We start from the raw sequence: 72,089 nt of genomic DNA, 5'->3' as shown, positions 1-72,089 counted from the left end.
CACTGCTTCTTCTACGCACTGAATCTTTGCTTCCAGAGCAGAGCACTACATTGGGCCCATTCGCACAAGATTTTTCAGAAGGTTTATCGCGATTCAGAACCGCAATGCATTTTGGGAAGGAATATGGGGCGGTTTCTACCAGTTTCTACGCCTCGCGCTCGCAATGCCTATACCTTTATGTGGGTTCAACAGCGCCCTCTCTTGAAATTTTGCGATTCGCGATAAAACCTTAATAAGCAAGTTCCCATCATGATAGGCCTGGGTGACTAGTGAAATTTACTAACTGGACTAGTCGCACCTCAAACCCAACTACGACACTTGTCGAGATAAATTACGGATTCTCAAGACTTGTGCCGCAAAGTGTTGCAAGCGCACGTTATATTATATGTTGCGAATAGTATGAAGCAGCACAACTAAGTGTTTCACCAGACAGGTAGTCGGGTCAACGTTTGAGCACGATTATAACAGAGTAGAGAAAAATAGTAGTCGCGACTCAAATAATAATTTGTAGTCGTGACTCAAACAATAATTTGTAGTCGCGACTATAACACTAAAGCACACTAGTCGCCCCGGCCTACTTTTGCACATAAGTAAACCACGGGTATTATCCTGCGAACGCAAATCTAATTTTCAAGTCACTGTTGTTTTCGCAGCGAAAGTTTTGCAGGAGTTGAGCACAATTAGTCAACTGTAGCATTTTTTTATTGGGAACTGTGACGCTCAAGAACGCATTCCTTGCTAAGCTGTTAAATACGCTTAGCGTAAGCACAGTTCCATGATTACGTAAGGGCTGCGATGAACTACACTAAAGCTTTTTAAACACAAAAAGCAGCTAGACACAGCAAATACAAGTACAAGTTGTGATTCAAGGTATTCTGCGCATCTGCAATTTTTTTAAAGCAAAATAATTTGCCTATTGATTATAATAAGTAGCTCTATAACATTTAGCCACTATTCTGCTCAATTTCTGCATTTTTATAAAGCAAAATGTTTTGCCTATTTATTATAAGCAGCTCTATACAAGTGACCCACTCAACTACAAGAGAAACGTCAGAATAATAAAATCGCTGCTTTTGTATTCCTGCCAAAGAGTTTTTGTATGTCATGGTATAATTTCCGAAAAGAAAGCGAAATACTTGAATTAGTTTAGGGTTATGGTCCCCGACTTCACTCGTAAAAGATTCCAAATCCCAGGCGCTCTATTTTTATCGTCCACGCTCGTCGCCTGAAACGAAGCCGGTCAACTCGGTCCCAAACTAACTCAGTCCCAGTCATACGTTGACAGTTTTTTTCCACTAATTTCTCAAAAACTACAACACCACACCAAGTAATATTTTAAGGGAAGCTTTCAACTATCATTATCTTCAAACTGTTTAAGTTTAGTGTAATTCTGTGGACACCATGGTATGTCGTCGTCGTCAAAAACGTACCCCTATTTATATACGCACGTTCGTTAAACGAAAACCCTATGCCTTTGTGTACGTCCAGAGCTCGGTTAGGAAACGAAGAAACAGACACTGCGCTGTGGTCCAGAACGTATGTAGAAAAACAAGAAAAAGAGACTTGAGTAGACTCCTCTCCAGAAGTCACAACTCATGATAGGTACATACTGAATTGCATTTACCATAGAGAATGTTTAACAATAACATGAAAGTGACTGCATCCAGTTATGGTCAAACGCGTAGACTCATCTCAAGAAGTCACAACTCATGATAGGTACATACTGTACGGCATTTACCAAAGAGAATATTTTGCAATAACATGAAAGTGACTGCATCAAGTTTACAAATTAAAAATTCAAATGAAGACCACGTGGTTAATTAATGAAGAACTTTTACAATTTTGTATTAGAATAAAGCTTAGGCTCTAAGCTTCAATTTGATATATGATTTAACTATTTTATCCTAATGCTTTAGGAGTAGGGGCCTAAACAAAAACGCCGTACAAACGCTATGGGGTTTTAGGCGGAAACAAAGAATAATAATAATAATAATAATAATAATAATAATAATAATAACTAGAGATTGTGAACAATCACAAAGCTGTTCCAGAATGTTTTGTTAATAAAAGTATTCTATGCTTTAACAAAACCCATACATAACAGCTTTATGAAATGTGATTACCTTGTCTTTTATCTCATACTGAATCGAAATGAGCTTTAAAATTAGAATTTAAGGTCAACATGGCTTCGTGGTCATTATTTAAAATAAATTTAATTAATGTTAAAAAATCGGTTGTGTAGTTCTTGAGATATGATCCAACTTCCGGGAAGTAAAGGTCAATACACCTGTACTGGGTCACGGTAAATCAAGCTCGATTTTGAATGCCTAAAGAGTCTAAAACTTAAAAAGATTGAAAATCGGTTGTGTAGTTCTTAAGATATGGTCCCACTTCCGGTTGACCCGGAAGAAAGATCAACATGGGGGTCATGGTTTTCAAAGTTAATATTTAATGCCTAAGGAGTCTATAACTGAAAAAGTTTGAAAATCGGTTGTATAGTTCTTGAGAAATAATCCCACTTCCGGTTGACCCGGAAATAAAGGTCAACACAAGGTCACAGTTTTCAAAGTTAATACTTAATGTCTAAGTAGTCTACAACTGAAAAAAGTTTGAAAATAGGTTGTGTAGTTCTTGAGATATGGTCCCACTTCCGGTTAACCGGAAGAAGAGGTCAAAATGGGGTCACGAATTTTCCTCAACAAAATTTAATGCCTAAGCAGTCTTTAACTGAAGAAAAAAGTAAATCGGTTGTGTAACTCTTGAGATATGGTCCCACTTCCGGTTGACCCGGAAGTAGAGGTCAAATCGGGGTCACGGTTACCCAATGCAAATCTATCATGCCTGAGGAGTATATTACTGAAAAAAACTTTGAATTCGGCCGTTCACTTCTTGAGATATAGTGCTGCAAAGAAAAACTCATTAAAGCTTCTAATTATCATAAATTATCACGTGATGACGTCACAGTTTTAAAATTGTGTTTTTCGTACTAACAAATTTCATAAGGTACACGATGGTGTGTAACTTACCCCAATCCAATGCCTTTCACAAAAAAACCTATTAGAACGTACATTCGTTTTAACGAATACCCTGAACCATCGTAGGATTCCAATGTATGCCTATTGGTTGTGTACAAATCCAATGGAGTATGTCCAGAACACGGTTAGAAAAAAAAGAATACAATGGTCTAACATCAGGACAGCGTCGTAGACTCCCCTCAAGTAAGTCCTCAATGCAAACAGGTCCACACTGTATTGCACCCACCCATAGAGAAAGTGTACAGCCACATGAAAGCGACTGCACCCAGTTTAGTGACTATATCCAGCAGTACTACGTTGTACCCATGACGGCAAGATTTTAATTTATTCGTTAATGATAGACGTCCCTTGATTGGTTTTAATGGACGGAAACCATTATTTTTAGAATCAGTATATTTTTTGACACAAAATATCAAATTTAGAACACAAACAGATAAATGTTTCTGAAGTTATTTAGTTTTTGACCATTTAAATGTTGACATTTGAAGAGCCATTGTGTTTGTGCACAGACACAAAACGTGCAATACATGACGTCATGGTGACGTCGTCCGGATTCTAAGGCCATGGAGTAGTTATACAGTACCCAAAAAGTACAAAATTGAAAAAAAAATTGCGATCGGACGAATAGTTTGTGAGATATGGCAGTCTAAAGATTGGCTAATTAAATATTCATGTCGTTATAACTTAGTTAATTAATTATTTAATTTATGCAAATTACATTTAACTGAAACTTCAAGACCTAAGCTTTAATATGATATATGGTCTGACTCTTTTATACTAAGCCAAGTATGATTTATGGCTATAACAAAATGCCCTGGTTAAACCTATGGGCTTTTGACGGAAACAAATAATAATAATAATAATAACAAACTAGACATTAGGTGTTTGTGAACAAACACAAAGCTGTTCCGTGTTCTTTTGCCTGGATTATGTGCTAAAATGACCAAGGAGTCTGTAACTGAAAAAAAAGTTTGAAAATGTTGAATACTGTCTTGAGTTATGGTGCCACTTCCGGTTGACCCGGAAGTAGAGGTCAACTTTATATCACGGTTTTTCAAAGTTTATTTTTAATGCCTAAGGGTTCTAAAACTAAAAAAGGTTTGAAAATCGGTTGTATAGTACTTCATATATGGTCCCACTCCCGGTTGACCCGGAAGTAGAGGTCAACTTGAGGTCACGGTTTTTCCAAATTAATCTCCAATCCCCAAGGAGTCTTTAGATACAAACAGGGTAAGAATCGGCCCTGTACTTCTTGAGATATTGTGCTACAAAGATTTTCCAATTAAATATGCAAATGAGGGTCACGTGGTTAACTAATTAAGAATTAAAAAAAAAAAATTAAGTAAAGCTTTTGTTCTAAGCTTCAATTTGGTATAATAAACGCACTCTTTCGTATTATGGTTTGGGAGATAACCTAAACAAAAAACGTTTACAAACTAATGCTTTGGTTTTCTTATATTAAATTATTTTACTGGTCAATAGAGGGCGGTTTGTAAGATGAAAGGTCTTACTATCAACATCTCCTTTTTACTAGTCAAATGTTCAGTTTAAAAACAGGTTAAAAATCGGCCCGGTACTTCTTGAGATATGGTGTTACAAAGATTTCCCAATTAAATATGCAAATGAGGGTCACGTGGTTAGTTAATCAAGAATCTAAAAACAAAATTACATGAGGAATTAAGCTTAGGTCCTAGTCTTTAATTTGATATATGATATAACTCTTTTCAAGTTATGGTTTAGGAGAATAGGCTGAAACAAAAAGTGTTTACAAAATTGCTATTGTTGTCTTCCATTAAATATTGTTTACTGTCACTAGAGGGCGGTATGTAATATGAGTGGTCTGTTTACTAGAGGAGATGTTATTACTAGTCAAATGTTCAGTTGAAATGTTTATCTCAAAAAGTTCAATTAAAAAGTTTAATAAATGTAAATAAAAATAATATTTGACTCAGGATTGTTTGATTTGTTGGTTTCTTGAGTTTAATGCAGTAATTTAGGAGTCCAATGTCATGTCACAAAAAAATACATTTAGGATAAAATCCTTGTATTTGGTCAGTGGTTTGATGGTTGATTTAGCACGAGTGGATTTCGCTTAACTCTTAACGGCCACCAAACTCTGCGCTTACGATCACCATTTTCTGCTTACTGTGCAAGCACGGAATACAAAGTGCGAGCTTGGAAGCACACAAACAAAATAAATCCCTGCTTAGTAGTCTATTTCGCTTGACGTAAGCGCAGAAAACACTGCTTCTGCTTAGCAATGAATAATATTTGTTTCCAGAGCAGAGCATATTGGGCCCATTCGCACGGGATTTTTCAGTATGCAAGTTCCCATCATGATAGGCCTAGGTGACTAGTGAAATTTACTACTCGACTAGTCGCACCTCAAACCCAACTACGACACTTGTCGAGATAAATTACGGATTCTCAAGATTTGTGCCGCAATGTGCTGCAAGCGCAACATTAATTATGTTGCAATTAGTAGTAAGCAACATAACTGTTTCACCAAACAGGTAGTCGGGACTAATTTTGTAGTCAACGTGTGGGCATGATTATAATGGAGTAGAGAAAAACAGTAGTCGCGACTCAAATAATACAGAGGTTTCGCAAGTGTACAGATAAAAATACAGATACCGATACGTCGACACTGTGTGTGTTCAAGTGACGCGTATCCGCGACTATCGTATTTTGCATATACGTTCGTACATGATACGGGAGCTTATATTTCCAAAAATATTTCCCACGGAATAGCTTTCACATCGTGCTTGATATAGATAGAATTTGTTTAGTCATTTGCAAGCAAAAAGATGAGAAAATGTAGTGTATAAAACATGGGGTCTCTAACGGTCATACATATGTCAGAAAAACACTCATGATGAATGCGAGCGCACTCAAGTGAAACATACCTATAGTTTGCGAAACAAAATTCAACACATGGCTGATGTGAACGGTTATGGTTATTATATCCGTATCTGTATCTGTATCCGCACGCTTGCGAAACCTCTCTAATAATTTGAAGTCACGACTTTAATACTTAAGCACACTAGTCGCCCCGGCCTACTTTTGCACAACTAATTATAAAGCACGGTTGTCCTGTGAATGCAAATCAAAATTTTTAAGTCACTGTTTTTGTAGCGACAGTTTCACAGGAATTGAGCACAATAATATTAGTCAACTGTAGCAATTTTGTTGTTGCGAATTGTGACGCTCAAGAACACATTCCCTGCTAAGCTGTTAATTATGCTTAGCGTAAGCACAATTCCCTGATTACGTAAGCGCTGCGTTTCTTCCTTTAAAAAGTCATTGGCACAGGACCAGACCAAACAACATATAGCTTTTAAAACACAAAAAGCATTTAAACACAGCAAATACCATTCCTCATTTTGTACAAGTCGTGAATCCAGGTATTCTGCTCAATTTCTGCATTTTTATAAAGCAAAATGTTTTGCCTATTTATTATAAGCAGCTCTATATAAATGACCCACTCATCAACCACAAGAGAAACGTCAGCATAATAAAATCGCTGCTTTTGCATTCCTGCCAAAGAGTTGTTGTATGTCATGGTATAATTTCCGAAAAGAAAGCGAAATACTTGAATTAGTTTAGGCAAATGGTCCCCGGCGCAAACAAGGTGACTTCACCCGTAAATGAGTCCAAATCCCAGGCGTTCTATTTTCGTCGTCCACGCTCGTCGCCTGAAACGAACCCGGTCAACTCGGTCCCAAACCAACTCGGTCCCAGTCATACGTTGACAGTTTTTTCACTCATTTCTCAAAAACGAACCCGGTCAACTCGGTCCCAAACCAACTCGGTCCCAGTCATACGTTGACAGTTTTTTCACTAATTTCTCAAAAACTACAACACCACAGCAAGTAATATTTTAAGGGAAGCTTTCAACTGTCATTATCTTCAAACTGTTTAAGTTAAGTGTAATTCTGTGGACACCATGGTATGTCGTCGTCGTCAAAAACGTACCCCTATTTATATACGCACGTTCGTTAAACGAAAACCCTATGCCTTCGTGTACGTCCAGAACTCGGTTAGGAAACGAAGAAACAGACACTGCGCTGTGGTCCAGAACGTATGTAGAAAAACAAGAAAAAGAGACTTGAGTAGATTCCTCTCAAGAAGTCACAACTCATGATAGGTACATACTGAAATGCATTTACCATAGAGAATGTTTAACAATAACATGGAAGTGACTGCATCCAGTTATAGTCAAACGCGTAGACCCATCTCAAGAAGTCACAACTCATGATAGGTACATACTGTACGGCATTTACCAAAGAGAATATTTAACAATAACATGGAAGCGACTGCATCCAGTTATATTCAAATGAAGATTACGTGGTTAATTAATTAAGATTTTTATTTTGTTTTACAAATAGAGTAAAGCTTATGTTCTAAGCTACAATTTGGTATAATAAACTCACTCTTTCGTATTATGGTTTGGGAGATTAGGCTTAAAGAAAAAACGTGTACAAATGCTATGGGTTTTAGGCAGAAACAAAGAATAATAATAACTAGACATTAGGTGTTTGTGAACAAACACAAAGCTGTTCCGTGTTCTTTTGCTTGGATTATGTGCTAAAATGACCAAGGAGCCTATAACTGAAAAAAAAGTTTGAAAATGTTGAATAGTGTCTTGAGTTATGGTGCCACTTCCGGTTGACCCCAAAGTAGAGGTCGACATGGGGTCACGGTAACCTAAGGCTAATCTCCAATGCCCAAGGGGTCTAAAACTGAAAAAAAGTTTAAAATCGGTTGACTAGTACTTGAAGTTTGAACATTAGCTTTGTACTTTTTTAGATATGGGCTCACTTCCGGTTGACCCGGAAGTAAAGGTCAACATGGGGTCAAAGTTGTTTCAAACTAATCTTGAATGCCCAAGGAGTCTATAACTGAACAAAAATTGATAATCTGTTGTATAGTTCTTGAGATATGGTCCCACTTCCGGTTGACCAGGAAGTATGGGTCAACTTGAGGTCACGGTTTTTTAAAGTTAATATTTTATGCCTAAGGAGTTTATAACTGAAAATATTTTGAAAATCTGCTGTATAGTTCTTGAGATATGGTGACACTTCCGGTTGACGCGGAAGTAGAGGTCAACTTGAGGTCACAGTTTTTTCAAATTAATATCCAACCCCCAAGGAGTTGAAAAGAACAAACAGTTGAAAAGTCGGCCGTGAAGTTCTTGAGATAGGATGCTGCAAAGATTTCCTAATTAATATGCAAATGAGGGTCACTGGTGGTTAATTAATAAATAATCTTAATATGTTTTATGATAGGAATTAAGCTAAACATCCTAATGTTTCCATTTGATATTATTTTACGTGTTTAAAAACACATATTAATTTGTAAGATACTCCTTTATTTTCCTACTCCTGCCGATAGGGGGCGCCCTTATGAGACATTTCAATTGCACGATTTCTGCACCGTAATGTCTGTATCTGACTCTGTATTTGTATGTGTACGTCGCAGAGACCAAAACTGTCATAAAATGTCAAGCTGAAATATCTGTGCAACTAGTTCAAAGCAAAGATTACATATGATAAGTTTCACCGCGTACAAGCAAAAATATCCCTGCTAAGCTGTGAAATATGCTTTATGTAAGCGATAATATCCGCGCTTCTGATGTGTGTCAATTCTTTGCTTACGCAGCGAAGCAGAGTCAAATTGGACCAGTTTCACAAGATTTCCCCTCATGTACTAACAATCTTTTTTGACTTTACATGTTTGAAGTATAGGCCTTACCAAACCTACTCACAGGGCAAAATTACATGGTTCTTATGACCACCAAAGTCTGCGCTTACGATCACCATTTTCCGCTTACTGTGATGTGCAAGCTTGGAAAATAATGTGCGAGCTTGGAAGCACACAAACAAAAGAAATCCCTGCTATAAGCAGTCTATTTCGCTTGACGTAAGCGCTGAAATCAATGCTTCAGCAGATTACTGAATCTTTTTTCATTAAGCAAGTTCCCATCATGACTCGACTAGTCGAAATAAAATACAGATTCTCAAGATTTGTGCCGCTATGTGCCGCAAAGGCAATATTAATTATGTTGCGAATGGGTGACTAGTGAATTTTACTACTCGACTAGTCGCACCTCAAACCTGACTACGACACTTGTCGAGATAAAATACGGATTCTCAAGATTTGTACCGCTATGTGCCGCAAGGGCAATATTAATTATGTTGCGAATGGGTGTGACTAGTGAAATTTACTACTCGACTAGTCGCACCTCAAATTTAACTACGACACTTGTCGAGATAAAGTACGGATTCTCAAGATTTGTGCCGCTATGCCGCAAGGGCAATATAAATTATGTTGCGAATAGTAGTAAGCAACACAACTGGTTCACCAATATAGTCGGGACAAATTTTTAATTATGTTGCGAATGGATGTGACTAGTGAAATTTACTACTCGACTAGTCGCACTTCAAAACTAACTATGACACTTGTCGAGATAAAGTACGGATTCTCAAGATTTGTGCCGCTATGCAGCAAGGGCAATATTAATTATGTTGCGAATAGTAGTAACCAACACAACTGGTTCACCAAACAGGTAGTCGGGACAAATTTTGTAGTCGATGTGTGGACACGATTATAACGGAGTAGAGAAAAACAATAGTCGCGACTCAAATAATAATTTGTAGTCGCGAGTTTAACACTAAAGCACACTAGTCGCCCCTGCGTACTTTTGTCTCAAGTAAAGCACGGTTTTTCCTGCGAACGCAAATCAAATTTTTAAGTCACTGTTTTCGCAGTGAAAGTTTCGCAGGAGTTGAGCACAATTAGTCAACTGTACAAATTTTTTGATGCGAATTGTGACGTGAAGAACACATTCCATTCTAAGCTGTAAAATACGCTTAGCGTAAGCACAGTTCCCTGATTACGTAAGCGCTGCGATTCTTTCCTTTAAAAGCCATTGGCCCAGGACCAAACTACATAATAGCTTTTTACACAAAAAGCAGCTTAACTCATGCCCCATGTTCAAGTTGTGAATCCAGGTGTTCTGCTCAATTTCTGCAATTTTGTAAAGCAAAATGTTTTGCCTGTTTATTATAAGCAGCTCTATAAAACTGAGCCACTCAACCACCAGAGAAACGATCAGCATAATAAAATCTCTGCTTTTGTATTCCTGTCCAAGAGTTTTTGTTTGTCGATCATGGTCTAATTTCCGAAAGTAACGCGAAACACTGGAATTAGTTTAGGCAATTGGTCCTCGGCGCAAACAAGGTGACTTTACCCGTAAATCATTCCAAATCCCGGGCGGTCTATTTTCGTCGTCTACGCTCGTCGCCTGAAACGAGCCCGGTGTCATGACAAAAACTGTCCGCTGGCAATAAGTGTCCGCTCATTAGCTTATTGTGTTCTGATTGGTCAAGCGTCCACGACGTCACATTGCTTACGGAAGCTTGCTAAATAGTGTCCGCGGTTAGCGTGCATCATCATAGCGTGCCTTTTTAACCTTTTAGTTTTAGTTTTATTTATTATTTTTTTGTAACGCTTTCCTGCTTGTGTTTGAATATAATATTCGTATTATTTATGATCATTTGGCACTTTCACAATTCGTACTTTTAACCTGCACTTTTTAATTACTTATTAAGTAAAATAGTAAATACTAACCATGACATACTTTTGACGGTCTTGTCTTTACTTGAACGCTTTCTTCGTTGTATTTTATTGTAAATAATTCGTAAGAACATTTTACCACTTTCACAATTCGTACTTTTTAAACCTGCACTGTTTTCATGATAAGATACTAATCTTGACATACTTTTGAGTGTTCTGTTCGTCTATATGTTTGGCTTGTATTTACTTTTAATATAAATCAGCACTGTGCAGCACGGCGCCCGGACCAGTGTCCAGGGTCTACTGCGCATGCTCAGCGGACACTTATTGCAAAGATTATTTTTCTAAAGACGGCTGAGAAGCTTCCATGTCAGTCAGCCACTTCTGTTGAAGTTCTACCGAGCGGTGATTGAGAGTGTCTTGACACAATCAATGATCGTTTGGTGGGGCAATGCAACAGCCGATGACCGGAAGCGTATCAGCCGGATCGTTCGCACCGCTAGTAAAATCATAGGTTGCCAACTTCCATCACTTGATGAACTGTATGTATCTCTCTCGAGTTAAAAAACGAGCCCTCTCTATAGTAGATGACCAGTTTCACCCAGCACATTCCCTCTTTCAGCCCATGCGGTCTAAGAATCGTTTCCGTTCAATTAAATCTGGATCCAACCGTACTTTGCAGAGTTTTTATCCAACAGCTGTTCATGTTCTAAATGACAGGTTTATCATGAATGTCTATTTCTGATTTTAATTATATCGTACTATTTTTATCTTTCGTATTTCGCCTGTATATTGTAATACTTTTCAGAGTTGTTTATATTATATTTCCATGTATTTTTGTAAATGGTTAATTTTTAGTGTAATTTGTATATAACAATATTTTTAGACACGCAAAACCTAGCTTGTCTTTACTTGAACGCTTTCTTCGTTGTAATTTATTATACATGTCTTGTATTTACTTGAACGCTTTCTTCGTTGTATTTTATTGTAAATAATTCGTAAGAACATTTTAGCACTTTCTCAATTCGTACTTTTTAAATCTGCACTGTTTTCATGATAAGATACTAATCTTGACATACTTTTGCGTGTTCTGTTTGTTATTTTTTGGGCTTGTATTTACTTTTAATATAAATCAGCACTGTGCAGCACGGCGCCCGGACACTTTTTGTTGGGCGGACACTATTTGTCACGTAATACATGCCAAATAGTGTCCAGGGTCTACTGCGCATGCTCAGCGGACACTTATTGCAAAGATTATTTTTCTTGAGACGGCTGAGAAGCTTCCATGTCAGTCAGCCACTTCTGTTGAAGTTCTACCGAGCGGTGATTGAGAGTGTCTTGACACAATTAATGATCGTTTGGTGGGGCAATGCAACAGCCGATGACCGGAAGCGTATCAGCCGGATCGTTCGCACCGCTAGTAAAATCATAGGTTGGCAACTTCCATTACTTGATGAACTGTATCTCTCTCGAGTTAAAAAACGAGCGCTCTCTATAGTAATAATAATAATAATAATAATAATAATAATAATAATAATAATAATAATAATAATAATAATAATAATAATAATAATAATAATAATAATAATAATAATAATAATAATAATAATAATAATAATAATAATAATAATAATAATAATAATAATAATAATAATAATAATAATAATAATAATAATAATAATAATAATAATAATAATAATAATAATAATAATAATAATAATAATAATAATAATAATAATAATAATAAGACTTGTAATGCGCGGTTGTTCAAGGCGCAGTAAACCAAAACAAAACAAAACAAAAACACAACACAAAGAAAAACAGACACAACAAAATTAGTCATTGAAAACCTGTGACATAAGATAAGTTTTGAGAAGAGACTTGAATTTTGCGGTACAAAGACAAGATCGAAGATTAAGTGGTAGAGAGTTCCAGATGCGTGGCGCGGCTACAGAAAAAGACCTGTCACCCCATGAGTGTCGAGACTTGGGTTCAATGAGGAGAAGCATGGAACTTGATCGAAGATTCCTTGATGGAGTGTAAACTTGAAGCAGTTCAGAAATATAGTGGGGAGCCTTGCCATTTAGAGCTTTGTGGACAATGAGCATCAGCTTGAAGATGATTCGTTGAGAGATAGGGAGCCAGTGTAGTTGTTTCAGAATGGGGTGATAGAACAGGATTTTCTAGACAGTGTCACAATGCGGGCAGCAGTATTTTGGAGCCGTTGAAGTCGGGAAATCTGGTTGTTAGGAAGACTGTAGAGAAGAGCATTGCCGTTGTCAAGACGAGAAGTAACAAATGCGTGAATGACCTTTTCAGTGGCACTTTTGTCCAAGTACTTGCGAATCTTACCTATATTCCTGATGTGATATGATGATAAACGAACAATATTGTTGATGTGTGGCTGAAGTGTCATCGATGAATCAAAAATAACCCCTAAGTTCCGAGCTTTCAGCGAGGGAGCTATCCGAGCATCACCGATGGAGATGTATGGCACTGAAACCTTAGTTAACTGTTGACGTGACCCAAATAAAAGGAACTCTGTCTTATCATCATTTAACTTCAGGAAGTTTTGTTGTGTCCAACGTCGAATCTCTTGGATGCATTTCTCAAGTCTTGCAATAGATGCATTGGCGTTTTCTTGAGAAGATTTAAACGTGATGTATAGCTGAGTGTCGTCTGCGTACACATGGTAATTCAGATTAAATTTGAGGATGATGTCACGAATCGGTAAAGTGTACAGCGTAAACCACTGCGGGCCGAGTACCGACCCCTGTGGCACAGAGTAGTTCAAAACAACAGGGTCGGATATTGCAGTGCCAATACATACATGCTGAGTTCTGTTGTGGAGATACGATTTGCACCATGCTAGGGCTGTGTCCTCTATGCCAAGGTGATTCTGGAGCCGAGAGAGAAGGATGTTATGATCAACAGTGTCAAAAGCAGCACTCAAGTCTAGCAGGACTAGTGCTGTAAGGTTACCATTGTCCATAGAAGAGAGAATATCGTTGCTCACACGGACTAGTGCAGCCTCGGTCCCATGGAAAGGCTTGTATGCTGACTGGAATACGTCGGACAGGTTGAAAGTATGAATGTGATCAGAAATACGTGATGACACTACTCGTTCGATGACTTTTCCAAGATATTTTAAGTTTGCAACCGGTCTGTAGTTTTTGAATATCTCCTTGTCCAGGTTTGGTTTCTTGATGAGCGGCCTGATGTAGGAAACTTTGAGGCTATCGGGGAAACAACCGGAACTGAGAGATTCGTTTACAAGCTTAGTGATGTAGGGTACAAATATGTCAATGTTTTGCTTTATCATGGATGTTGATACTGGATCCAGCTCACAGGATTTTGAAGGAGATTTCATAATAACCCTTTGAATCTCAGCAACAGTGGCAGGCTCAAACACAGATAATCTACACTCTGGTTGAAGATGTGGCAATGTCTGCGGCACGTTGTAAGGGACTGATGAAAATGATGAGCGGATGTCTGAAATCTTGGTGACAAAGAATTTCTGGAACTCATTTGCTAAGTCCTGGTCATTGTAGGTGGATGGAAGGACAGGGGTTTTGGGTTTGAGCAACAACTTACCAATTATCTTGAAGAGCTTCTTTTGATCTCCTGAGGATTCTTGTACTTGAGATGAATAATGGATGATCTTTGCCTGGTTGATCAAATTCCTAACTACTTTACATTGGTTGCGATATTCTTGTCGTTGTATTGCCAATTTGCCATTTTTCCGCCACTTCCGCTCCAGTTGACGACAGATCTTTCTCGCTGTACGAATATCATCATTGAACCAGGAGACTTCAGTTCGGACCTTGACTGATCTCGTTATCCAAGGTGCGTATTTATCCAAGATGTCACTGACTGTACTCTCATATTGGCTGACATAGGAATCCAAGCAGTCATGATCAACTTCTAGATTTGCTAAATGAGTGCCTATGTCGCGGAACACTTCGGGAGGATTCACATGTTTCCATTGTCGGCTCTTTATAGTGACGGTTGGGACTTTGGGCTTGCACAGACTCAAGTTACACATGACTGCATAATGGTCAGATAATCCAGGTAGAATAACAAAGTTTGAGACAATTGGTGGGGAGATTTCACGAGTTATGACAAGGTCCAGGCAATGACCGAGACGATGAGTCGGCTCCTGGATATGCTGGGTGAGACCAAAAGCTTGAAGCAGATGCTTAAACTGGTTTGCATTGGTGTTATGGATGTCATCAACATGAATGTTAAAGTCGCCGGTGATGATGATTTCCGATGGATGAAGCAGATATTCCAAAATCAAATTCTCAAACTCCCTTAGAAAACTTGAGAAAGTCACATGTTGGCCGTTTGAATCCCTCTCAGGTCTGTATACAATGACAAGGCGAACAGATTTAGAGTTTCCGGAAACTTCAGCATGAAGAGATTCAAAAGTTGTGTACTGGACGTCATTATTTTTCACAGAGACAGATAAAGTAGATCTGTACAGTATTGCAACTCCTCCACCAGTCTTGTGAGGTCTTGGGATGTGATGAAAGTAGTAGCCAGCAGGGGTACACTGACGACATGTTAAGTTGTCGTCTGGTCTCAGCCATGTTTCTGAAACGGCAACAAGGTCCAGATCTTTTTGCAGAAAAAAATCAGCAAAATCGTCATACTTGTTACAGATGGACTGTGTGTTTAGAACACAAAGGCTGAGTTGAGATTTGGCAGTAGTCACTGGTACTGGAACAGAAGGGAGTGTAACTTCGGGTACAGGGGGATTATGAACAGTTCTACGGCGACCAGCTTTTTTACCACGATGTGTAGGTCGATAAACAGTGCTGGGATTTACAAAAAGGCCAAGGTTCTGTAATGATAATATACAGGAAGGCAGCAGAGTTGTAGCACGTGTGGATGGGGCATAGCGGAGACTGAGAAGCTTGTTCCGTGAGTAGGAATTTGCAGAGTTTGGACTAGCTTCTGCTGAATTTGAGTTATTTACACCTTCAGGGCCGGGATTTACAGCAATGTCACCAAAAATCACAATTTCCAAATGAAAAGTGGCTGGGGAGTTGTCATAGTAAGAAACAGGGCATTTCAGATATCTTCGATGGTGGATGAGGCCTAGATGTGTCTTTGGCAGAATGCAAGCACCAGACACAATTGATGCTGATGGAACAAAGCTGACCACAGATGAGTCAGTACAGTACAATGGTCTAGCAAGCAGGGAGAGAATGAAAAGGATACTTACCTCCATTGTCCCCAGATGGGAGAACAATGTCCATGGACTAGGTGGGTGACTGCACAGGATGCAGCCACGTAAGTGTGTGTAAGCTTTATACACCAGAATTCTCAGCTGAGACAGTGAAAATTTCTAACAGAAAAACACTATTTTCACAATTCAGATGACTCCAGGATACACAGAAAAAGTCCTGTAGATTCCAGGTGTAGTAACAAATCCAGTTGTATAAGAATAAGAACACAAATTGAGCAATATACTAAGAAATTAGCAAACAAACACAGAGCTGATTTGAGTGGCCGCTGTCAGGCGCTCAGTCAAACATGAAACAAGTAGATGACCAGTTTCACCCAGCACATTCCCTCTTTCAGCCCATGCGGTCTAAGATCCGTTTCCGTTCAATTAAACCTAGATCCAACCGTACTTTGCAGAGTTTTTACCCCACAGCTGTTCGTGTTCTAAATGACAGGTTTTTAATCATGAATGTCTATTTCTGATTTTAATTATATCGTACTATTTTTATCTTTCGTATTTCGCCTGTATATTGTAATACTTTTCAGAGTTGTTTATATTATATTTCCATGTATTTTTGTAAATGGTTAATTTTTAGTGTAATTTGTATATAACATAATATTTTTAGACACGCAAAACCTAGCTTGTCTTTACTTGAACGCTTTCTTCGTTGTATTTTATTGTAAATAATTCGTAAGAACATTTTAGCACTTTCACAATTCGTACTTTTTAAACCTGCACTGTTTTCATGATAAGATACTAATCTTGACATACTTTTGAGTGTTCTGTTCGTCTATTTTATTTTTTTGGCTTGTATTTACTTTTAATATAAATCAGCACTGTGCAGCACGGCGCCCGGACACTTTTAGTTGGGCGGACACTATTTGTCACGTAATACATGCCAAATAGTGTCCAGGGTCTACTGCGCATGCTCAGCGGACATTTATTGCCAGCGGACAGTTTTTGTCATGACACCGGTCAACTCGGTCCCAAACCAACTCGGTCCCAGTCATACGTTGACAGTTTTTTCACTAATTTCTCAAAAACTACAACACCACAGCAAGTAATATTTTAAGGGAAGCTTTCAACTATCATTATCTTCAAACTGTTTAAGTTTAGTGTAAATCTGTGGACACGATGGTGTGTCGTCGTCGTCAAAAACCCCTATTCAATTACGCACGTTCGTTTGAACGAAATCCCTAAACCTTCGTACTTTGTCGCGTGCAAAGTATATGGGCCCGGAACTCGGTTAGATTGTTATGGGTCCTGAACGATGGTAGGGAAACAGAATGAGTAGACTTCCTCTCAAGAAGTCACAACTCATGATAGTTACATACTGTATGGCATTTACCATAGAGAATGTTTAACAATAACATGGAAGTGACTGCATCCAGTTATATTCAAACGCGTCGACTCATCTCAAGAAGTCACAACTCATGATAGGTACATACTGTATGGGATTTACCAAAGATAATATTTAACAATAACATGGAAGCGACTACATCCAGTTATATTCAAATGAAGATTACGTGGTTAATTAATTAAGATTCTTATTTTTGTTTACATTTAGAGTAAAGCTTATGTTCTAAGATACAATTTGGTATAATAAACTCACTCTTTCGTATTATGGTTTGGGAGATTAGGCTTAAAGAAAAAAACGTGTACAAATGCTATGGGTTTTAGGCAGAAACAAAGAATAAGAAAAAAAATAAAAATTTCGACGAAAACAACAGCTGTTCCGACTGGATCGGAACAGCTAATAAATATGTAATATGGAGTGATGAGGCAGATGTGGTTGAATTACGTAGAATGACTTTTGCATTTTGGCTTGTTTGTTTACTTTCTAATTTTAAGTGTAGTCGTTTATTAATTATGTAAAGATCTGATACAAACACCCAATTATTAATTAAAAACTGATGGGGAAAGCCAGTATAAGGTATTCCAGCGTCAAATTTAAAACTTACATTATAAATCTTTTAAAAATATATTGCTTAAAGGCAGTGGACACTTTTGGTAATTACTCAAAATAACTATCATCATAAAACCTTTCTTGATTACGAGTAATGGGGAGAGGTTGATAGTATAACACATTGTGAGAAACAGCTCCCTCTGAAGTGACGTAGTTTTCGAGAAAGAAGTAATTTTCCACGAATTTTCCTCAAGTTTAGAATTTGAGGTCTCGAAATCAAACATCAGAAAGCACACAACTTCGTGTGACAAGGGTGTTTTTTTCTTTCATTATTATCTTGCAACTTCGACGACCGATTGAGCTCAAATTTTCACAGGTTAGTTGTTTTATGCATATGTTGAGGTACACCAACTGTGAAGGCTAGTCTGTGACAATTACCAAAAGTGTCCACTGCCTTTAAAGTAAAGATGATTTTATTTGTTTAAATTAGCACGCAGCTAAATGAGAAAGTTATGAATTGATACCGTCTGTGTATATTATCCTTTTAACTTGTCAACTCTAGTTGCCAGAAGCAGGTGCAACTTGTCCAGTTCTATAAGGATGGACTACAAATTCACATCGTATCATGTCGCTTAGGGCAATTGAGGGCTGTTAAAAGTATAAATGAACCAATGTGAGAAACGGCTCCCTCTGAAGTAATCTAGTTTCTTAGAAATATGTAAATTCACACTCAAGAAGGCTTCAGCTGAAACATTTTATTATTCATATTCTGAAAGCTTATAAAGTTGTGCAATTGAGAACACTGGTCTTTTACAATTACCAAACGTATAAAGTGCCTTTAAAGAGGTAGTGTTAGCAGTTTTGTTTGGGTTATTCTGTTTTCTGTGCTTGTATGCTGCATATTATTTAGTAGAAAATTAACCGTTGTCTTAGTTGCTTTTTAGAACTTTTAGTAACAAATAAATAATTGTGTCAACAATAACAAAACACGAACATCTGTCTGCCAGGACACGTGTATAAAACAATAGAAAGGTCGCCCAACCTTCAAGATGATGACCTTGTATAAGTAGGACGCGTTGAAGGTTGTTTTTAAAAGTTGGTATTGTCTTTTTTTCTCTGACTGTTAATTTTGTAAATTAATGTTTAATCATAATTTTAATTGTTAAGTCATAGGAACTTAAAGGCACTGTACACGTTATGTAATTGTCAAAGACCAATGTTCTCATTTGGTGTATCCCATCATATAGAGCATAAAATAACTCGCCTGTGAAAATTTGGGCTCAATTTGTCTTTGAAGTTGTGAGAAAATGGTGAAAGAACAACAACCCTTTCAGATAAGGCATGACTTCTAGCTAGAAGTATTTTAATATTTTAGTGAGAAATTACCTCTTTCTCAACATCTACGTTACTTTAGAGAGAATTGTCCAACAATTGTCCAACAATTGTTATACTGCCAACAGCTCTCCGATGCTCGTTACCATGTCAGTTTTTAAGTTAATATTTGTTTTGAGTAATTACCAAACGTGTACCGCCCCTTTAAGGTGAGATAGCAGTTGCAGAACGGGATGTCATATACTACTTACATGCCTGGTCTGACTGTTTGATCCCGAATGGGAGATCATATACTACTTACATGCGAATGGGAGATCATATACTACTTGTCTGGTCTGACCGTTTGATCCCGAATGGGAGGTCATAAACTACTTACATGCCTGGTCTGACCGTTTGATCCCAAATGGGAGGTCATATACTACTTACCAGCCTGGTCTGACTGTTTGATCCCGAATGGGAGATACTACTTGTCTGGTCTGACCGTTTGATCCCGAATGGGAGGTCATAAACTACTTGTCTGGTCTGACCGTTTGATCCCGAATGGGAGGTCATAAACTACTTACATGCCTGGTCGGACCGTTTGGTCCCGAATGGGAGGTCATATACTACTTGACTGGTCTGACCGTTTGATCCCGAATGGGAGGTCATACACTACTTATATGCCTGGTCTGACCGTTTGGTCCCGAATGGGAGGTCATACACTACTTTATACCTGGTCTGACCGTTTGATCCCGAATGGGAGGTCATAAACTACTTATATGCCTGGTCTGACCGTTTGGTCCCGAATGGGAGGTCATACACTACTTTATACCTGGTCTGACCGTTTGATCCCGAATGGGAGGTCATAAACTACTAACATGCCTGGTCTGACCGTTTGGTCCCGAATGGGAGGTATACACTACTTACATGTCTGGTCTGACTGTTTGATCCCGAATGGGAGGTCATATACTACTTACATGCGTGGTGTGACTGTTTGATCTCGAATGGAAGGTCATATACTACTTGCATGCATGGTCTGATCGTTTGATCCCGAATGGGAGGTCATATTCTACTTACATGCCTGGTCTGACCTTTTAATAACGAATGGGAGGTCATCTACTTACATGCCAGGTCTGACCGTTTGATCCCGAATGGGAGGTCATATACTACTTACATGCCTGGTATGACTGTTTGATCCAAATGGGAGGTCATATACTACTAACATGCCAGGTCTGACCGTTTGATCCCGAATGGGAGGTCATATACTACTTACATGCCTGGTCTGACCGTTTGATCCAAATGGGAGGTCATATACTACTAACATGCCTGGTATGACTGTTTGATCCAAATGGGAGGTCATATACTACTAACATGCCAGGTCTGACCGTTTGATCCCGAATGGGAGGTCATATACTACTTACATGCCTGGTCTGACTGTTTGATCCCGAATGGGAGGTCATATACTACTTACATGCCTGGTATGACTGTTTGATCCAAATGGGAGGTCATATACTACTAACATGCCAGGTCTGACCGTTTGATCCCGAATGGGAGGTCATATACTACTAACATGCCAGGTCTGACCGTTTGATCCCGAATGGGAGGTCATATACTACTTACATGCCTGGTCTGACTGTTTGATCCCGAATGGGAGGTCATATACTACTAACATGCCAGGTCTGACCGTTTGATCCCGAATGGGAGGTCATATACTACTTACATGCCTGGTCTGACTGCTTGATCCCGAATGGGAGGTCATATACTACTAACATGCCAGGTCTGACCGTTTGATCCCGAATGGGAGGTCATATACTACTTACATGCCTGGTATGACTGTTTGATCCAAATGGGAGGTCATATACTACTAACATGCCAGGTCTGACCGTTTGATCCCGAATGGGAGGTCATATACTACTTACATGCCTGGTCTGACTGTTTGATCCTGAATGGGAGGTCATATACTACTTACATGTCTGGTCTGACCGTGTGATCCTGAATGGGAGGTCATATACTACTTACATGCCTGGTCTGACCGTTTGATCCCGAATGGGAGGTCATATACTTTTAGTTCATCCACTCTGCGAAGGTCTTCCTTGTCAATGAAAACTTTAATCCCAGGAATGAATCTTTCCCGGAACCATTTGGAATACTTTGTCACTGAAGAAACAGTCTTTGGGCAAACCTTTAAATCAAGACACAATGCGGAAAGGGTTAAGAGGTGTGCGTAGCTATCGCAAGTGTACAAATTTAATGTTCAAAGGTTCATGCATAATATTAAAAGATGGTTACAGCTGAAAACCCTTTTGGAATAAAGGTTTTTGCTTGCAATGCTCCTAGTAGTTTTTTAAAGAACGAATTTGTATATAAAGTTTCTATACAACCACAGGTACAATGGCGTAATTAACACCACAATCAACATATTTAATTCTAAAATGACAGTAAAGTTGGTTTGATATTGGATATTTTGACATTCACATATGTTTGTAGAGTGAATGTCGACCATTGCATTGATATAGGAAATTGAACATTCCCATGGCTTTTGTACAATGGGTGTCTACCTTGTCATACAGAGATATTGGATATTGGACATTCCAATAGCTTTTGTACAGTGAATGTCTACCTTGTACGTCGATATTGGATATTGGACATTCTCATAGCTTTTGTACAGCGAATGCTGTTTACCTTATGGATATTGCACATTCCCATAGCTTTTGTACAATGGGTGTCTACCTTGTAAAATCATCAAAACAGTTGAAAAATCTTGGGGTCATCTTTGATTGTAACTTAAACATGCAAAGTCACATTCGTGAGGTATCTCGCAATGCATTTTACCATCTGCATAATATCAGTAAGATCAAGAAATACTTGAATTATTCTGTCACTGAGCAAGTTATAACAATGCTAGTCATGTCCAAGATAGATTATTGCAATGCCTTGTTTGCAGGTTTACCCCAGTCCACACTGGCACCGTTACAACGAGTGCAAAATTCTGCTGCCAGGCTTCTCACAGGAACCAGAAAATTCGAGCATATAACCCCTGTACTCATGAAGCTACATTGGCTTCCGGTAAATTATAGAATCATGTATAAAGTGTGTCTTCTAGTTCATAAATGTTTAAATGGTCTAGCCCCTGACTATCTCTGTAAATTACTGCATACTACTAGCTCATGTTCACGTAGACACACACGGTTATCATGTGATAAAACCAGACTACAACACTGCAATACCAGATTATGTACTTTTGGGGATAGAGCTTTTTCCGCCATTGCCCCTAACTTGTGGAACCAGCTGAATTTGTGTCTCAGGGAAACAGCAAGTATTGATGTTTTTAAATCCGGGCTAAAAACCCATTTCTTTCGAAAGGCATTTTTATAACTGTTTATTGTTCAAGTAGTTGTGTTTTTTATTATTCATTTAAGGTCTCTTGTAGCACTTATTTTCCATTCTGTAATTAATTATCATTTCCCTGGAGTTTTAGTGAATGTCTCATTTTACAATTTTATTGGGTCACAGCTGGTCTGTTTGTACAATCTCTTTGCAGTTTTAAATTGTGCATACTATTGTATATTTTATACTTTTCCATTGTTTATTGTTCATTTCTTTAATTGCTTGTCATTGTTTGCTTGATTTTGAACTTATTTTTATATCTTGTTGTTTTTGCTGATTATCTAAATTTTTAATGTTTCTCTGTATTAGCGCCATGGAGCATTGTTTTCGATGGATATGGCGCTATATAAATTTTTACTATTATTATTATTATTATTATTATTAATACATAGATATTGGATATTGGACATTCTCAAAGCTTTTGTACAGCGAATGCGGTTTACCTTATGGATATTGCACATTCCCATAGCTTTTGTACAATGGGTGTCTACCTTGTAATACATCGATATTGGATATTGGACATTCCCATAGCTTTTGTACAGTGAATGTCTACCTTGTACATCGATATTGGATATTGGACAATGCCATAGCTTTTGTACCTTAGATATTGGATATTGTAGGCCTACATTCTACCTTGTACACATCGATAGTGGATGTTGGACATTCCCATAGGTTTGTAGAGTAAATTTCTACCTTGTACATCGATATTAGATAAAGGACATTTCCGCAGATTTGTATATAAAATTGTACAAATAAATCCTTTTAAAGAAATTGAATTTGACTCAATGAAGTATAACTTACCGACTGTTTGTATGCTGGATCTCTTACGAATGGCATCCTCTCGAGCTCTCTGACTCTTAGCTCTTCTTGCTCTCTCTTCAACTTTGCCTCGTTCTCTTCTTGTTGTCTCTTTAATTTTGCCTCGTTCTCAATAACAACCTCTTTCTTGCTTATCTGATCCCCCTGAGGGCCACTGACATTGTTTAAATGGATCGCAGTATTGTTGATTGTTCCTAATTTGAACGCCTGTTGCGATCGATCTGAGTGACCCACCTCCAGTTTAGACTGGTGTAGAAGAGAGTTTAAAACCTCTCCACCGTTCGATGTTTTGAGGACTTTCAACACCAACATTATCCCACCGTAGATCGAGAGAACCGCTAGGGCAAGGTACAGCCGTCGATGTCTGAATAATGATGCCATACTTGAGGGCCGGAGTCTAGATCTCAAGATACACACTCACCAGAGACGCGTCTTCCTGACGATCCGCGTCTTCCTTCCGATCCGACTCTTCCTTCCGATTCGACTCGTTACGACATGTCAGTGATATCCAATCGAGGACGGATTAATAAATACCATGGATAGTTATTCATTCCAACTCAAATAGGCGTATTGCTGCCGCAATCAGAGTATGCTATGACAATTTGCACGTGTTATGTTCTCGTACCGTAATGCAGACCGATTTTAAGAACATACCAAAATAATTTTTGGCAATAATTTCGTGAAGTCGACAGCGGAACGAACCTCATTATTTATACAGAGTAAAACACTGTCCTTGCAACGCCCTTAATTTCCGAGTAATCCCATTAGGTTTGGTAGAGATACAATAGTTCGCAATCCGTCTCTGCTCATAGGCGTATAGTGAAACTATAAGAGCAATATTGATTGAATACTGGACACAAAAAACTGGAGGTGAAGTTTGGCGACTGCCAGCAGCTGCGTGTGTTTTTTCTGTTTCGCGCACCAAAATCGATCATTTAAACACTCGCTTTCACGTCAATATCAACGGTGGAAACACAAAGCAAAACATGTCATGTTTCCCGTAATTGGTTTGAAGGGAAGATGTGCGTTTTGGTCTGTCCAGCCCTTTTCACTTCACTGCAGGAGAAAAGCCGATATTCACCAATTCTCCATTTTTGCTATCCTGCGCATGTCCCTATGTACTTAGTTTATATATATCCATGTTCTGTTTGTCGCCCTCTATTTCTTTTGCCGGTTTCTTCGGGAGTCCAGTTGGTTGTCCGAAAAGAAAGATTCCACGTTATAATAATAATAATAATAATAATAATAATAATAATAATAATAATAATAATAATAATAATAATAATAATAATAATAATAATAATACTAATACTAATACTAATAATAATAATACTAATAATAATAATAATAATAATAATAATAATAATAACAATAATAATAATAATAATAATAATAATAATAATAATAATAATAATAATAATAATAATAATAATAATAATAATAATAATAATAATAATAATAATAATAATAATAATAATAATAATAATAATAATAATAATAATAATAATAATAATAATAATAATAATAATAATAATAATAATAATAATAATAATAATAATAATAATAATAATAATAATAATAATAATAATAATAATAATAATAATAATAATAATAATAATAATAATAATAATAATAATAATAATAATAATAAAAACAAACAAGGTACTCAAGGCGCTGAGTATAATTTATATAATAAGATCCTTGAAAACAACAAAATGCATAACGTCCGAGCTACCTGGATCCAACAGCAACAGGACCAATACACAGATGTAACGAGCCAAGAATGGTCAGATATAAACACCATTGAGACCACTGCAGCTATCAATAAAACCAATAACTGGAAGGCACCGGGATTAGACGGAATTGCGAATTTCTGGATCAAAAACTTGCCTAGCATCCACGAAGATCTTGCATTGGCCTACAACGACATAGTCAAACACCCAGAGAAATGCCCCGAATGGCTGACACGGGGAACTACATTCCTGCTTCCAAAGTCGGAAGAGACCCGGAACCCTAAGAACTATAGACCAATCACCTGCCTGCCCACAATGTACAAAATCCTCACCTCCATCCTAACAGAGAGGACGTACAGCTTCCTTGATGAAAACAACTTGCTACCAGTAGAACAGAAAGGGTGTAGGAAAGGAAGCTATGGCTGCAAAGACCAGCTACTAATCAACAAAACCGTAATGGAAGAAGCCAAATTTAAGAAAAAAAACTTATCAACAGCGTGGATTGACTACAAGAAGGCATTTGATAGTGTACCTCATTCCTGGATAAGAAAATGCCTTGAAATCTACAAAATATGTCCAACTACTGTCAACTTCATCACAGCAAGCATGATGAACTGGAAAACCACCTTGAATCTCCACCATGCAGAAGGGTCGTTAACATCAAGACCGATTAACATTAGATGCGGGATTTTCCAAGGAGATTCACTATCACCACTACTTTTCTGTTTAGCGCTAGCACCACTTAGCAACCTGCTGAACAACAGTAGTTACGGATACACATCCGAAAATGGCAAACTTAACCATCTTGTCTACATGGATGACCTCAAGACATTTTCCAAGGATGACAACCAGCAAAAAGGTCTGCTCACCATTGTGAAGACCTTCAGTGACGACATCAGGATGGAGTTCGGACTCGATAAGTGTGCCAAAGCCACATTCATAAGGGGAAAACTCACCAAAACAACAGACCTAGACATTGACACTGTCACTAAAATCAAAGAGATGGACCAAGAGGGTACATACAAATACCTTGGAATAAATGAAGGTAACGGCATACAACACTCAGCCATGAAGGAGAAGGTCCGGAAAGAGTATTATAGAAGAGTGCGGATGATACTGAAGAGTGAACTTAATGCAGCCAACCGATTTGAAGCTATCAACACCATTGCAATACCTGTAGTATCGTACAGTTTCAATATCATCAACTGGAAACTGTCGGAGATTAAGAGGATGGATGCAAAGACACGAAAAATAATGACCATGAACAGGATGCACCATCCAAAAGCAGACATTGACAGGATGTACCTGCCAAGATCAACTGGAGGACGTGGCCTGATCCAGCTTGAACTGACCTTCAAAACCTCCACAATCGGTCTAGATGCTTATCTGACGAAAACTAATGACCCACTCCTCCAAATAGTGAAACAACATGATGACAAGAAAAAGCTCTACTCCATCAAAAAAGAAGCAGTAAAATTCAAAAGAGAACTTGACTACTCAGAAATCACACCATCAGATAATGAAGCAACAACTATCTATACAAAGCGAGTAAAGAAGACAGCAAAAACCAAGGGTCATGAACAACTACAGAAAACCTGGGAAGACAAGGTAATGCACGGGAAGTATCCAAAAAGGACGAAAGAAGCAGATGTTGACCAACTGAAGACACACCAATGGCTTAAAAACACCGGGCTGAAAGCAGAGACGGAGGGCCTTATCATTGCCGCCCAAGACCAGAGTCTCGCCACCAGATCATTTCACCATCGCATCATCAAAGATGGAATAGACCCACAATGTAGGATATGCGGAAAATATGAAGAAACCGTAGACCATATTATCTCTGGATGTCCAGAGCTGGCGAAGACGGAGTATATTCATCGACACAATAAGACAGCGGCGTACCTTCACTGGAAAATTTGCAGGCATTACAACATAGAGACGACAGGGGAGTGGTACAAACATCAGCCGACAACGGTCACAGAGAATGATGTAGTCACCATCCTCTGGGACATGCCAATCCATACTGACAAAGAGATTAAAGCCAACAGACCCGACATCATCATCAAGGACAAGAAAGACCAGAGGTGTATACTAATTGATGTGTCAATACCTTCCGAACGAAACACCTCAATTAAAGTTGCCGAGAAGCTGTCTAAATACAAAGACCTTGAGATCGAGATTAGCAGAATGTGGAGTATGAAGACCGAGACAATCCCAGTGGTCATCGGAGCTCTGGGACTAGTAAAGAAAGGACTGGAGAAATTCATTGAACGTATCCCTGGCAGCATAAGCATCAACTTAGTCCAGAAGATTGCACTCCTCGGCACAGCTCACATACTACGTAGAATTCTATCCATTAAATAACATCACCCCTTTAGCGCCTCAGATCCATAGTCTGGATCCGGCTCTGTAGGATGTATCGTAGATAGCATAAAATAAACTTCATAATAATAATAATAATAATAATAATAATAATAATAATAATAATAATAAAAACAAACAAGGTACTCAAGGCGCTGAGTATAATTTATATAATAAAATCGAAGTCTTATATTGCGCACGTATCTACCAAACAAGGTACTCAAGGCGCTGAGTATAATTTATATACAAACTTTCAGAAAGATGGGTTATTACAGTGATGAATTCTGAGACCCATTTATTTGGCACCTTCTAAGGGTTTGCAAGGTGCTACGGCGCATACAGCAGCCACAGCCAGGAATACAGGGGAGAACCCCTTCTCTTTTCGATAAGTGCACAGGGGTGGATTTCACAAAGAGTTAGGACTAGTCTTATCTCGAGTTAGGACCAGTTACTCGTCCTAACTTAGGACTATCCATGCAATTTGTATATCTCCTAGGTTAGGACTAGTCCTAACTCTTTGTGAAATCGACCCCTGGAGTAGTGCACCTCGTCTAACCAGGTAAATCCGCGACCGGATTTTGGGGCTCTCGACCAATCAGAGGGCTGCATTGGGGGTCACGTGATACCTAATTTGCATAAAATGAGCACAGCTTTGAGCCAAACCATTTTCTTGCGAGGGGGTGTCGTACATGAACCGTGAGGGAAGTGGTATTAATAGTTTTTAATCTTAATGAGCCTATGCAGTTGTAAAGAAATACAAAGTTGTCATCTTATTAGTGTGTTGTTTGTTCAGATAATATTAAACAATAGTTGAAACCGCCTAGTTGGCCTACAGTAGTAATTTTGACGCGTTTCACCTGCGTGAATGGTGCACGCCATTCGGACGAATCATCCTACGTATAACGATAGGGTCTAGTTCCCTGGCGATCACACTATTTCTCAGACTACAAACTGAACACACACACGGCAAAAACAAACACAAAGTTTGTGTCAAGGCAAGTGAATAACAAAACGGCGGCTACCGCGCAAACAAGTACGATTTAATGTCAACTTTTCTTGATGATAGTACCCCTCACTTAACAATGCATGAGGCAATTAATTCGTTTGCCCATGTAGGACAACCAGACTTTATTTCACGTATAGCCATGGAGGTAGAACGATAACCGATTACCGAAATCTAGACGACGTCATCAGACGACATCAGAGTGGCATGAATGCGTACATCGAACAAATTATGGATATACATCCATTACTATATACAAGACATTATGAATTATGAGGGTAGTCCATTTTATCCAGTGTTTCTTGCGATACTGCATACTCAATCTGCAATAACAATTCAATACGAAGTATGTGATGCTTGTTCGGTAGACTTTGTTGGGACATGCTGTGTTTTGTACACGTGCGATGGACGGAGTCTAGTCTCCTGCCCACATGCCCGCATGCCCGCATGCCCTCATCGTATCTTTAATACATACATAGCACAGTTTGGTCATTGCGTCATGGATCCCCCTTTCTTCGTTGCTGACGAATCGATAATGGTGTTCCCCAATTCTTTGGTTAAAGGATAAGGGTTCACCCAGTGCCTATAGGTTCTGTTGTCACGCTTCGGTCTTGTACACGTACACAAACCTGTGTTTGCAACTTTAGAAATTTTAGAAATGACGTTGCTTTTTACGAAAGTGTTTGAGACAAGAAACCGGAATACCTTTACACAAAAATATTTGATACTGTATAGTGTTTGTTTTGTTTATTTCATGCCCTAAAAGAATTTAATTCACTTCAATTCGAAAATGGTTTATTAAAACATGTCTCGCAGATAAAAACTGAACTGCACATGTCAACATCATATGTTAAAAAATAAAATTACATCAAGTAGAAATTAACAAAGATAAGGATATTAAACAAGAACTTCTTATTATTATATACATTGTCAAAAATACATTGGTAAAAACCCAGTAGGCACAATTATTATTAATACACAATGATTATATTAAAGGCATTTAAAAGGTTAACGATTTGAGGAATTGCACTTTGTTTGTACCGAACTGTTCTACATCTGGGTGGGTCATATTTGTTGCGGTGTCTACATTCAGCGCTAGGTGCATGTGGAATAAATCATTACAGACTAACACATTCTTAGGAATACACTGTATACGAGTTTAATTATTTGAATTTGTTTATTGTACTGATATGTTTAGCTCGTGCTAGCCTTGCTCAAGGCAGTCGAATTATTCACTCCGAAAAAAGACCGCCGCTGTATAAAAACCCACCCGTATTCACTGTGCGTAACATCGCACGACACGATGCCCCCGTACACTAACCGCATGCGGAGGCCGTCAGGCCGACAGCCTTGTAGGGTCTGTGTTGAAGCCACTGACCTCATCACTATAATAAGCGAAGAGTTCCCACGGTCAGCTCATTACCATAATGACCGCGAAAGACGAGACATGTCTACATCACACACCACCACCACGGACGCTCAGCGAGCATGATAGGCGTGCGTGATTGGACGTCAAAATGAATAATTCATTTGCCTCACATCCTGTGTTGTCTGATAGGTCTGACGAAAGATATACATATTCATGTGCTACATACAAGCATATCCGAGAGCCCCCCCCCCAATTTTTTCCACTTGTGGAAATTTTTCAATACAACACATTAAACCCGGAAGTTACAGACCCGACAAGGCTGTCGGCCTGACGGCCTCCGCATGCGGTTAGTGGTACGAGTGCACAGTATTCGTACGATGTGACAGTGTGTATACGGGTGGGTCATGCGGTGTGATCGCACGCACCACGCACAGGGTATACGGGTGGGTTTACAGCGGCGTCTTTTCGGAGCGAATAATGCGACTGCCTTGAGCAAGGCTAAGCTCGTGCGTACTACAACGTTTTTTTTTTTTTTTTTTTTTTTTTTAGGATTGGGGGGACCCTATATAAATATAAATAGCTAAGACCATACGTATATAAGTATAATATAATTGTAGGCATATAAAATAAAACAGAGAAGCGGACAAACTTTATACTTTACACAAACTTTCTAATATCTATTTTAACTAACTTTTGTATTCACTCAAGAAATAATACTTTGCACTGTGTGCATGCGCACTGTGTGTGCATGTGACGTGTTGAGCGAAACTGCGTGTACAATGGCTGCGGTTTTGGGCCGGCCATTGCATTTCTATTTATAGCAAGTTCACAAGCTTGTACAGATAAATAAATCCACATTTTATTAACATTGCCGGAGATGGAAAGTGTATTTTTTTTGTATGGTGCCAGCTAATTAATAATGGATGAAATTGAGTTTATTATTTCCAGCGCAAACAACATTGTAACAAAATTGGGTGCAATGGTTTGGGATGAAACTCAATTTCCGCCATCGGGGAAAAAACTGGGGGGGGGGCAAAACAAATAACTGGGGGGGGGAGGGGGCATTTGCCCCCACCCCGTGCCCCCCCCGTAGCGCCGCCGCTGTCAAAAACACCCCCTCCATATAAAGAAACGATACACAAGACGCCATGTGCGTTTTTGAACATGAGAATTCAAAGGCCCACATATGGTTAGAATTTTTTTTACAAGTAGAATACAATGATCCACACAAACTTGCCTCGAAATTGCGTGGTTTTCCTTTTACTTTACGAACTAACACGCTCGTAAATTAGAAATGGGAGTCAATAAATGGCCGACCGTGTTATAGTCGACGAGGTAAAAAGAAAACCACGCAAATGATTTCGAGTGATACTTGTGTGGATCATTACATTCTACTTAAATCATATGCATTTTATATCAAACTGTTTCAAATACTTTGCAAAGTTCTATAAACCCTGTAGTGTAATTAAGTTATTTGTAAATCTGTGAACTTTTATTTTGTTTTCTGTTCTGTCCCACTAATTTCTTTGACTCTTTCTCTAACAAAATGTTCAAACTGATGATGCACATATCGATCAAAATGTGTGTGTTTTTTGTGCTAAAAACGTTACTTTATTATAAACATTATGCTACAATTACCAGCCATGCTACAAACGAACTGAGCCGCGGATGTGGCACGTCCTATCGGTCGATCGTGTTGCCACAATCCCAGCATAGAGCTCTCATAATGGTTGCCAGGCATTATGCACACACATAGGAAAAGTTCAGGCCCGAATGTCGACTGTCGCGTCGCTATTGAATACCAAGGTAAGCTATCATCCCATTTCACATCCCATGCTTTTCATTGATAGGTTGCTGGATCATAATTTTGTAAATAATATAATAGGTTTAGAGTTGTATTAATAGTTATAATAAAAAACTACATATAGTGTTTGTAGAAACAAACACTAGGTTTTCGGCTACTGTTGGGTCAGTGTTTGAATCAATGAAAAAAGTGTTGTTAAAAGCTCGTCAAATTGCAAAGAAATCAAAACCAAACAGTTTTCTCGATGTGTAATAATTTTATGGTAAAGCATCAAAAAGTGTACATTTCAACTCGCTTGTGTGCGCGAGTGGAATACGGAAAAATATAGCGCTTCTGCGTCTCATATCCAACGAGGCCGAAGGCCGAGTTGGATATGGGATGCAGACGCGCTATATTTTCCGTATTTCCACGAGCGCGCGTGTGATAACGTATTTATCTCATAGATATAGAATTAAAATAACTAGATCGGCCGCGCGTACATACGCGCCATTGCCTGTGTAGAACAAGTTTTGGTTCGCCATGGACGCGATAAAAATTTCACGTTCGAAATGTTACGCGCAAAAATGAACACGGGAGATGGGCCTTTGACGCGCTATGTCACGTGCTGACGGCAAAAAGTCACGTGCTGACGGCAACGCACAAAAAATGTACACGGGAGCTAGGCAATGGCGGCCCCCATGCCAGAACCCGCGTATGTACGCGCGGCCGATCCAGTTGTTCTGTTCTATATCTATGATTTATCTTCAAGCAAACTTGGCGCGTGACATAGAACACACAAGACGCATGGTAGTGATATTAGCCGTGCAATAGAGAGGTTGCGTGATCCCGCAAAAAGTTCGTTTTGCGCGCCGTCGGCCATGTTGAGTACTATTTTTGTTGGTAACGCGTCGTCTGCTCGCTACAGCAGACGCACGTTTGAACCGAGAAACTTGTTTTTTTCTCCGATAGACAAATATTTGGTGAAGGTTTTCTTTCAGTATTTAATTTGGTAAAACAATTGAATTACTTCAAGCACATAATATTAACTCCGGATAATGAAAGTCAACGCCGGTCGATATGTGAGAAAAATACTAACGAATTCATTCGTTAAAACAACAATTGTTAAAACTACAAAGATCCAGAGTTCAAACCTGCCGACTGGTCTCCAAACATTGAACTTTTCTCAGCAGTGTCGTATCCAGATGTTATTAAGTACCGTTACTCTGAGCTCATTTAGATCCATTGATGCACTATACAGTCATATTGGATGGGTGACTGAGGTGCACATGAGGAAAATTTGCTCGTGAAAGTAAACAAACTTTGCAGTTTTACTCTTGAAGCCGCACTTATTGCGAAACATTATTTATTTTGTATGGACGTGGACATGGACCAACTACCTACCACAATCACGGTACCACCACTGTAGAAAACAATTTATTTTTGTTCAAATCGAAACTGGGATTTTAGCAAAATGTAGGACTTGTTTTCGGCAATGGTGGTGCGGTATTTGGCTTTCCTTCATCGGCACTCTGGTATATTTTAGATTCAACTATCTGAAGGGGGCGATTCAAGTTGACAAAATGCATTGGCATAGGGATTTGATTTATTTTTAGATGGTTTATTCACAATAAAACTAAAATGTTCACGGCCAGAGGCCGAAAAACATTTTTTTTTTTTTTTTTTTTTTTTTTCCCTGGAGGGGGAAATTTATTCAAGTTTCTTCAATGTACAAAGCTACACAAACTACTGGTAAAACCCACTACTTATAGAACGATACTAAGAGAGAAATGGCAAATTGCAAAAACAGGAAGTTTGATGATTATGCAAGGCATTTAGTTGGTACATAGCAATACAAAAGGCTCCCATTTGGTATTGAACTTATCTAAGTTGTTATTCTTAACAAAGATAATTTTTTCCATTACAAAATAATGATTTATTTCCTTTTTGATAAGAACAAATGAAGGCTTTCTGTCGTTCATCTTCATCCGATAAATATGAAAACGGCAAAGAATGAGAATTAAATTGAGAGCAGACCATTTTCTATTAAGGACACCAAACAGCTTAGTCGTGTTGTCAAAATTAATGTCAATGTTCAGTGTATTAGTCAACCAGTGTTTTATCTGACGCCAAAAATACAGAGACACCTTGCAATTACAAAACAAGTGGACTAGTGTCTCTTCTTCCCTTTTACAAAAAGTACACAGATTAAAATTCTTCCGACCAATTTTAGAAAGAAAGGAATTTACACCCAGAATTCTATGCACCAATCTAAACTGGAACCAACGTAACTTGGTGTCACATGTACAGTTAAAGGGTAAACCACAGAAAATGTGCCATTGAGGAATCGGAAAAATCACGCCAATTTTTTCTTCCCATTTAACAATAAACTTGTGCACAACTTTTTTGCTGGAGGTGAAAACACTGTACAGACGGGTGGAGCCCTTTATATCCATCAACAAAGTCTCAAAATTAAATGGTAAAAAAGGGCGAGCAATTTCTGTGGTTTCTCCATTCAGTACATTACGGAAGGAATGTTTGATTGCATTGACCACGCCCCCGTACTCTAAAAAATTTGTTCTGACCCTGAATTTCCTTTGAAATGCCACAAGAGAAAGAGCCACACCTTGCGTGTCAAAAATGTCACACACGAAGTTCACACCCTTTTTGGCCCAGTGTTTATAGTTAATTTTTTTGTTACCGACCATAATATTCTGATTACCACCTGATAAATATACACAGACACAAGGATTTGTTGTTGTAGTGAACTCTGCCTAGAGTTAATTTATTCCGTACTCTGAATTCGGTGGTAAAACGCCCATTCATAATTATATAAGGGATTTCCCTTTATTTAATTCCATCCAGTGATATCCACACTCATAAAGAAGTATACCAGTTCCCATTATAATACACTTTGCGACCAATTCGCAAAGGGTCCCAATCCCTCACTTTGCGAACGGTAAATTTCCAATCCGCAAAGGTTCCCACTTCTCGGCGATTTGCCAAAGAAGGTACCAGACTAATTACAATTATTATAATTATAAATGCACTCATTGACTGGAGAAAACTCCGGGTCAATGAGGTTCCCACTTCCAGCGAGTTGCCAAGAAGGTACCAAATTAATCTACTTCTTTATATACAATCACATCATTTTATTACCACCATATTTATCCATATCAATTCACATAAATGAATTTACCACTTCCTCACAGGCTACAATGCCTATTAGCTCCTTGTTTATAGGAACAACCTAAACTTACCGCCAAAGCAAATTTTGATATAAAAATTTGCCCAAACACCCCCCTTTTTTTTTTTTTTTTTTTTAATTTTCTTTTTTACAAAACTTTCTCCGAGTGTCAACCCGTCTGATAAATTTTGATGGAACCAAATGAATCATGTTTCTGGGTGGTAAATTGTTCGGTAAAGGCGCCATTTTGGATTGTAGTAGTCCCAGTAGAAAGGACACACAGAAGGCATAGTAGCAGAGCACGTACCCCAGCTATTTCCATTCTAGTATCACCTTTGTATGTTGAAACGTCTTATTAGTGCTCAATATCGGTGCACATGAAAGGTTTACTCAACTGTGGCAATGCAGCAAAGTAGTGGTCAAGGCACAATGATATGGGGAACGGGACAATTCTCAATGGCCATCCATACCTGTTAATGTATACACTACAGTGTATCTATTCATGGGAACATCAAATAGAGAACACAAATTTCACATCAACAGCAAACAGTTCACAGGCTGAGAAGAATCCCAGTGGTCCACAAGACATTTAACTTGATGATGGTGACTAGAAGAACACTTATAATAAAACACGTTGACTTAAAAGGGTGAAAAATTACGGGAAAAGCAGGAGCTATATAAAATGGCTGCCTGCAGTAGAATGGCGCCCTCTAATTGCATCTCCCGAAGTATCTTCTTTGCATCTCCCGAAGTATCTTCCTTTTGCATCTCCCGAAGTATCTTCTTTGCATACATATTTAAATCCCAAGTGCAGCGTTTTTCTGCCCTCCTTTAACTTTACCTTGATACTTCACCCTTAACAAAATGTCTGACCAAATTAACCGTGTGTTGGGTAGGATGTTCCTAATTACCTTTAGGCTCTCTTTACCCCAGACACGTCTTTCCATGTCACTTGTACCACCACTGTGTCGCTGCTGTGGCAAATTATACTGTCCCGGTATCCACGTTCTTGCTTCGGATTGATGAACATCTTTAGGCTCCCTGTTACCCTATGTCTTATCTGTCCCGAATTTTCCTTCACGATATCTTTGGTCCTTATATGTAACACTATTGTCGTCGGGACCTCGCCTTTTGCCAGGAGTCTCCTGAGCCTAGTCCCAGCCGTCCAGGCGTGCCCCAGACACGCCTTTCCATGTCACTGTACCTCCACCGTGCCGCTGCTGTGGCGAATGATACTGTCCCGGTACCCACGTTCTTGCATCGGATTGATGAACATCTTTAGGCTCCCTTTTACCCTAAGTGTTATCTGTCCCGAATTTTCCTTCAAGATATCTTTGATCCTTAGATGTAACACTATTGCCGTCGGGACCTCGCCTTTTGCCGTATCTCCTGAGCCTAGTCCCAGCCGTCCAGGCGTGCCCCAGACACGCCTTTCCATTTCACTGTACCACCACTGTGCCGCTGCTGTGGCGAATGATACTGTCCCCGATAAACATCTGTATAAAAACAAATTCAAAGAAAAACAGCCTGGGTAATCTGTTCTGACCAATATTTTATCTTGTCAAAGTCTTGTATGTAGTTGAAAATGTTGTACACAATTTGTTAACAACCAACTCAACATTCACCAATCTTGTAAATGATTATTTATCTTAAACGGCAATATGCTAATTAAAGAAGCGGTTGTCTACACTGCTTATTTATGACCTTGCTACAAGCTACCCCCTTTTAGACAATTGAAAACATTAAGTCTGGCCTAATGTAGGATTCAAGTGCTCCAGACTTCCATCTCCCCATACTTTTGATTTGTTCCTCCCGAACCCCAAACATATCCTGCAACTATGAACTGAAAAGGGTGTGGGGTTTACCTGAAGGCCTTAATCCCTACTTTAAGATGTGATTGACTTGTCTGGCTGACATAGGGTCCCCCCTCAATGTACAAACGGTGAAGTATTGGCATTCCTGTCAATAGAAATGATTGAACTTTACCCACTTGATCCGTTTTTGAATATCTTAGAACTACTTGCAAATTCCCTTCCTGATTAAAGGAAATATCACCAATACGCAACGCCCGGGAATATGCCATCGTGAGTTGTAAACTCACTCACCCTCAGAATAACCGAAAAGGGCAACCAAGAATGCTGCTTTTAACAGCAGAGCTTCATATGCTGATTATACTTTAAACATTAACTATGCTACTTTAATAAAGGTCATATAAGTCAAATATGGTATGTCTGCAAGCTATGCTGCAACCGGATGAAGATGTCTGCAAGCTATGCTGCAACCGGAGCAACTGATTCCTTTTTAATCATTCATCTTCTCTTTTCATCTTCACACTCTTCTACGTTTGCATCGAACATTTTTGTATTCACTGTAAAAATTACACCCTGTAATTGAACCTATTTTTAATCATGCATCTTGTCATTTCATGTGTATGCTCTGTTACATTTTAATCCAACATTATAATGGGTTACTTTTTGTAACCACTTTACGAATTGTTATCTTCACTGCCAATAATTACACCCTGTAACTTGAATAACCGGATCACTCGATCATTTTTAATCATGCGTCTTCTCATCTCATGTACATACTCTGTACGTTTAGTCCCACATTATAATGTTTGTTACTTTTTGTAACGACCGAATTTTCGTCTTCACTGACAATAATTACACCCTGTAACTTGAATAACCGGATCAACTGATAATTTTTAATCATGCGCCTTTGTTGTTCAAATACGTAAGCTTTACGGTTTAGCCCGCCTCCATTGTTCGTTACATTTTGTACCGACATTTTTACGACACAACGTGTCATTGCCATGGAACATCAGTGCTGTGTTGACCGCCAGATACGAAAAACCAACCGATATTGGAAACGTACACCTGATCTATGCAAATCAACGCTTTCAGGTTCAAGCTAGTACTGACCTCCCTGCTAAGCTATGGTAGCTGCTACTGTTACCGATGATACTTAAACTATATAACGACTAAAAAAAGACTAAATTAACAAAGCTTTAATGTGTATATTGATAGCATAGCCAGATAAGCCTTACCCTGGGTACCGCACCCAGTCCTATTCAATGTTCCCGCCAAACCATTGAACCGTGTAACTCTTTATACTTAACAAGTATAAAGCAGATTTATTCTAATTCGCCTCAGGACCCAACCGAATAATTCAATATTTTGCAGACTGGCGGTAAAAACTAACCGGACTGCTCAGCACTGGAAATGTAATGGAACATCTTGAATCTTGCCGAGGGTCCAAGCGTCTACAATCCTCTTTCATCTTAGAAACAATGAAACTACCCTTGGGATCCTCCCATTTGTGCAATTTATGAACATATGAAATATAACTGCAAGCATAGAGAATCACACTGGATTCACCAACTCAAGACAGTCAAGTCCTTTGGACTAAACATAAACACTGGTGTTAAATAAATTCCCGTTACCCCCACTTCACTTCTGCTTGAGAACTATAATGTTGTTTATATTCTGTAACTCAAGTATAAATTAATTTTTTAAAGTTGTTCCTATATATTTGTTACAGCTATAACTTTCTCATGTAAGTAACCCCCCTTTTTTCCACAGGTCCCTCATACCTATTTTTAATACCATCGTACTTTTGATCTTGCTTTTCTCTATTAATTGACCATTGTTAATTGCATCACGATGCAACTTGTTCTCTAATTCTACCCTTTCATGTTTCCCTGCATTGTTAACGAACGATGCGTTTACCACTTTTATGGTCCAGTAATCCATCCTTTCATATGAAACCTCCTTTGTCCTCGCCACTCTACTCGTATTGGTTCATAGCCACCAATTGTTTCTGAAATAGAAACTTTGATTGGCTGTTATTTTCCCGCTTCTTTCTTTCCCGCTTCTTTCTTCCTTTAATCCATTTCCCCTCTCTTTTTCTATGAATGGATATGTATTTGTTTGTACTTGTTTTATGCCTCTGAACTGGGTCCGGTTTGGATCGAAAGCTAAGGCCATCTATACCACCCTATTCATTAAACATATGAAATACCAGATACGTATGTACAAATGGAAGAAGATGCAAAGGTCTTTAATTTTAATATTATGCAATAGGCTACCCCTTGATTTATGGAAACTGGCCATTAGTGCCTAATAATGATCAATCATTCCGAAAGGTCATAATGAAACTTGGTATTGCCCTTCTATTCTTTATGTACACTTTGTTCTAGAGCTTGATTAACACATGGTGCTGTGACGTGCAATGCCCATAATTCATCGTCAATTATGCCCATGATCTAACTGGTGTTAATTGCTGCCTCGTTCTAAAAGTGCGCCATCCCCCCTTATTGGACGAGCTGCTGCTCTCTGTGCGTACGATCTGACACTATTTCAATAACTCTATGTGTTCTATGGAGATGAGCTCGCAAATACACTGCTACATAAGTCAAAAATGCAGAGGTCCATGTAATGTATAGAAGTAATTGGACGCCTGTGTTTATTATCTTTCCATATTATAAAACCCCCCTCGTTTACAGCCAGCAAGAATTATTGTGTCTTGACCGCTATTTGTACTAATATAGGGTCACTCTGCTTTATAAGATCACAGCGAAATCCACAAACTCGCTATGAATAATCTTAAAAATTTTAAGGTTAGCGGTAGGCTATTTGTACTACTATAGGGTCACTCTTCTTTGTAAGATCACAGCAAAATCCACAAACTCGCTATGAATAATCTTTAAATTTTTAAGGTTAGCGGTAGGCCCTCGCCCAATTCGCTACAAACCGATATCAATGGATTCAAGGGAGTTGATGGTTAATTCATATGCTGCATGTTATCCGCCATCGGTATGCTTCAAGAGCCCGCTGTGCAATCAATGGACCCCCACATGCAACTGCTCCCTACTGTACTTATTTTGCACCCTGCATTTGAAAGTTGGGCACCACCCAGTTCTATTGAAGATGATGTCCCTCCTAACCTACTCAATGCCCCATCCCTGTTATGTATGGAATACCCTGAATATTGACTAGAGTTTGCCAAGTTGTACACTAAACTACTAGGCTTACTTATTCCTGATTGGCCTGACTGACACAAGCTCTGACTAACTTTCATATTAAACGGCAAGCTGCCAGAAAAATTATGATTGTCCGCCCTTTCTTGTCATTTTTGCTCCCCTTTAGGGCATTTAGGAGTTCATGGTATGACAAAGGACCTTCCAGACTCTCCCGCTGTTTATCCGAGAGAACTGGAACTCCATTAAAAACGGAGCTCAAATTGCTGTCGTTCAAGTTTTCAGCCTCAGAGTAAAGTTTTTTATAGAAAAGCCTAGACTCCTTTAGGATTTCACCGGAGGAACTAGCATAAGTGTTGTCATCTCTGACAACAGAACTGATAGTTTTATTAATCATCTTGCGTTTTTCCATGTTAAAAAAATACCGTGATGGTTTTTCACCCTCTTCTATCCAGCGGGTCTTAGATCGAATAAGAACACCCTCCATGTTCTTTTTACGCAGATCAATAAGCTCAGTTTGTTTTGACTTAAGCTCTTCAGTGACTGTTAAGTCCCCCTGAGAAATTTGATAAGAAAGACTTTGAATCGCTGTCTCAATGTGGGACTCTCTCTTATTTTTGCTTGTCTTTTTCCACGAAGCGTAAGAGATTGTTTTTGATCTAATCTCCAACAATAGCGATTCGAAAAAGAGCTGATCATTAACAGTAAAATGGATGTCATTTGGATGGATGTGAACCAAGTTGGAATGCAGATAGGGAAAGGCTCCATAAGTTTCTACAACCTTTTTAATAGCATTTTTAATTTGATCAACGTACACCGTATCAGAAAGAAGGGAATTGTTAAATTTCCAGTAACCTGGCCCTCTATCCATTTGATTGAAGTCAAACTGAATGTCTATTAAGGAGTGATCTGTACGATACCCTGGCTTAATATCGCAACCGGTGACTTTAGAGTTCATTTCTGAAGAAATGAGAAAAAAGTCTAATCTAGACTGCTTCACTGAATCATGCCGCCTCCAAGTGTAACTAGCAGTAGTAGGATTCTGAATACGCCAGGGGTCAGTAAGATCATGCTCACCACAAAGACTGAGAACTCTTTTCTTTGCTAACGGGTTATTGATATTCACGTAGTTAATACAATCAATACTATCGTTCAAAACCAAGTTCCAGTCCCCACAAATAACCGTGTGGGGGTTATCAAAAGTGTTAATAGTATTGCTAATACCATCGTAGAAAAAAGGCTCATCCTTATTTGGACCATAAATATTAATCAAGGTGATGTTCATGTCACTCACTTCAATATGCAAAGCCAAAAAATTACCATTAGGATCGTTGCAAGACCTATGGACATAAAACTCGAAATTATTGTTAAACAAAATAGCCACACCTCTAGCATTGCTTTTAAAAGAACTAAAATAGCATTCCAGCCCCCATTCAGCTCTTACTCTACTCTCAATATTTTTGTCCCAATGGACGTCCTGCAAACAATAAATGGAATGTTTCTTAGATTTCAAAAAATGCAGAACATCCCTCCTTTTTGTGTGATCAGCCAAACCACGGCAATTCATAGAGGCTATGGATAGGAGCTGGCGTTGCTTTATATAAGTACTTTGACCGTTAATCATCTACAATCCTTTGAAATAGTAGAGGCAACTCAATAATAGAAAGAAAGCTGACATTCCATGTAACCAACACAATAGCCTTAACATTCTCTACATATCGTATACACGAAAGCTTTGACTGTACAGAAAAAAAGGTTTTACTAGTACTGAATATTTCCTCCTCCAGGGTTTTTACATTACCAAACCCCCCCCCCCCAAACCAGCAAAAAAAGGGCCACTGGCAGAAAAAAACCAAAAACAAGGTTGGACAAAAAACCCTCCCCCAAACCACTAACCCAAACCCAACCCCACCCCCATGGACCAAAAAGGACCCGTGACGTAACTGATGAACCCGTCCAAAAACCAAAGCTAGATGGAATTTGCCATAGAAAAGACCCCTGGGAACTCCGCAAATAAAAAAAATAAGAACAAAGGGTAGCAATACGGACTGAAACCCACGTTTAACGCAAACCAGGCAGATAGGTAGAAAAACGAGGGAAAACAAACTACCCTAACCAGATTATAAGAAAAACCAAAGCAAAAAGAGATTATATTATAAACCAAACGTGAACAGCAAATGAATATATAACTTATAACTTATTTAAGGACCATACACCTCTGAAAAAGTTCAACACATCAAGATACCTTATTACTGGAAATGTAGGTCTGGATATGGCTCCACAACTAAATTATTGTTCGTGAAAAAACGATGTTTTTTTTTTAGTCAAACTTGTGTTGAGCTCCCGTAGAGTTACGCCAAAAACCCGCAAAGAAACGCAACTTTGTTCCGCGGTCGTACAGTTTCTTCACCTCCGTTTTCCATTTGTATCTCTCTGCTCTATCCTTCGCCGTGAGGTCGTCAACTACGAACAGGGGTAGGCCCTCCAATGCAGAGCGATGGGATTTTAGTACTGTAATTTTGTCCCTGTATGACAGCATTTTAACCAGAATATGGGCTGGCTTACCGGTTCTGTCTTGACCGTCCCAATGAGCTCGCTCTATTCTTGGTGCGTCGACCCAGTGGAACTTGTCGATTAGCAGGTCTTCAATTCTTTCGAGACAGTTTTCCCCTTCGACTCTCTCCATTCCGACAACACGAAAGTTATTGCGTCTCGAAAAACGTTCTTGTTTATTAATTTCGGACTGTTGGCGGTCTAGTTGGTCTCTTAAGGTGCCGACTTCTTGTTTCCAACCGCTGATGTATCCCTCCAATTCCGTTTTGTTTTTTTTCGAGTGTGGTGATCCTCTCGCTGTTGAACTCGATGGAGGCCCCAAGTTGAGCCTCTAAAAGGCGTTGCCCCTCCACCAGTTTGTTAAGTGTAGCCCGGACGAAAATTTTGAAGTCCGATGAATCCGCTCCAGATTGTTTTCTGCTGTCGTCGATGTCCGGACTGTCCTCACCCGATGTAGCTTGGTTTGGCTCCACGTTGGCCGGGGCCCTCGGCCCTTTCCTCTTCGGTCCCATGGTCAAGCTGTAGTATGGATGTGTGTAAATGCGTGTAAATGCGGAGCTCCGTTGGTGCACGTCTTATCTGAACGGTGCCATCAGTGCAAGTCCGCCGAAAAACATTTTGTACATGTCATGTACACATTTAAAAACTTCAATATACAAAGGACAAGATTGAAGAAAGCAAAGATGTTCTAAGCAAGTCAAAATTAAATTTAAGAGAGTGAAGTTAGAGAGAAAACAACGATACGGCCAGTGGACACTATTGGCAATTACTCAAAATAATTATTACCATAAAACCTTACTTGGTAACGAGTAATGGGGAGCTGTTGATAAAATAAAACATTATGAGAAACGGCTCCCTCTGAAGTAACGTAATTTTCGAGAAGTAATTTTTCACGAATTTGATTTGGAGAACTCAGATTTTGAATTTGAGGTCTCGAAATCAACCATCTGAAAGCACACGACTTTTTTATTTTGTTGCTACCTCGTAACTTCGACGATCAATTGAGCGCAACTTTTCACAGGTTTGTTATTTTCTGCATACAAATATGTTGAGATATACCAAGTGAGAAGATTGGTCTTTGACAATTACCAATAGTGTCCAGTGCCTTGAGCAAAAACATACTTGGGACTGAAATGGAAGTTCAAAACTCAAGTGTCATCTCAAAAGACTATAAAAAAATTAAGTCAATGTTATCTTGGCTGCTCTATGCTTCTGTGTGTCTACATATCCGTAACAAAACAAGCAAATTCAGGTTCAGATTGTTTGCCAGCCTTTGCTAGGCCCCGCTTGGTGCCAAATAATCGATGGTTGCCGAAAAAAATATTCGCGGTCTCCTGGCTTACGATTTACATTTAACATGAACTGCTTTGGTTTGATGTTTGCACCGTTTATGCGTTATGTTAATTACAGGCCAGCTGATAATAGTACTCAACATGGCGGCGGGTGTCAAAAACTGACGATTGTGACGTCACGCGAAACCTCTCTATATTATAAGTTATCACACAAGCGCGAGTGGAGTACGGAAAAATATAGCGCTTCTGCGTCCCATATCCAACGAGGCCGAAGGCCGAGTTGGATATGGGACGCAGACGCGCTATATTTTCCGTATTTCCACGAGCGCGCGTGTGATAACGTATTTATCTTCAAGCAAACTTGGCGCGTGACATAGAACACACAAGACGCATGGTAGTGATATTAGCCGTGCAATATAGGTTTTTATCACCACTCCATTCTGCCAATCTGATTGGAGGATTAGCGCGTACTTGAATATAAAAATGTATGTCCCCTACCTTTGCTTTCTGTGTATAGTGTAACGTAGGGGTTGGTTGAGTATTCAGGGGAAGCTATGTTGTCTTCTCTATCACTTTGCCTTTGCCTTGGCTTTAATATAGTTCAACCTGAGCTGGGTAATTTTTGTTCAATAAACAATTGAGTCATGTAAAGATTTTGCTTCATTTTGTCAAATAAATATATTTACTGCTCAAATTTAAAAACAATTGTTGAGATATGTTTACTTTGTGTTTTTCTCAAAGAAATTCATAATCATCTCAAAAATAAATAGGAATTCAAGTTTTCTGACAAACAAAAGTGCATCTTGAGATAGAAACTAACATAAAGAACTAGATTGTTTTTTTTTACATGAACAAAACAACTTGTATACCTTGTTCATATAATATAAGCAGACAAAAATTAAATCCACCCATTTCCAATTATTCGAAAATGTTTCCAATACTGTTGACTATCAACCTCTCTCCATTACTCGTTACCTAGTGGGGTTTTATTCCAATAATTGTTTTTAGTAATTACCAATAGTGTCCACTGCCTTTAAAACGAACATAATCTTAAATCTACTGTGATTTTAATTAAAAGTGTTTTTGAACAGGCAAAACGTTTATTTATTTTAATTCTTCGGACAAACAATAAAACAAGAACATGGCGTCCAGGGAAGGGCAAAAGTAAAACAAACTGTCATCAAAAAAAGATGTGCCCTAACAGAAAAGTACACATTTATATACTATACATAAAACACTCTAAAATTGCAGTAAATATTAGAACAAAAGATGGCAAGTAAAAAGCAAATACACAAACAATATATACACAAGAACAAGGATATATTCTTTTTCAAAATGTCCACAGATTCACACCCGAAACCTACAGGGTCCGAAGACAATGACAGTAGAAAGCCTCCCCCTAAATACCACAAACTGAGGCGCCGCAGCCCCTGAGAAATGAGCAACACAAGTTACAAAACACGTTGATACTTTTCTTCTCGGGAAGTTAATACCAAACATGCTAATTCTACCTCATAACCACCTAGCACTTCGGCCTTACGTGAGATTGCACCTGCCACCGGTATTTCGTCGTCACACTTGAGAGAGTTCTTTGTTAAAAGGAAACCTCTCCCTATATAAGTGAGCCCCAAGGTTCACACCCCAGTGCATTTTTGTGACCGGTATAATTCGACGATGTCTACACAACTATCTTCAGATATTCTAGGCCTACTCGACGACCCTTCGGACTTCGAGTTAAGCAGCACGGTGTCAACTGCTGGCCCGTCTACTTCGATCTCTGCCTCCGGTGGTAATCCATCGGGTGGAAAGGCAAAGCCGAAGCCAAAGAAAATGACCAACAAATCATCAAACGCCGGGGTCACTCGGCAAGAGTTTGGGTCTCTACAAGAGCAGATGACAACCATGGCAGACGCAATGCAGATCCTACAGTCTACAGTGTTGGCCTCGCTGGGGAGTTCAAGCTCTGCGAAACGACAGAAGGTCGACCATGTTACGCCAGCGGAAGACCAAGGGGCATGCACATCGAGTGATGACTCTCTTGCGACTGACCAGCTCATCAACAACCTCCTAAAACCCGACGCTGGTGATAATTCATCAGCCGGGGTACTCAGCGTAGTAGAGCAATTCTACTCCGAAGAGGATACAGGTGCCAAAGTTGACGAGAAGTTGGCCGGTGTTATCAGCAAGTTACTCCGACACAAATCATCAGAAGGGAAGGTTGCAGAAAAAACTTAATAGTTTCAAGCGACCATGTAACATTCCAGAACTTGATTGTACCAGAGTTAATCCAGAAATCTGGAATTCTTTGCAATCAAAGACAAGATCAATGGACATCAAGTTACAAAAGGTTGAGCATCAGGCGGCGCTGAAAGGCATGGTGCCTATTGTAACCTGCATTGAGGCTCTAATGAGCACCAATAAAAGCCTGGATCACAAGGTTTTGGTAACAAACCTACTGGATGCATTGGCCATAATTGGCCATGCAACCACCGAGTTGAACTTCCGGCGAAGAGAACTCATAAAGCCCGACTTAAACCAACAGTTTTCCACTCTTTGCTCTGCGCAGGCGCCCGTAACCGGGCTCCTGTTTGGGGACAATTTGTCTCAAAAGTGCAAAGATATTCAGGAAACTAATAAGCTTGGCCAAAAATTTGGTCAACGTGGTAATTTTTCTGCCGGTCCGAAATCGGATCGCGGCAGGCAAAGGGGAAATGCCAAGACTTTTTCCCATCGTGGCAGGCAAACGCGTCAGGGAAACTCCTTTCGCCCAAAACGCTGGCAACAGAGAAAGCCAGCAGAAACACGGCAACAAACCGCAACCAAGTAAAACCTTGTAAAACGGTGAGTGAGCACAAATGTGATAATACTCAAAATCAAGTTGCGAAATTATTTATGGCAGGTAAACTCGCATATCATATAGCCCAATGGCTTCACTAAAAGGCCATACCAAACACGCATTCCAAGGGATTTGCAGTGTGAACCACACGAGGCTGAAATTATAACCTCTGAAATTGCCAAATTGCTCGATAAAAGAGCAATAGTAAAAACGAACCACGTCGAAGGTGAATTTATTTCGAATATTTTCATTCGGCCAAAAAAGGATGGTTCGTCTCGCCCTATAATAAATCTGAAGGGGCTTAACAAATTTGTGGAGTATTTTCATTTTAAAATGGAAACTATCCGCACGGCAATTCAACTGATACGGCCACATTGCTATATGGCCTCTATAGATCTTAAGGATGCTTACTTTGCAGTGCCTATAGCCACTGAGCAAAGGAAGTTTTTGCGTTTCACTTGGCGCAATGCGATATACGAGTTTACCTGTCTACCATTTGGTTTAGCTAGTGCCCCACGTGTGTTTACGAAAGTAATGAAACCACTGGTTGCCTCACTGAGGTTAAGGGGCCATGAATCGTGTGACTATATTGACGATTCCCTTCTTATTGGAAGGACGTTTCAGGAATGCTGTTGCAATGTTCGAGCCCGAACCATTCTCACCAATGGGGTAGGGTTTACAATAAATTACAAAAAGTAAATTCTTACCCCAACCAAACAGATAAATTTTTTGGGATTTCATTTAGACTCAGATCAAATGACTATCTCTGTCCCACCTGCAAAGGTACAGAACATTATTTACTCAATCCGTAAACTTTTACGCCAACAGTCTCCGACAATTCGAGACGTTGCCAGGATAATCGGTCTGTTGGTTTCGTGTGAACTGGCGGTACCGTATGGGCCATTGTTTAGAAGAACAATAGAAAACCAAAAGAACCTGGCATTATCAGAACATAATGGCGATTTTGAAGCAAAAATGAGCATTACCAAAGAAGGTATTTGTGATTTAAATTGGTGGATAAATGAACTGCCAATAACTTTTGCTCCCATCCATAGACATGAGCCTAATTACGTAATAGAAACTGATGCTTCCAGCTTGGGCTGGGGTGCACATTTCAACGGTCGCACAACAGGCGGCAGATGGTCAAAATGTGAAGCCACTCATCATATCAATTGGCTTGAGTTAAAGGCTTGCTCATTAGCATTGCAATCATTCTTCTCAGAAGAAAACGGTGTTTCAATCCACCTTAAATCTGACAACATCACGGTGGTTGCTTTCCTAAAACACTTTGGTGGCTCGGGATCCGAACTGCTACATTCATTAGCTAGGGAGATTTGGCTATGGTGCATGGCACGGAAAATTTGGCTGTCCAGTTCACACCTCCCTGGTGTGCAAAATATTCTGGCAGACACGGCATCCCGACAATTTCGGGATGATCTCGAGTGGAAACTTAACCCCACAATTTTTTCAAAGATCATAACAGTTTTCCCTAAGCCTGATGTGGATCTTTTCGCATCGAGGTTGAACCGCCAATTGTTACCGTATGTTTCGTGGCGAGCTGACCCAGCCTCTGTTCACACAGACGCATTCACTTCAGACTGGTCAACGTATGACTGTTTTTATGCATTTCCGCCATTTAGCATAATAAACAAAGTACTCACTAAGATTGAGCATGACGAGGCGATCGGTATACTGATCGCGCCTTTATGGCATACGCAATCATGGTTCCCGACAATGCTTAAACTACTTGTCAGAAACCCCATTATCTTGCCTTTTCAACAAGATTTGCTTTCGCTTCCCTTCTCAAATAGACTCCATCCGCTACGGGATCGTCTGAGGTTGATGGCATGTTCCTTATCAGGGAGGCGCTCCGACAGCAAGGTGTATCGGGACCAGCTTCCCAAATTATCATCGCATCATGGCGGTCTGGCACAAAGAAGTGCTACAAGTCGGCATTCGACAGATGGATTCAGTTCTGCGCTCGGACGGAAACTCATCCGATTCGACCAACTTTGGTGAAAGTGTTGGATTTTTTGACAAAACAATTTTTGTCAGGCAGCCAATACAGCAGTTTAAACATTACCAGAAGTGCCTTGTCGGCAGTGATCCCGACGCTTGAGGGCGTCACAGTGGGCTCTCATCCATTGGTTAAGAGACTGATGAAAGGGGTGTTCAATCTGAGACCACCAAAGGCTCGATACTCACATACATGGGATGTGACTGTGGTGCTGGACTATTTAAGAACTCTCGGTCCTAATGAGGGACTCTCGTTGAAAAAGCTTACTATGAAACTGGTAGTTCTTACTGCCCTTACATCGGGGCAACGTTGTCAGACACTATCTTTTATGAACATTAATTCAGCCTAAGTTAGGGCAAATTCTGTTAAATTTACTATCGAGGCACTTACCAAAACAAGTAGAGTTGGTAAACCTCTTGCAGAAGTTGATTTAATTGCTTACCCTCATGATCATTTACTTTGTGCTATGAGTGTTTTAAAAGTTTATCTTGAGAAAACTAAATCTGTCAGAGGTGGAGAAAAGAAACTTTTTCTAAGTTATGTACCACCCCACAAAGCAGTGGGGTCAGAAACGATAGACAGATGGATAAAGCTAGGACTTTCAGATGCAGGTATAAGGACGGACAAATTTACCGCCCACAGTACACGGGCAGCTGCATGTAGTGCAGCTTCAAGGAAAGGTGTACCACTTGCAACAATCATGAAAGCTGCAGGATGGTCGAGATCATCGACGTTTGCTAAGTTTTATGATAAATCTGTAGTGGATACAGGGGAGTATAATTGTTTTGCTGAGAGTATACTCAGTCATTCTGCTTTTTCACAGAATAAGTAATGTTTTATTTGAAACGGACGATCAGCTTGTAATGTTTCACTGAATAAATAATATGTCATTGAGACGGTACGTTACGTTGTTACCTTTTGTTCTTTGACCTTTTTGTGATGGCTCCAAACATCTCACGTAAGGCCGAAGTGCTAGGTGGTTATGAGGTAGAATTTCTCAATTAAACGAAATGTAATAGAATGAAATTGAAGTTTAATTTTGATTCTACCGAGTAACCACTAGCACTGAAGGACTTACGCTCCCTCCCTCTTTAGGGTGACTATTGTCATTACAAATATTAATATTTGACACTCCCTCCCAATGAACTGCAAAAAGCTCATTTGTATTGTCTACAAAAATGCTCTGGGGTGTGAACCTTGGGGCTCACTTATATAGGGAGAGGTTTCCTTTTAACAAAGAACTCTCTCAAGTGTGACGACGAAATACCGGTGGCAGGTGCAATCTCACGTAAGTCCTTCAGTGCTAGTGGTTACTCGGTAGAATCAAAATTAAACTTCAATTTCATTCTATTACATTTCGTTTAATTGAGAAATTTAGAAGTATTTATAGGAGACCAGTGCCTGTCTTGCGGACAAAGACAGGGGACCAGTCGGTTACCTTTTTAGACCGATCCCCTGTCTTTATCCGCAAGAATAAAGAAAGGTAGTTGTTTAGTAGAACCCGTGTTTTCATTTGATACAATTCAAATGATGTCATCGGAAAAAACGTGCAGTGACTTAGCTTTACATATCTTTGTTTCGATTGGTCCGAGGTGATGTGGGTGCAGCTGACAGACATCACCTCGGACCAATCAAAACACAGATATGTAAAGCTCACCTCCGGTCGTCTGATGTAGTGTCCACATGTTTATTGTGTACAGTACGTGTACTTGCATATAATGTTGGCAAGTTAGATTCGACTGTGTGTGAAATGAATGTAGGTGAAAGGTTATTATAGACGGGGATTGACCTAGGCTAGAGGCAATGGGAGACTTTTTGAAAGCTCTGCCATTAGAGGGCAGCAGACCTACCAGGTAAGGGTGCACAACTCCTATAAGCAAACAATGGTCAATGGTAAAAATTCAAAAATACTAAAAAAATATTTAGAAGTCTCTCAGCCTCTTGAAAATTAAATCAGATACATTGTCATACAACTAAACTTCAGATTTCTTCTCAATTTTTGGTAGGTCAGCATTTTGATATTTTTGCTAATTACCCTAGAAGAAACACTCACAAAAACTCATGCACACTGCTTGTTATCCTTGGGGAACTCGTGTCCAGTACGCCCTGGTCCAGAACAGTTTGGTTTATGCTGGCATTGTGTTATGAAAAACAAAATACAGTTAGGCTAAATCTAAATACAAAATCAAAAACACGCAAAACACAAGGTATTTGCTGTCAGTGACCGTCACTCATGCTTCTCCTATTCCTAAGTTGTTGACATTACCTGGTGAAGAGCGCCCTCTCTTGGTGATTGGCAGATAGTCTAAAGTTTCCCATTCTCTGGCGTTATTCACGAGCCTCGAAGTGTGACGTTAGATGTTCAGGCTACCTTGTTTTGAACTCTAGACGAGAGCACCCTATGTAAACGACGTCACGTGCATAATGTCGACAGATACGCGGAAGTGGCATGCTGCACGCCATTGCTAGTACGCTGGTGGTATCACCGATTTCAATATTGATTCCCACTTAATCATTGATCTATGTCCTAATTATTGAATCGGAAATACATTTTTCGCATAATAAGTAAAACAAACAAAGGTTTCCAATGGTTTTGTGTACAAAACCTTGTACTGCCAAGGGGGCGGTTATAAATAGGGGCGACTGCCTTCCCAAACATGTGGCCCAACAACTTTTTCCCCCAATTATTAGAGATTAGTTTACTCTGATAGTTTGTGTAAAATGTGGGTCAAATCAACGCCTCTGCCTGGAACATTACATGATTTGTTTTTGCCATACAAAAAAGTTGCTGGCAATGTTAGCACCCATTAACCATACACCTACAATAATATTACAAACCTGTTGAAGTTTTAGATCGATGGCTATCTGGGTCACGAGAAAAGAGTGAAAACCGATACACATTTTGCATGACATTGAAAGGATTTTTTTTAAATATAAAACGCTCACTGAGTGATTAACTGCACACGGGAAATTAGTTTTATATATTTTTTCGTCAAATATGGCACTTCAGACAGAAATATTTCAAGGGTTGTTTTCTTCTACTATCATCATCATTAGACCGTGTAATTTTTATGTAAATCTGTGATCTAAAAAGACGAGTTTTTGTCTTGCCAATTCTGTAACATTCATTTAAAGCCATTGGACACTTTCGGAACAGAATTTTTTTTAAAGTTCACAGATTTACAAATAACTTACAGGGTTTACAGAAGGTAATGGTGAAAGACTTCTCTTAAAATATTATTCCATGAAATGCTTTACTTTTTGAGAAAACATTAAAACAATATCAATTCTTGATATCGAGAATTACGGATTTATTTTAAACACATGTCTTAACACGGCGAAACGTAAGGAAACAAGGGTGGGTTTTTCCGGTATTTTCTCCCAACTCCGATGACCAATTGAGCCTAAATTTTCATAGGTTTGTTATTTTACATATAAGTTGTGATACACGAAGTGTGGGCCTTGGACAATACTGTTTACCGAAAGTGTCCAATGGCTTTAAAGGCAGTGGACACTATTGGTAATTGTCAAAGACTAGCCTTCACAGTTGGTGTATCTCAACATATGCATAAAATAACAAACATGTGAAAATTTGAGCTCAATCGGTCATCGAAAGTGCGAGATAATAATGAAAGAAAAATAACCCTTGTCACACGAAGTTGTGTGCGTTTCGATGGTTGATTTCGAGACCTCAAGTTCTAAGCTTGAGGTCTCGAAATCAAATTCGTGGAAAATTACTTCTTTCTCGAAACTATGGCACTTCAGAGGGAGCCGTTTATCACAATGTTTTATACCATAAACCTCTCCGCAATACTCGTCACCAAGAAAGGTTTTATGCCAATAATTATTTTGAGTAATTACCAATAGTGTCCACTGCCTTTAACCATTGGTAAAAGAATCACCAGACCCCCGTGTAATAATGCAAGCTAGGGTGACCAACCCCCCCCCCAAATACTCGTTATCCCGTCCATTAATAAAAGGTGGTTGTTTTAGTTTTTCACGATTCGTTCTGAAATGTGTAGGTTTGAAATGTAAACGTATGAAATGCCTTTGTTAGAATAACCTCCCCTATCCAAAGTCCGCCCATTGATTTTATGTCAATTTTATGCTGTTTGCACTGTGGCACCAAAAGGTAAACAAGGAAGTGCTAAAGTCCATCGAAACTGCACATCCATTACAGTATAGTAATCTTATCAATGTGTTTTTTTGAAAGATATTTTATATTCTTTTGATAAAACTGATGTTATTTTCCGACTTGAATCACACCTTCTATAATAAGAAAAAAATAATCATATGTGAGTAATGGCTGTAAGACTGTTCACGGCAAGATTCACCCGATCCGCCGTACTTGGGTTGGTCTCACTGCTCGTATTGTACGGTGTCCTAGCGCTCCTCGCCCAAGTAACCCACGTTGACGTGGAGCTCCGTCGGGTGTTCTCTGGGATCGCATCACGGGGAGGCATCGGCGGTGTTTCCCGGTCGACGGGGTCGCTCCCTGGACCCGCCATTCTTCCTTACAATGAGAAGAACGCTGGGGGTCAGTTGGTGGGGGCGGAACGCGCGGAGAGACCCATCCCTGCTGGAGCACGGAGGGCCAAAGCAGCATTGGTGAAACACCCTTTCATGGAAAATCGCAACTATAAAGAATCGGTGAGTTTGATTTTATGAATCATATTAAAGATAATAATAACATGCAAACATGGACACATGTTTGTGTTTACTTAGATTCTGGGCTTATTGTATCACTCAGTAAATTCCATTATTCTGTATAACATAAAGTGCACAAATCGATTTGATCGTAGTTCTTAACCAAACCAAAATCACCAAGCTCATTGAATTTCGTCTCAAAATGAGTGCTCCTTCCATTGAATCAGCATTAATTTATCCTCGCTTCCATTGGTTTAAGCACTGGATCCGGCTGTTTCCTATACATAAATCTGCTCACCAAGCCAGGTTCCTCAGTAATTTGCTTTAATACTGATATAACATGTTTGTGTTTTACTTAAAGCTATTGTAATATCTTTGTTCTTGTTTATCCTTTAATTTTCAAAATGTTTTAATTTTCCATGTTTGCTGGGGAATATAATTATATGGAAACGTATTGCCGCCACACGCATTAAAGGATTTGGGTACTTTTTGTAACACAAAGCACAATTTTCACAGATTTACACTAAACTTACACCGTTTGAAGATAACGATAGTAGAAAGCTTACCTACAAATATTAGTTGCTGAGGTGCTGTATTTTTGAGAAATGAGTAAAACAATGTCATGAAAATACGTTTTTACATGGTAAAATAATTTTCGTCTCATGATCACTGAGACGAAAATTATTTTATTCATTTCTCAAAAACGACAGCACTTCAGCAAGTAATATTTTCAGGGAAGCTTTTTACTGTCATTATTTTCAACCTGTGTAAGTTTAGTGCAAATCTGTGGACACTGTGTTTTTTTGTCCCACAAAAAGTACATAGACCCTTTAACAAAAAATCTCACCTATCGTGTACGTAATATATCGTGTAATAATAATTCCGCAGTCTTATATAGCAATGAGTTTTGCACTGATCATTTATTAGATTTCTCGTATTACAACAACAAAATTTAACGCCAAATACCAATTAATGTAAAGAAAGGGAGGTGACGTTCAACTTATAATAATAATAATTATAATAATAATAATAGGCTTATATTCTTTATTACATTAAAAATCTCAAAACGCTGTACAGACATTTTTTGCTTGTTAACATTAACATTAAGCTTAAAAAGATAAGCAAAAATACAGCTAGAAATATAATACATTGTTGAACAAAACCGACTCAAATTCAAGCAATGTGTAAAAACAATAGGAGTCGTTGCTACACTATAACACCACAAGTAAAGGCAATACCGAAAAAATGGTTAAAAGGTAGGCCTAATGCCTTTTAAAAAGATATAATCATTTGAAGTTGTGTTTAAACAAAAGCCACAGTTGATATAAAAATTAAAAAAACACATGTTGTTTTGTTTTAAACAATAGACGTGTCCAAAGAGAGTTTCTTCAATAGCACTGTATTCAAAGTGGTTTAAGGAAAGATTCAAGCCAAACATTAAAGTGTTTCTGGACAAAGAGGACTCGGGAAACTTCGACAGCCTGGCGAAGTACGGCCTGCCGTTCGGCTACAAAAAAGAGAGTAAACAACGTAAGTTATGTATCCTCGTCTTACCAGTTTTCACGGTATTATGCCTTTTTCTTTGAATTGGGAAAAAAATAATGATGCCATATATCAACCGATGCCCTAATTATCTTCATTTGTTAATATGAAGTATGCAAACATATATCAAAACTTGATGGACATTGAAATGTTCACACCACACACCGGCCCCTTTTGTTTTGAGTTTTTCCTGTTTTCACGGCAAACGAGAAAGTATGGTTTCCCGGTGAAGCCATACATGGAAGAAACATCTACAGCGACTACAAGTGTTCTTTGAGACTCTGTGTATGACTCTATAGCCAGCAGTTGTCTTAATTTTAGTCAAAATATTTTTTTATTAAATTTTAAAAATTACCATGGTAACTTGCAAAAAATAATAAAAAAATAAAAACAAGTGTGAATAGTTACTGGCTTTCAAATCTGACTTTTTTTTTTTTTTTTTCTTTCTTAGTATTTATAATAAAGCGTATTAATAAACAGTATTAGTTGAATCAGCAAGCTGATGTTTAAATTTCAATATTAATAATAATATTGATATGAGGGTTTAAAAATAAAAATCTCCAAAAATGACATTATGACATAATTTTGTACCTTGTAGAAATGCCTAAAATACCAAACTTTTTGCATTTATAAGTGCAAATAACCAGTGGAGCCTTACGTGTTTCTAAGTTTTGGTCAAGGGAGAGGAGACTCTTTGCTTGGAAAATAAAACCACACAACTTTTATCTAGGGACTGTTTACATCGCGCACAGAGAGGTAAAAGATTTGCCACGATTTTAGGGAAAACAGGACCTCCTACGATACATGATGGCGCTTTGGGTGTGGGCATGTCTACTATTGATTACGGAGGACTTTAACAAACGGGATCAGGGAAAATGACGGATCGAGGACAGTTCTCGGTAGATTTTGTGTACAAAAACAATGGGGGACGTCTGAAAATCATGTCAAATCAATGGGAGAACAAAGAGAAGTACTCGGTATACACCAAAAACAAACACGTGTGATTGGATTGTGTGTGTATTTTACCGTTACATAGTATACGAAGTGTGGACCTGATAAACAAAAGAAGTCTTGGGACACAAAATGGGCTTGGAACACTATGTGGATTTACACACGTCCTCACAGTGTTTGAAGAATAGGGTTTTCATTTGTGTACAGAACAAAGGGATGTCCATCCACTGTAGTCCACAAACATTTCTCTTAAAGACACTGGCCAATTGTCAAAGACCAGTCTTCTCACTTGGTTTATCTCAACATATGCATAAAATAACAAACCTGTGAAAATTTGAGCTCAATCGGTCATCGAAGTTGCGAGATGATAATGGAAGAAAAAACACCCTTGTCACACGATTCGTGTGCTTTTGGATGGTTGATTTCGAGACCTCAAATTCTAAATCTGCATTTTTGCAATAATAGTGTTTCAGAAGATTCTTGGTCATCCTAAGTTCAGCAATTCCTCGGCCCACCCCAACGGGACGAGGAAGCAGTGTCTACGGTGCGCCGTGGTGGGCTGTGGGGGTATCCTTAAAGACTCGGGAGCCGGCCCGGAAATTGACAGCCACGATTATGTATTCAGGTAAAAGCAGTTCTAACTGTCATTCTATGTGAAGGGACAATACTCGATTTTTTCCCTTTCAGCCTGAGATGGGTTGCATTTGGTGTAGTAGAACATCTTTGTCAGGTTCCCTGCACACAGAATGACAGTTCTAACGCTAATTTCATGTCGAGGGACCAGACGTTTGTGTCCCTCCAACCTCGGTTTGGTTGAATTTGGTTTAATGGAACATCTCCGTCAGGTTTTCTGTACAGTCCCACAGCTCTAACTCTCATTTCATGTTAATGGACCAGACTGGGTTGTCCTTTCAGCCTCGGTTAGGAACATGTTTTGTCGGGTTCCCTGCAGGCCTACACAAAGAGTCAATATCAGTTCTAACTCTCATTTCGTGAATGGACCAGACTGGGTTGTTCTTTCAGCTTTGGTTAGGTTTCCTTTTGTGTAATGGAACCTTTTTTTTGTCAGGTTCGCTGTACACAGAGTGACAATAATCAGTTCTAACGCTCGTTTCATGTTACAGTCCACAGTTCTAACTCTCATTCAATGTGGAGGGACCAGACTGTTGTGTCCTTCCAACCTCGCTATGGTTGCATTTGGTTTAATGAAACATCTCCGCCAGGTTCCCTGATACAGTCCACAGGTCTAACTCTCATTCCATGTGAAGGGATCAGACTGTTGTGTCTTTCCAAATTCGCTTTGGTTGCATTTGGTTTAATGTAACATCTCCGTCAGGTTCCCTGATACAATCCACAGTTCTAACTCTCATTCCATGTGAAGGGATCAGACTATTGTGTCCTTCCAACCTCGCTTTGGTTGCATTTGGTTTAATGGAACATCTCCGTCAGGTTCCCTGATACAGTCCACAGTTCTAACTCTCATTCCATGTGAAGGGATCAGACTGTTGTGTCCTTCCAACCTCGCTTTGGTTGCATTTGGTTTAATGGAACAGCTCCGTCAGGTTCCATGACACAGTGCCACAGTTCTAACTCTCATTCCATGTGAAGGGACCTGACTGTTTTCCTTTTAGCCTCGGTTTTGTTACAATTGGTATGGAACATCTTTGTCAAATTACCTGAACACAGAGTGACAATGTCAGTTCTAACGCTCATTTCATGTGAAGGGACCAGACTGCTGAGTCCTTTGGTTGAATTAGGTTTAATTGAACATCTCTGCTAGGTTCACTGTATGTACACACAGTTCTAACTCTCATTTCCTGTGGAGGGACCTGACTGTTTTTCTTTAAGCCTCGGTTTGGTTACAATTGAAAACGAAAGATGCCGCATCATTTGTTATAATTATCTAGATAAGTTGATTGTGATCCTTTTCAATGGGGAACTTATGTGGCAACAGACTTACCATGTATTACTTAAGTGGAACTTTACCTAGTAAGTCTGCTGCCACCTAGCGTTCAAACGTCTCCCACAACATAGACTGGTCCCTTTCTGTGAGTATTGAAATTGAGGAAACCTGAGAAAGATATCACATTCAAACCGAGCGTATAATACTAAGAAATTTGTTTTTCTTCTTTTTTTTCTTCTTTTTAAGACTGAACAGAGCTATCTCGTCAGGACAATTTGAAAAAGACGTGGGGAAGAAAACGAATTTCTATATTTTCTTCCCGGAGTCGATGAGCGTAAGAGACGTTTCTGATAAGGTAATTACTAAGAGAGCAAACTTTTTTTTGGTACATAACCTTCTGCCACATTGGTCATGACCAAAAGGTCTAGTGCACCAGGTTCAAGTTAAGGTGGCTCAAGTCGTAGGTTCGAGTCTCATTCGAAACACTAACTTGTGTCTTTGGGCAAGATGCTTTCCTATACATGTGTATTTGCTTCTCTTTTACCCACAGGTATCAACGGGTACATGAAAGATGTTGAAATATTGTGGTCGAATAAGCCTTATGAGCCCAACGGCAGCCAAGGGCTACAAAGAAAGATTACTGGAATAGTTTTGTGAGTCCTAAGTGACAGTGTGAAGCGCATTGGTACATTGCTGTGAAGATGTGCAATTTATTAACATTTATTATCTTAATAAACATTAAAATAAAAAGAAATACCTGACAATTTTTCCAGTTTAAAAACTAAACTTATTATTTGCCTATGGGGCATTTTCATTTTCGGGTCGCTATCGTCGTTGATTTTGAAGTAGTTTTTTTTTTTGCACGGTGCTTCAATTTCAAACGAAGCCCGCAGCCTATCAGCCGGGATTTGGAAAAGGCCTTACATCAGTTACACACAGCCACGTGTCGGCCCATTGTTTCGTTTTGAAAGAAAAACAGTGTGTCGTTGCACGGATTTCTGAATTTTCAGGTTATTCGTTTCGAAATTGATGAGAGGTATAATTCGATCACATCTTTTTTGGTTGAATCGTCAATTTGTTTCATTTTTGTTTCACAGGATGCAACGTACATCTACACGATGTTCAAAACGTACGACATGAACTACGCGTTCAATATGCTCAACAAAGAAGACACACCTAGATACACGTCGTTCGGAATAGAGCTTTAGTAAGTGCAGTTCAAGTTGTTCGACTTTGGGTGCGTTCGTTTAGCTCCCCTGGGTCTAACCCGGTGTGTGGCGGGTTTTTTCCCCAGGACGAACGTGGGTAATTATCTGCACACGTTCGTCCTGGAAAAAAAAAACCTCCACACACCGGGGTCGACCCAGGGAAGCTAAACGAACACACCCTTTATGAACCTTTTATACGACAGTCAACCCTCGTTATAGGTCTACGTTATAAAGGGGTTATAAAGCTTAAGAAGCCCCATATCTCAATTCTGATTGGTGGCTCGTTGTTCTGCTGTCCTCTAACGTACCTGGTTTTAAGTGGTAATTTGTTGGTAGTCACAGATTTTTTTCCACACGGCGAACTGTGTAAACAAACCTTTTCTGATGGCGTCCTCTTTTGAATCATCCTCCATCAGCCCGTGTTAATTTCCCAATTGGGGGGGGGGGGGGGGGGCACATAATCTACGGGGGACAAACTTTCTTAATACGACACTGGTTCTAGACTGAAAGGAAGCTTAGACTTGACTCAAGTCCCAATCCCGTGCCAATCTCAGAAAACTATTGTTTTGTGATGTTCTGCATCCCCGCCCCCCAACCTGTTTCGCACGCGCGCGGGACCACAATTTTGAAGGCGGCGGGTACATGGATATAGGGACCTCCCGCACGAGAACGTGACTTAAATCTCTGCAGGCCATTTCCGGAATTGTCACATCGAGCAAATCTCATCCAAGCAAACAATTCTTGGAAATACTTTTAAAGACACTGGACACTATTGGTAATTGTCAATGGTTAATTATTATTATTGTTATTATTATTAGGAATTCATTAATAATTTCAAGTATTTGTTTAATGAATGGAAATACCAATGAAAAAAAAAATAAACAATGACAGTATAGTAATTATAACAGTACTAGATAAAATGCTTCAATTTTTTTTCAAAACAGTTGACCAAACTTCGTTGAACAAGTACATCGATTTGAGGAATAAGTCAGCGAACAGACTCCAAAGTGTAGATTCTGGACTACTTTGGCTCGTACATCCTAATACACGAATCTACACTTCCGTACATTCACTCTTAAGGCGCTGGTCACTATTGGTAATTGTCAAATACCAGTCTTCCCACTTGCTGTATCTCACCATATGCATAAGGTTACAAACCTGTGATTTGTATATCTCAATTGGTCGTCGAAGTTGCGAGATAATATTGACCGAAGAAAAAAACACCCTTGTCACACGAGGTTGTTTGCTTTCAGATGCTTGATTTCGAGACCTCAAAATCAAATTCTGAGGTCTCGAAATCAAATTCGTGGAAAATAACTTCTTTCTCGAAAACCACTTCGCTTCAGAGGGAGCCGTTTCTCAAAATGTTTTATATTACCAACCCCTCCCCATTACTCGTTACCAAGTAAGGTTTTATGCTAATAATTATTTTGAGTAATTACCAATAATGTCCGCTGCCTTTAAACATTTTGTTGTATGTGAAGAAATACTTACAGTATTCTCTCACTAAAAGCTCTTTTTCTCAATAGCATGATGTGAACCACTTTTTTATTTTTTGGGGGGCGCGGGATGTTCCTTCTGGAACAAAAAACTTTGGCTGCGTATACAGAAATTTTATAGGCATTATTGAAACGAACACTTCTGTATGTACAAACATGCTAAACAATACATATTCCTTATCTAGACCGAGCAGAATTCTTCAGGGAACCAGTTAAACAACAAAATCAACTGGGCGTTTTGACAGGTTACCTGTTTCAAAACTATTTATTGTGCCAAGCAGCATTTGTGAAAATTGCTAAGAGAGAATATTTGTTCATTTGTTTTCTTTCAGCCACTTAGAAAAACCCAATGTGGATCCAACCAAAGTAAAGATTGTGCATCCTGACTTCTTCCGTTATGTCTTTGCTGAATATTTGAATGCAATATCGTACAGACCAACCACAGGTAGGCCCATAAGACCAATGTTCTACTCATCCTTATAAAATGTGCTTCATCGGGAGTTTCCGTAGTCACTCGGTACTCGGAGCAAATATTGGCATACGCTCTAAATAATATTTTCAGGTGTTCTTTTTTTTATTTAAAATATTTTTGCGACAACATGCACAGCACATTTCAGTGGAGACCGGCTTTTCTTTGCACCTTCTCAGTGTATAAGAGTTGACATTCTCTAGAGTTAGGAGGTTTCCGTAAAATGTTCGGATAAGTCCGTTTGAACTCGCAAAATTTCGGGATAAAGTTCGTTGATGCGCGGATGATTTGCTCATCCATTTCAGTTGCCATGACTGTATTTCTTTCCCGCTGTACCTGCGACAAGTTAACGATCTACAGGTTCGAATGTTCTTCTGATGTTAAGTTCGGAGGTTTCCGGTCTTTCTTGACATACCTCGGGGAAAACTCGTTCTATTTCGGGAAAACTCGTTACACTTCGGGAAAATCCGTTTTACTTCGGGAAAACTCGGTAAATAATCTCCCACGCCTATTTTTTTCACAGGTGCTATGACAGTATTTCTTGCCCTCCATCTCTGTGACGAGGTGACAATCTACGGATTCGGTTACGATCCCCGATTCACCATGCACTACTACGATACGAGCTTCGTGAAGCACACGGACGTCTCGACCGGCTCTCACGACGTGGATAACGAACGCTTTCTCTGGTCAAAACTGCACCAAGAGGGCGTCATTCGACTTTTTAAAAGAGATATATAAACTTTCTGATGGCATTGTTGAGATATGGGGGACCCTATGATGAGTGCACTGGTGTGGTTTGGGTGTATACAGGCAAATTTACTCATATAAAATGGTGTCATAGTGCTGTGTTCACCATTTCAAAATGGCTAAATTTGCAACGTCACAGCTAGAATTGTGGACAAGTCGTTAAATCGGCCCCACGCGCTGAGATAGTGGTCTCGCGAGATCACTGCTCTCGCGCGAACTGATGGCTCCCCGATTTCAACTCCTCATTAACGACTTGTACAAGCTGACAGCGGTACGTATTCATGTATTCAAGTACGAACGCGGTATACCTTCACTGTTGCCGCGGAGACAATCATGCAGACGAGTCCACTTTTATAAGATGGTAGTAATAGTTTCTAATACTGTAAAACTTGAACCGGAGGGCATCTGTGAATCTTTTTTATTTTGATTTAACTACTTTATTAGTTGATTAGGGCCTAACTTACAAAATCATCTTCAAATGCATTACTATAATTATTATCTGTGTAGTATCCGTGAGTTGCCTCATGCAAATAAATAATGCCCACGGTCAATGGTAAAGGTCCAATGCAGTCCTTTAACCCGATGTGTTCTGCTCGGACTGTCTATAACTCAAACTTGCTATAAATAAGTCACTGGACAGTACGTTATGTCAAATAATTACCAATCAAAATGTGTTTTAATCATGAAAGCTGGAAAAGTTGCGACCTAAAAAACAGTTTTGTATTACTTCCAGTCCCAAAATTATTTTTTTGTTTACTGACAAATGTTTTTGTTTAAGTTTTCATCTAAAAAGCGATTTTGAAAACCATGGTCGACATGTGGAAGTTTGATATGTGAGTCTTGTGGACAAGTTTCACAGGGCAATCATAACAATTAATATAAGGGTCAAATAGGGGTATAAAAACACAATGAAATGCAAAAAAGGAACAGTGACTCAAATTGTAGTTTGCCTTATCAAAAAATAAGAAATAAATTTATTGGTAAATCGATCAACAAAAGCAAACAAGTGGTTGAAATAAATAAATTGAATTGAGCAATAAACAATAAAAATACCTTCACACTGATGGATATTGATGGTAGAAACTATAATTAAAGAAAATGTGGAGTGTTTCCCTTGCACCTCCAGGTTGCTATATGAATATAGTGGGTGACCAAGGATTATGCAAAAACTGTTTATTACTAAACACTTTATTACAAACAATTTACTAACTAGGCGGGTGCTAGAAGGGTTACAGCTCGAAAGTCCAAAGGTTCGATGGTCCGAAGGTTTGTTAGTCCCAAGGTTCAATAGTCCGAAGGTTCGATAGTCCGAATTGACAATAAGGTCCGATAGTCCGAATTGACACTAAGGTTCGATCGTCGATTCGGACTATCGGACCTTATTAGGACCAGTGAACATTCGGATCAATGAACCTTCAAACTATCGTATCACATGTACGGATTGATTAAACCTGTTTCATTTTGGGACTAATGAACCCCCTGTTATGGGAAATTTTGTGTGTTCGGACACCGCTAGAAGACCGTAAATATTTTTAATAACAGTGGATAGGGGAAACTAACTTGAACATTTTACACAGGTTTTCTACCTATGTTGCACAACCGCCTAGCCTATATACATTATCAAACCCTCTCAGTCTGTGCTTTGGAATAAATTTCAACTAAAATGAGCAAAATAACTTTTGACAATTGCACAGTATGAATGTCATTCTTACATTTGGAACCATTCAGAATGCACCATCCACATCAGTCAAGAACCTTGGTGCATATTTTGATTGAAATGTCTATGACTGATCAAATAGACCTGCCTTCGATTTCAACAAACTCTTTCCAACTTGTGTTAATCTTACGACTTAGGTTGAGTCCCAGCCTTGCACTGTAACATGCAAACCCTATAATTAACGTTTCGTGAAATCGGCTGCAGCTTTGCAAGTAACTGACGATGCATGACATCATGTGATTCGCAGCCATGTTTCTTTCTCGGTTAGATTGTTGTAATGGGCTGCTTACAGAAATCCCACATGCATATTTTAAAAGAGACTTCAAAGTTTGCAGAACTGGGCTGCTCGTGTTACATTTAGGTTAAATTTCTTTCTAAATCAGGCACCAGAGTAATTTAATGAGTGTCTTGAATTGTATCAGTTTTTGCGTACAAATCTTCACTCCAATGCAGATCCATCTCGGCTAACTTTTCCCATGACTCGTAGTAAGGCAGGAGATCAAACTTTCACAGTTTTGACAGCAGCTAAGGGGTAGGGGTGGAATGAACTTCCTTCCTCCTAAACACGAGTGTTTCCCTTGCACTGTCAGGCTGCCATGTGACCCTGTGGAGAAAAGAAAGAAACAAACAATGTTGACCTGAACTTATGTTGATTGTGTAATACTATCCGCAGTATGATAGTTTAATACTTATTGTCTATGTCATTAGGGAGGTTTAGCATGTTACCCAAGCAAATACGTTAACATGAAAATGTCAGAAAATTGTGGTGTTAAATTCACACATGAAGTTATCGTTTTTCACGTTAGGTACCTCTCTGTGCAGACGTCTTACGTGAGCATGAATTAAGCCCAAAGTGGTGACATCACCTAACAACACAATTTTTAGACCTTCACGTTCACGTGTTTGCTGGTATAACATGCAGCTAATAAAACCTACCTATTATTTACGGGCTAAAGTGAGGTTTGAGGCAACACCATCACAAATAAAGACTCTTATGTAGTTTCAAATCTTATCTAAGTTTTAGTGTTTAAACTTTTTAAACAATTTTTTTTAAATGTTTTGTTATTGTTTTCTAAAAAAACATTAATTATGTTCAATTTTGTTTACCATGGTGGTAGAAACTATCTTCATAATGGTGGAACAATTGAGTTATATGAACAGTAACACATGTTTTTGTTAAATTTTACTTAAAAATAAAACTTGTTCATAAGATTAAGAAGCCTCAAAAACCAAATTACCGGTAACTCCAAGGAGGTAGATTTTTGCAATATATTATTTGTCAACGCAAATTTATTAGTAGTTTATTTATTAGTAGTTTATTTATTAGTAGTTTAAGAAACTAAACAGCAAGCTCACCTGTTCTGATTTTTTGGTGCAAATCATTTGTTTACAAAAGTGTCATTGCCTTGCATCAATACACGCTGTGTGCAGTGTGTGTGTGTTGGCATGCATACTTCTTCCATGCGACCTGTCGTCGACGTGAGCGGATCTCTTGCATGTTGCATGCCTTGAGAAAACTGGCTTTTTGACGGCTGCTTCTATATCTTGTTCTTCAAGTTTATCAACCAAGTCCATGATTGATGACAGACCAAGTTCAGACTAAGTTATTTATTTAATATGCACGTCAAAGTTCCCGATAAAAATCCGTACTCAAAAGTACCATACACACACGACGTCTAGGTAGTGTAGGCATATAAATTCACACGCTGACAGTTTTGTTGATCGTTCATTCATACATGTGACTTCCCGAACCCATCCAACACAGGGTGTACTGTTTGATAGCATATACATGTTGAATATTCATAGTTTAACGACATCGACCAATCAGATGCGTCCGTACGATTTCGGCTGAAGTGCCCATAGGAGGTGCACAAACCGCTGTCAGCTTGTACAAGTCGTTAATGAGGAGTCGAAATCGGGGAGCCATCAGTTCGCGCGAGAGCAGTGATCTCGCGAGACCACTATCTCAGCGCGTGGGGCCGATTTAGGAGTCGAAATCGGGGAGCCATCAGTTCGCGCGAGAGCAGTGATCTCGCGAGACCACTATCTCAGCGCGTGGGGCCGATTTAACGACTTGTCCACAAGTCTACGTCACAGCCCGAGGTTAATTTGCCAACAAAGGAGTGCGTTTTGGCGACCACAACCAGAAGCAGATTGAGCTTTGGTCATCGGTTGAGCGTTTTCGCGTGTTCAAGGTTGAAACGCGGTGTGACGATGCTGTTCAGACCAAACGGTAACCGACTTGTTGACTTGTTTGGGGTCGCCAAAACGCACTCCTGGTCAGAGCCGTATATTGGGAGAGTTGCGACAACTTGCGATAAGAAGCCATTTTGTTCCCAAGAAACGCATGGCCGAACACGGGGTGCCAGACTAGTCTGCCCATTGGGTTGTGCTGCGTTTGGAGACAACATGGCGCCCAGCAACCACGTGACCAAAGAAAAGTGGTCCCTCCTTGTCGCAACTCTCTCAAGACACAGCTCTGCTCCTGGTTAGAGAACTATGTGATGCCATAAAAGCAATGCAGAGACAGATTGGCATAGAGGACACAGCCCTAGCATGGTGCAAATCGTATCTCCACAACAGAACTCAGCATGTATGTATTGGCACTGCGATATCCGACCCTGTTGTTTTGAACTACTCTGTGCCACAGGGGTCGGTACTCGGCCCGCAGTGGTTTACGCTGTACACTTTACCGATTCGCGACATCATCCTCAAATTTAATCTGAATTACCATGTGTACGCAGACGACACTCAGCTATACATCACGTTTAAATCTTCTCAAGAAAACGCCAATGCATCTATTGCAAGACTTGAGAAATGCATCCAAGAGATTCGACGTTGGACACAACAAAACTTCCTGAAGTTAAATGATGATAAGACAGAGTTCCTTTTATTTGGGTCACGTCAACAGTTAACTAAGGTTTCAGTGCCATATATCTCCATCGGTGATGCTCGGATAGCTCCCTCGCTGAAAGCTCGGAACTTAGGGGTTAATTTTGATTCATCGATGACACTTCAGCCACACATCAACAACATTGTTCGTTTATCATCATATCACATCAGGAATATAGGTAAGATTCGCAAGTACTTGGACAAAAGTGCCACTGAAAAGGTCATTCACGCATTTGTTACTTCTCGTCTTGACAACGGCAATGCTCTTCTCTACAGTCTTCCTAACAACCAGATTTCCCGACTTCAACGGCTCCAAAATACTGCTGCCCGCATTGTGACACTGTCTATAAAATCCTGTTCTATCACCCCCATTCTGAAACAACTACACTGGCTCCCTATCTCTCAACGAATCATCTTCAAGCTGATGCTCATTGTCCACAAAGCTCTAAATGGCAAGGCTCCCCACTATATTTCTGAACTGCTTCAAGTTTACACTCCATCAAGGAATCTTCGATCAAGTTCCATGCTTCTCCTCATTGAACCCAAGTCTCGACACTCATGGGGTGACAGGTCTTTTTCTGTAGCCGCGCCACGCATCTGGAACTCTCTACCACTTAATCTTCGATCTTGTCTTTGTACCGCAAAATTCAAGTCTCTTCTCAAAACTTATCTTATGTCACAGGTTTTCAATGACTAATTTTGTTGTGTCTGTTTTTCTTTGTGTTGTGTTTTTGTTTTGTTTTGTTTTGGTTTACTGCGCCTTGAACACCCAGCAGGGTGGATATGTGCGCATTACAAGTCTTATTATTATTTATTATTATTATTATTATTATTAGATTTCAACTTTGTTACACAAATTAATATTCAAATATTGTTGATTTAGTTAGTAACAAAGCAACCAGTTATTGGATGTATATGTGTTTATTGAAAGTTGTTAAAGATGGACTATAACAGATTATTGATATAGCCAATATTACTATTTTTGTACAAGAAATGTAAAATAAGGACTGATATTTTAGTAGTATTCAATAAAACCTTTACCTTCATGCAAAAAAAAACCCAAATTCGCGCGGCGTACTCCGACCCAGAAAACTCAGTTTCGGCAAAAGCCGGTGACCCACGAACCATTCATACACAGTGTGTGACGTCACACCACGTACCGAAGCTCTGTACACAGTGTGTCAGGTCGATCGTGTGCGTGCATTTTACATGTACATTGAATGTGGAATAACATCGGACACTATAGGCTGCATTTTTTTGACACAAAAAAACAGCGAAACTGTCCGATGGCAGCGGGTCTTGGGAAAACCAAAGTATAGATGAGGAAAAGGCATTTCAGGGAGGCACTTCAGAGGAAAGTGAGGGCTCTAGCGATAAGGGGAGCTCACCGGACGAGAGAGAAGCCGAGTACATGTAGTTAACCAGCCCGGGGACGATAATCGTCAGGCCGAAGACGATGAGCCAAACCCTGATGATCGACGGCTAAAGACAGACTGGTAAGGCCACAAAACGTTTCATGAATTATACTGAATGATGCTTCGTTTGATCAGTTTATTTCTGCTCCCAAAAATAGTTGAAGGCTATCCTTGACTAAATTAAAACATGAACGAACATGATGGACAAGGTTTATTGTTTACCTCCATTCACGTTATAATACATGTATGTGAACAACACATGCACTGACTTAGGCAGTAGAAATGTGAGGGGAGGGGTAATTTTTGTCTTGCGTTTTATACTTTGTTGACAAAATTCATACATTATCAATTTAAACTGATATTGTAGATAACCTATGTTGTTGTTTTTCTCCACCAAGTAACTGCGTGGTGGTTGACATATGTGCATCTACACAAATATCTCATGTACATGTATGTAATTGCTACTTTGGATTATGATTGCCTTCTGGCATGGGTATAGTTTTAAAGCAATTCAGGTACACACATGCAATATTAACACTTCACCATGCAAACCACAAATCTGTTGTTAATAATTTTGTATGAATTCTTTTGTTTTGTTTTACAGAAAACACTGCAATGATGATTATCAGCAAGTGGTGAGCTTAGGACTATCTTGTCCGTTCAACCGCTGCCACTGACATCATGTTTGATGGCAGCAACACGAAGGACGTTTCCAAACCCTCGTGTACAGTACAGTGGAAGGATTTTCGTATCCACCAACGGAATAGGCAGCTTTGCTTTGGTTTATTTGTCTTCAGTCGTAACAATTTTCAAAGTTATGATCCGGAGGGAGTGAGAAATAATTTGATAAGCCATAATAATTTACGTATAAATGTACATGTATATTATTTCATTTTGTTTCTTTCAGATGGGTGGGTGGTTCAAATTGATTAATTTAACTTGAACCACCCACCCCTCTGAAAGACACAAAATGTAAATTACTATGGCTTATAAAATTAGGTGTGTGGTTCAAATTGATTAATTTAGCACTTATGTGCAATAAACTTGTCCCCTGTTGTCAACAATACACTATGATTAACATGGTAACAACATTCAACTTGGTTAGCAGAAATATAAAAACAAAACAAAAAACAGAAGCCATGTACACCTCCATAATAACGACAACACTAAAACTGTATGTATTTGCAAACGACAATAGTTTATTTTTGAGTTTAAAATATCAAAATTGAAAAAAGGTTGCCTAGTGATTGCGAAATCATCTGAACATTCCGTCATCAAAAAAAGTTAACTATACAACCCTGTCAACGCCCCTCCCCCCCCAAAAAAGAAAACCTAAGCCATGTTATGTACCTAGTTAGCTGTGGTTCTCTTTGTTAATTGTAAATTAAGTTGTACATTAAAAGAATATAATAAAATCATTGTGTACAGACCATGTCATTCTGTTTTTAAACAAAGTTGATTGTACTACCCTGGTTACCCCCCCCCCAAAAAAAAAAAAAAATATATATAAAAAATGAAATAAAAACCCACATCAATGTGTACAAGCTAGGGCCCAATTTCATGGATCTGCTTACTGTAAACAAAGAATCGACACTTGCGGAAGCAGGAAATTCTGTGCTTACGTCAAGCGTGTTTCACAGGTTACCAGCAAATTTTGGCTTTTGCAGATCATGGGTGCATACTTGGTTTATACCAGGCATTTTACGCTTACAAAGTATTAAGCGCAGAAATTTAGCCTTTGGACGTAAGCAGAGAACCGTGACCATAGCGCACATTTTGGTGGTGAACAGATCCATGAAATTGGGCACAGGTCATTCTTTCTTTAAACAAAGTTGATTCTACTACCATGGACCCCCCCCCTACCAAAAATAAGCACCAAAAAAATCAATGTGTACAGGCTAGCTAGCTAGGGCCCAGTTTCATGGATCTATATACTGTAAACAAAGAATCGGCACTTGCGAAAGCAGGGAATTCTGTGCTTACATCAAGCGCGTTTCACAGGCTACCAGCGAATTTTGGCTTTTGCCGGTCATGGGTGCATAGTTGGTTTATACCAGGCATTCTACGCTTACAAAGTAAGCTCAGAAATTTAGCGTTTGGACGTAAGCAGAGAACGGTGATCATAAGCGCAGAATTTGGTGATGAACAGATCCATGAAACTGGACTAAGGTCATTCTTTCTTCAAACAAAGTTGAACCCACTATCTTTGAACCCCCACCCCCCCCCCCAAAAAAAAAGCTGTTGCATCCTTTTCCGGCTGGTGAAGGTTGATGTCAATGACACGGGGATTACACATCAGCTGCGGATGGAGTTGTTTTCATGTCTTGTCACCCTGCTGACAATGAACAAGTGCATTGTGCATGCATTCTATGCGTATCTGTTTAATGAAAAATAAAAAACAAAACCAAATAATCGTTATGTGGGATTTCTTGAAAATTTACAAGGCAGAAATACAATCTCGGAAGGTTTGACGTAACACCATGTACTGACAATCTCTCTTTGAGTTGGCGTAGTTTTGAAAAGAACCTTACAGGAGTTAACGCAAAACCAGTACAACAGGAGTCCACATGCAACAAAACCAAGGGGGCAGGTTTTCTTTATGTCTGATAGAAAACATGACCTCCAACCACCCCCCTCCCCCAGATCTACACCTAGTACAAAACTGTTCAGGTACAGATCGGGGTGGGGGGGGGTTCTTGCGATTCAACACCCCATCCCCTCCCCCCCTTCCACCGTGAACAGTTTTCAAAGGGGCAGCTGAAAAACTAAAAATGAAGAAATCATCTGATCCTCTGAAAATTTGCATGCATAGGCCTACTACTTACCTAAAGTGCTATTGAGAATCTTAGGTCTTTATTTCTAGTTCTGGCTAGCATGTCTTCGTACTGCATTGTCTTCGTCCTGCATTCTCATTGTAGTGTAGAGCTGCGAGTTACTTCTATACAAAAAATTATAAAAACAAAAAATAAATAAATAAATAAAAAAACTAGTGCTGAAAAAGAACTGGCCTTATTTTACAAATGCAAATATAGTAAACACTCCATAATTAACCGTGCCAAGCCAATAAACACAGCTATAGGAAAACTTCAGACTAAACTTCTCTGGAATTGGTAATTCCTGAATTAGGAGAGAAAAATTCTGAATGACCATGGATGGGCAATTATATGGATGGGAGTTTGAACATGTTTTTGAGCTGTGCCTTAAAAAAAAAAGCGAACAATTCTTAGGCAGCTTTGGCAAAAACAATGTCCAGCAATCCAGTATAGACCAATATAAATACATGTCAGCGAGGCCAATAAACTGTTAACTGTAACAATCAACCTTTTAAATGGATTAATATAGTGTTCACACATGGTTGAGCATGAACATGCCAGAAAGTGTAAACCAGGGCATAAACATGCCTAAAGCACTTGGGTGGCTACATGGATTCATCACTCAACAGAGTCAATACACTATGTAGCTATTTTATGGTAGTCGGGTCAGATTCAGAGCATGCACATCGTGTCATTTGACAACAAGATGGTTGTTCCTTGCATGAAAAGGGTAGAGATTGTTTACTATTTTTCTGATTACAATTACATGTACATGTATTGGGCCTGAATTAATAATGGAGATAGTTTCTCAGTAGTAGATTTTTAAAAATTATTAACAAGTACTTACCAGGCTTTTCTCCCTCTCTTTTATGTAATGCCTTGATTCTTTTGCTGTTCCACGGCCACTTGCGACCAGGGCCACGGCAGAGGGACCCCGCCGACGTCGTAGCATGCACAAGCAGCACTGGCTGGGGCCTGGTGGTAGAATATCCCCCTGAATTCTCTCGATGCTTAGAGGTTTAAATTTCGGAATCGATCCAGGCTTCTTACACAAACTTTGAAACTTCTAGTGCATCCACAAACAACCAAATAGTCGGCAGTATTTATAGCTGATACATTAGAAACAAAAAGCTTCGTAGCACACACGCACGCCTATAGTGTGGATGAAAACGCATACACAAAACACGGAGTAACATGGCGTAACCTTTGTTCACTCTCGTTGCTTCATGGGTATGACATCACCATTTTTTGACCGCGTTCATGACGTCCGCTGGTTTACAAATCCGCTTGGATTTCAGTGTTGGTTTAATAGCCGGGAACCAGTACAGGGCGGGAAATTTCAAAATCGAAGAATCGAGGTCAAATTTTTTCGGTAAATTGTAGCAAAATTATTTGGAGAAAAACATGACCACAATAATGAATTGATAGCTGAACACAACATAAACAAGTTCTGATAGTGATTTTAATGTAGGAGTACCGTTATAGTCCATCTTTAACATGTTGAATTTAGTGACGTCATGGTTAAAACATGATTGCTCGTTTCCTAACGGTCGTCAGCCGCCCATGCCAATGCGGTTGGTTAAAGGGTCTATGTACTTATTGTAGGACAAAAAACCACAATGTCCACAGATTTACACTAAACTTACACAGTTTGAAGATAATGATAGTAGAAAGCTTCCCTGAAAATATTACGTGCTGAGGTGCTGTAGTTTTGGGGAAATGAGTAAAACAATGTCATGAAAATAATGTTCGTCTCATAAGACAAAACTTATGAGCATGTAAAAACGTATTTTCATGACATTGTTTTACTCATTTCTCAAAAACTACAGCACCTCAGTAAGTAAGATGTGCAGGGAAGCTTTCCACTATCATTATCTTCAAACCCTATAAGTTTAATGTAAATCTATG

At 39.2% G+C, this 72,089-nt stretch overlaps 2 protein-coding genes, 1 long non-coding RNA gene and 2 pseudogenes across 3 annotated transcripts in view; 2 read left to right on the top strand and 3 right to left on the bottom strand.

The window, feature by feature from the left end:
• The window catches only part of LOC139949255 (alpha-N-acetylgalactosaminide alpha-2,6-sialyltransferase 1-like), a 45,079-nt gene extending 21,198 nt beyond the window's left edge, over positions 1-23,881 (bottom strand). Inside the window, exons 1-2 of the mRNA XM_071947651.1 lie at positions 23,252-23,881; positions 21,083-21,245 (exon numbers count right to left, since the gene is read on the bottom strand). Of these exons, the coding sequence (XP_071803752.1) occupies positions 21,083-21,245; positions 23,252-23,650 (562 nt within the window). The 5' untranslated portion in view covers positions 23,651-23,881. The remainder of the gene's footprint in view (positions 1-21,082; positions 21,246-23,251) is intronic.
• Positions 23,882-41,876: 17,995 nt separating this feature from the next.
• LOC139949198 (uncharacterized) lies at positions 41,877-45,025 on the bottom strand (annotated as a pseudogene).
• Positions 45,026-45,189: 164 nt separating this feature from the next.
• LOC139948575 (uncharacterized) lies at positions 45,190-46,407 on the top strand (annotated as a pseudogene).
• Positions 46,408-52,553: 6,146 nt separating this feature from the next.
• LOC139948754 (CMP-N-acetylneuraminate-beta-galactosamide-alpha-2,3-sialyltransferase 1-like) lies at positions 52,554-64,411 on the top strand. Its single transcript, XM_071947068.1, has 7 exons — positions 52,554-53,028; positions 54,393-54,555; positions 55,984-56,143; positions 57,668-57,776; positions 58,519-58,628; positions 60,461-60,573; positions 61,121-64,411. Exons 1-7 carry the CDS (start codon positions 52,681-52,683, stop codon positions 61,333-61,335), a joined length of 1,218 nt encoding a protein of 405 aa, XP_071803169.1. The 5' UTR covers positions 52,554-52,680; the 3' UTR covers positions 61,336-64,411.
• Positions 64,412-69,606: 5,195 nt separating this feature from the next.
• Positions 69,607-71,829, bottom strand: LOC139948755 (uncharacterized). The gene is made up of 3 exons (XR_011787475.1): positions 71,029-71,829; positions 70,194-70,306; positions 69,607-69,745 (listed from the first exon to the last, which is right to left on the bottom strand). It is a non-coding gene; the product is annotated as an uncharacterized lncRNA (long non-coding RNA).
• Positions 71,830-72,089: the final 260 nt, after the last annotated feature.

The sequence above is a fragment of the Asterias amurensis genome, chromosome 16 (assembly GCF_032118995.1).
Source record: "Asterias amurensis chromosome 16, ASM3211899v1".
Lineage (NCBI taxonomy): Eukaryota > Metazoa > Echinodermata > Asteroidea > Forcipulatida > Asteriidae > Asterias > Asterias amurensis.
The sequence above is the reverse complement of the archived record's forward strand: the minus strand, read 5'-3'. Positions and strand labels throughout refer to the sequence as shown.

Excerpts from the sequence above, each read along its gene's own strand:
- LOC139948754 (XM_071947068.1), top strand. The coding sequence starts at position 52,681 with ATGGCTGTAAGACTGTTCACGGCAAGATTCACCCGATCCGCCGTACTT. Across the intron at positions 53,029-54,392 it reads ATCGCAACTATAAAGAATCG|ACGTGTCCAAAGAGAGTTTC; the intron begins GTGAGTTTGATT and ends TTTAAACAATAG. Across the intron at positions 58,629-60,460 it reads TCGTTCGGAATAGAGCTTTA|CCACTTAGAAAAACCCAATG; the intron begins GTAAGTGCAGTT and ends GTTTTCTTTCAG.